Source organism: Carex rostrata, chromosome 22 (assembly GCF_964058835.1).
Source record: "Carex rostrata chromosome 22, lpCarRost1.2, whole genome shotgun sequence".
Classification (NCBI taxonomy): domain Eukaryota; kingdom Viridiplantae; phylum Streptophyta; class Magnoliopsida; order Poales; family Cyperaceae; genus Carex; species Carex rostrata.
This window is the reverse complement of record NC_135939.1, coordinates 4,371,004-4,442,313: the sequence shown is the minus strand read 5'-3', so window position 1 is coordinate 4,442,313 and position 71,310 is coordinate 4,371,004. Positions and strand designations below refer to the sequence as shown.

The 71,310-nt window shown below is 33.4% G+C and overlaps 7 protein-coding genes across 16 annotated transcripts in view; 3 read left to right on the top strand and 4 right to left on the bottom strand.

Annotated features, from left to right (window-relative positions):
- The window catches only part of LOC144574211 (germin-like protein 8-14), a 1,066-nt gene extending 688 nt beyond the window's left edge, over positions 1-378 (top strand). The window contains exon 2 of the mRNA XM_078324114.1: positions 37-378. Within this exon, the coding sequence (XP_078180240.1) occupies positions 37-219 (183 nt within the window). The 3' untranslated portion in view covers positions 220-378. The remainder of the gene's footprint in view (positions 1-36) is intronic.
- A 4,115-nt stretch (positions 379-4,493) lies between these two features.
- LOC144573972 (O-fucosyltransferase 35-like) lies at positions 4,494-13,243 on the bottom strand. Its single transcript, XM_078323769.1, has 9 exons — positions 12,644-13,243; positions 11,401-11,529; positions 11,230-11,302; positions 10,776-10,846; positions 9,735-9,823; positions 9,283-9,415; positions 8,411-8,643; positions 6,898-7,374; positions 4,494-5,058 (listed from the first exon to the last, which is right to left on the bottom strand). Exons 1-9 carry the CDS (start codon positions 13,079-13,081, stop codon positions 4,869-4,871), a joined length of 1,833 nt encoding a protein of 610 aa, XP_078179895.1. The 5' UTR covers positions 13,082-13,243; the 3' UTR covers positions 4,494-4,868.
- An 8,447-nt stretch (positions 13,244-21,690) lies between these two features.
- Positions 21,691-24,148, top strand: LOC144574423 (uncharacterized). Its single transcript, XM_078324391.1, has 3 exons — positions 21,691-22,017; positions 22,591-22,931; positions 23,721-24,148. The coding sequence occupies exons 1-3, from the start codon at positions 21,945-21,947 to the stop codon at positions 23,961-23,963; spliced, it is 657 nt and encodes a 218-aa protein (XP_078180517.1). The 5' UTR covers positions 21,691-21,944; the 3' UTR covers positions 23,964-24,148.
- A 3,838-nt stretch (positions 24,149-27,986) lies between these two features.
- Positions 27,987-30,499, bottom strand: LOC144573834 (Gag-Pol polyprotein/retrotransposon). The gene is made up of 9 exons (XM_078323592.1): positions 30,354-30,499; positions 30,137-30,250; positions 29,799-29,850; positions 29,658-29,706; positions 28,886-28,981; positions 28,737-28,790; positions 28,587-28,652; positions 28,362-28,440; positions 27,987-28,271 (listed from the first exon to the last, which is right to left on the bottom strand). Exons 1-9 carry the CDS (start codon positions 30,408-30,410, stop codon positions 28,194-28,196), a joined length of 645 nt encoding a protein of 214 aa, XP_078179718.1. The 5' UTR covers positions 30,411-30,499; the 3' UTR covers positions 27,987-28,193.
- A 2,799-nt stretch (positions 30,500-33,298) lies between these two features.
- LOC144574354 (Pentatricopeptide repeat (PPR) superfamily protein) lies at positions 33,299-37,881 on the top strand. 3 transcript variants are annotated; one of them, XM_078324302.1, is made up of 6 exons: positions 33,299-35,465; positions 35,804-35,858; positions 36,515-36,590; positions 36,686-36,778; positions 37,034-37,126; positions 37,260-37,881. In XM_078324302.1, the coding sequence occupies exon 1, from the start codon at positions 33,490-33,492 to the stop codon at positions 35,410-35,412; it is 1,923 nt and encodes a 640-aa protein (XP_078180428.1). In that variant the 5' UTR covers positions 33,299-33,489; the 3' UTR covers positions 35,413-35,465; positions 35,804-35,858; positions 36,515-36,590; positions 36,686-36,778; positions 37,034-37,126; positions 37,260-37,881. The 3 variants fall into 3 exon arrangements, with proteins under 3 accessions (XP_078180428.1, XP_078180427.1, XP_078180426.1); XM_078324301.1 differs by having other exon boundaries at positions 36,686-36,850; XM_078324300.1 differs by having other exon boundaries at positions 36,686-37,126.
- Positions 37,882-44,708: 6,827 nt separating this feature from the next.
- On the bottom strand, positions 44,709-55,343 carry LOC144574165 (uncharacterized). 8 transcript variants are annotated; one of them, XM_078324041.1, is made up of 16 exons: positions 53,371-55,339; positions 51,617-51,688; positions 51,445-51,518; positions 51,000-51,098; positions 49,941-50,578; positions 49,719-49,799; positions 49,133-49,222; positions 48,328-48,978; positions 48,153-48,209; positions 48,004-48,060; positions 47,859-47,912; positions 47,259-47,325; positions 46,183-46,221; positions 45,656-45,720; positions 45,143-45,230; positions 44,709-45,052 (listed from the first exon to the last, which is right to left on the bottom strand). In XM_078324041.1, the coding sequence occupies exons 5-16, from the start codon at positions 50,033-50,035 to the stop codon at positions 44,951-44,953; spliced, it is 1,446 nt and encodes a 481-aa protein (XP_078180167.1). In that variant the 5' UTR covers positions 50,036-50,578; positions 51,000-51,098; positions 51,445-51,518; positions 51,617-51,688; positions 53,371-55,339; the 3' UTR covers positions 44,709-44,950. The 8 variants fall into 8 exon arrangements, with proteins under 8 accessions (XP_078180167.1, XP_078180171.1, XP_078180166.1 ...); XM_078324045.1 differs by lacking the exon at positions 49,941-50,578 and having other exon boundaries at positions 51,445-51,520; positions 53,371-55,338; XM_078324040.1 differs by lacking the exons at positions 49,941-50,578; positions 51,000-51,098; positions 51,445-51,518; positions 51,617-51,688 and having other exon boundaries at positions 48,328-48,972; positions 53,371-53,485; positions 54,900-55,342.
- Positions 55,344-61,065: 5,722 nt separating this feature from the next.
- LOC144574438 (uncharacterized) lies at positions 61,066-63,118 on the bottom strand. The gene is made up of 2 exons (XM_078324409.1): positions 62,759-63,118; positions 61,066-61,497 (listed from the first exon to the last, which is right to left on the bottom strand). Exons 1-2 carry the CDS (start codon positions 63,013-63,015, stop codon positions 61,164-61,166), a joined length of 591 nt encoding a protein of 196 aa, XP_078180535.1. The 5' UTR covers positions 63,016-63,118; the 3' UTR covers positions 61,066-61,163.
- Positions 63,119-71,310: the final 8,192 nt, after the last annotated feature.

Genomic DNA, 71,310 nt, shown 5'->3' with positions numbered 1-71,310 from the left:
CTTCAACATGAATTAAACATTGTAAGTTATGTGCAGATAAATGCAGGAGGTTCAAATGCGGTTGCTTTCGTTAGCTTCAGCAGCCCGAACCCTGGTCTCCAGATTACTGCTTTTGCACTGTTTGCAAACAGTCTTCCATCAGCCCTTGTTGAGAAGGTTACCTTCCTTGACGATTATGAGGTGAAGAAGCTCAAGGGTGTGCTTGGAGGAACAAATTAATTAATCATTTCTTGAGTTTTATTTAATGAATTAAATCTCTTCAGGCCATTTTTGTGGTTCGTAATTTGTGCATGTCATTTATTTATTGTCAAGCTTTGTTGAAGTTTCTTGTTATGATAAGATCCTGTGAATTACAAGAACTAATCAGTCCTTTATTTAGTTAAAACTTATTTAATCAGTTGGGTTCCATTAATGAATAAAACCAATGTTGCAAAACAATTCAAAACTGATTTCGTATACCTTTCGTCTTCGGCGTATTATTGCAAAAGGCTGCCAACATCTATAAGTAATTTTATTTAATCACTAAATTCGAATTTGTAAAATACATTTGAATTTATGAGTTAATTTTATTGCATTGATAATTAAGCAAGTTAGAAGGTAATTATCAGAACTAATAAAAACAAATCTAAAAAAAGAATTAATAAATTTTAAAGGATAATAAAAATTATAAGTTTAAAAGACGGAGACACGTAATTTAAGTATACGTAATTACGTATCATGGATGAAGAAGAAGAAGATCGTTACAAAACATGCATCATAGAAGGCCACACCGGAGCAGACCAACACAACAATGCAACACCAAAGGTTGCATTTGCGTATCCTCTAAGATATTTCAACTTTTGCGTGACCGACGTGTCCAGTGCCTATTCGGGGTTAGAATCGGGCCCAGTTTTATTTGAGCTACGAGATTCGTGCAGAACGTATTTGAACGGTTCAGATTTTCCCAAAAGTCACGCAAAATATGAGATATCTCAGAGGATACGAATTCGAGGAGGAGTGCGTATGAGATATCTCAACTTTTGCGTGACGACATGTCCGCTGCCTATTCGGGGTAGCACAGGGACCCAGTATTATTTGAGCTTCGAGATTCGTGCATAACGTATTTGAACGGTGAGATTTTCCAAAAAGTCACGCAAAATATGAGATATCTCAGAGGATGCGAATTCTTTGAGAAGAATAGTTGCCAGGTGGACAACAACTTTTCTTATCAATGCAATCTGGAGTGAGATCTCACATAAAAATAAAAATATGAAGAAGCACAAGTTTTGTTTCGATCATCTCCACTAGCTCCTCTTATGTCCGTTTGATCTTCAATGAATGGCTAAGATTTATCAGAAGAAGCACAATTTTTGAATGGATCCGTGGCTTAGAAATCTGATTTATGATATGATGCCACCTCTCACGAAGACATTCGCTCTATTTTCGGTGATGCGACTACTCGTGGATGCAGAAACCGGTGTATTTAATTTCTAGTCAGAGGTCAAGACCGGATAATACACTTTATCTCTAGTCACATAATTAATGAATTAATGAATGCTTCATTTCCTCCGAATTACCGAGGCACTGGAGGAATCAAGCACCTCAGCTTTGAAAGGGAAACTGGACTTGTCCGTTGTTTATGAAACAGAGAAAATATTGATCTTGTTGTCCCTTCAGTTCAGAGTTCAGACTTCGGAGTGAACTCCACTCACCCAACACGGACAAGTATCCTCTCCAATACTGTAAAAGATCTTTTACTTTACGGTTTGAGATTAACTTCTAGTCACTTTGAGATTCGAGCTACACAGGGGCAGTATTATTGAGCTCTGAGATTCGTGCCAATTTAAAAATAACGGTCCAGATCCAGTAATTGCAAAAGATTCTCTATTACGGTAGCGAGGAGGATCTGAATTCAACCCAACGTATCATCCGATTCAATAATTGTACAGAGATCAGACTTCAGAGTTAATGCATAGGATACGAATTCTTGACCCCTTCTATGCTTCTCTCTATATATCTCTCTGTTTTTCCCTCTCTTGCTGTCACTCTCTTCTTTTCCGAAATCTCTCATTCACTCTTCAAAGTTCAAACCCGAAGAAGATTTGGTGCAGTTGTTGTTCGGATCACCTCTTTGAGTGATATAAAAGAGATAATTTTAGTGAAACTTTCACTCAAAGAGGTGTCAGAACAACAGCTGCTCTTATCTTGTTTCAAAATGCACCAAACTTAGAACTTAGAAGTACTCCGTATAGAGATCTACTACTATCAATAGGCAGTATGAAAGATAGAAAGATTTAACTAACTCCAGGCGTTTAAATAAGCTATTTCGAATTGTTTTGAATTCCGAGACAGCTTGTTTAAACGCCTGGAGTTTATGTTCATTCTATGATCATGATTCATGACCCTGAGTGGTCACAAACGGACAAGTCAATGCTAGAATTGCAAAACTTGTGTTAAGCACTGCACCTCGGTTAGAACAATTCATTTTTTGACTAGGGGAATCCCACGGTAGGTTTTGAGGAGCTAAGTTCTTCCCCAGGTTATCAGAGAAGTGTAAAATTTTTGTTTTTCCAGATGATGACGAAATCAATGAGGATGGAGAGAGTGATGGTGATGCATGAATATCTAGTAGTCGGAAACTTTTGTGGTGACATTTCAACAAATTTGTATGTTTGAGGGGCTATCAGTTTGCACTTCTCTGTTAGGTTTTTATGTCTTAGTATGTGATAGATTTTTGTACTTAATGATCAGTGATTATAGTGAATCAATGACAAATATAAGCTCATGTTTTATATATGTTTCCAAATGTGAATCTTTGTACAAAATGAAGCTCCAAAGATATTCACTCAAATTTCTATATTATTTTATGATAGTATTTACTATTTAGACGGGACATCCTGCACAGGTCCTTTCAATGATACAATTTTTTTTAATGGTACTGCACAATAGCTAATACAACTCTACCAGAGGCTTTCTAGTTATACACGTACTGGTACAACTCTATGAGAGGAATTTTTGGACTGGAATCTTTTTAACACCTCATCTACCAGTATAGGCCAAGAGGGGTTAGGGTTTTCAACCCTAAAACAACTATACCATTCTTTTGTCACTCCTACAAAATTCATAGTTGCCATCATGGTTCTATACATCTCAACTGTCTGATAGATTTCAAAGTAGAGATTACAGTCCTCAAGACAATCAGTTGGGCCTGTCCCATCAAAAATGGCAAACTCAAATCTAGGTGGATGAACCCTTTGAATCTGAGTGTGAAAATCTACCTGTCTATTGCCCCTTTTTGTTTCATAAAAATAATCAACATTCTCTGGATTTGCATTAGGGTCTCTTCTTGGCCTTGAGAGTCCATTACCCGGACGAGTAGAGTCTTCTGTGCCGAGTGACTGGTTTCACCAATTTCAGGTGACTTGTTACTCATGAAATTCCTGAGCATTCCCATCGTTTCAACAATAGTCTTGCTCATTTCATCAATCTTGCTCTCCATCTTGTTCATCCGATCGACCCGGATTTGCGAAGATGACTCTGAATCTCTCACGATCTTGGCCAGCTTGTCACTAGTCTCTGCCAGATTTGGAGGAGTCTCATCCTCTTGCTCGCTGCTTCTTAGCTTCGGCATCTTGTGGTTTCTTGCGATCTTGTTCCTCTTCTTCTTCCCCAGCTGAGACTGAGTGTTCTGATACCAAATCTGCAACGAGCTTAGGTAACTGAGATGAATCAAAAAAAGATCGACACAATTTCAATTTCCCAGAAGAGGTATACTAGTTTAAAAAAAGACAAATACACACTTTTAGTTTTTGAAGTTAATTTTGCTTGATCAAAATTTATATTTTAATTTTGAAACATGCTGACATTAATTTTTTATCTTCAGTTATAATATTTGGTTTGTCAATTACAAGTTCGAGCCTTGAAGGATTTCTTTACTGTGCTCCGGAATGGTAGAACTGTTTTCTTTTAACCGTGACAAAGTCTCTTCTCCTGTCAATTATTGGTACCAAAATATTCTCATGCTTTTTTTCACAATTATAGGATTCTTCTATTGCATAATTATAGGATTCTTCACATGCCTGTTATGGGCCTAGGCATGTTGAATTTGCCAACGATAGGATGGCAGTCGATACTCTTATAACAAACGAGAATCTTTTCCGGTACATTCTTTTCTATATTTGATTACAGAATTTTGTACTTTTTTTTTTTTTTAGCGATGTGAAGGATTCAATTTTGCGGTCAACTGGGTGGGTGAAACCCAAATTTACTCAAAAAAAAAAAAAAATTATGCGGTCAACCTGTCGTGCCACAGCTGGTATAATATAGAATGTAGAGATCTTCATCATAAGCTATTAGCGTACAAAAATAATTTGAACTTAATTCAACGAATAAGCTAACTTTTCCCTCTCTTTTTTTAGAAAGGTAGCCAAGGATGTTGCATTAAGTTCAGATGGAAGTCAAACAGCACAATAGAGATGTCAATTGGCATAGTGACTTTCATTTTGCAAAAACAACAAAAACAAGTTCATTTCTATAAAGCTCAAAAATGAAATGTAATACCAGCTGTCCAGCTCCGCCTATAATTATATAATTAATTTATACAAATAATATGAATGATGATACAACAACAAGAAACCCCACCTTTACAACTTGCCTACAAGGAACCTAGTTCTACAACTCAGTAATCTTTCTAATTTTGTGTGTTTTGCAATACTCAGTCAGACCAATTAAGCTTAATGGCCCTTCTCAGTTAATAAAGTTGACAAAAATAATTGCCACCGTCAGAGGCCACAATTCGTGCCTCTAGAACCCGTGTGAGTCTGTCACATGATCATAAGTGTGATTTTGATTTTTATCTGCAGTTATTGTACCATAGAACCACATATAATTTATTTCTCGCATATGCAGCCAGGCAAAGGATTTGCATAAAAAGACTCCTCCAATTTCGGAAACTCGCCAGGTTCCCTAAGATAAGGAGCTCCAGATCGGTCCTTGTGTAATTTTTTCACTTTGGAGCTGAACTTTTTCCATGTTATTTCTCCCGTGTCATACTGATCTACTAGTTTCACAAAATTCATCCTGTATGACACTAGTGTTAGCACCTTATCCAATTTTTCCATCCGCAAGATGTGAAAAAAATATAATAGCATTCATTATTCACAAAAAAAAGAGGAAAACCTGAATCTGGGATTTTTACATCAACTAACATAATGGACATGGAATATGTATCAGGGCCAGCATGAATAATAAATTACTGCCCAAATTCCACAAGATACTGGTCATCTTTAAGAGAGAGGAATATGGTATCAGTACACCAGTAGAGGTGCTACATTTACCTGATTATCTTGTCCGGATCTGGTCTTGTCCAGCATGAGCCAACTGGGACCCAATTAAAATAGCTAAGGTATGGTTTCAAGAATATACTTGATTAAGTTATGGGTAAGGTTTAGAATTAATCCATGTCCAATCAGAGTACCATCCAGACCCATTATAATGGGTAGGGTATGGTATTAACCTACATACCCGATCCATATATAAACCTGACTAAATAACCATACAAATACCCAATCTAATACAGATTCAATTTTACATATGGCACTGTGTTATATTATTATGACCAACATTTTAATTTTGTTTTAAGAGTGGAGCTTTTATATTAGATAGATCATAGATAAAAGGTTTGGTAAGTGATTTTAAAGGATTATAATGTTACTTTAACACATAGTACCAGAACAGTGCAGTACTGGTTCATCAATACTTACATCTTTCTACCCGGATCTAAATTACTAGACTTGGAGGATCCATTATTAAACTTAATATTGAATCAAACCCGATCCAGTTTCAAAATAAAATGTATACGGATCAAAATTTGAAGCCAAACACTTTTACTGCCTGTTCGGTTGTCGAGCAGGGTAAGATTTTTTGGACATGGGAATGATCATGAGAATGTGCTAAAATAAATGTTTGATAATACCATGGGATAATTGTGAAAAAAATCTTAATTTGAGAAAGATATTCATGAGAAACTGTTTTTTTTTTTTTTTTTGCTTTTTGAAATACTTGTTATGAATACTACTTTTCTGATTAATAGTTTTCTTTATCAATTCTAGTAATCTAAAGTCTAATAATTAGCATAATAAAATTTAGGAAAACAAAAAATAAAATTGTACAAGCATAATAAATGAAAAAGTTTCTTTTTAGTTAGCCATGTAAATTACATTAATGATATTAAAATAAAGGCAAAAATAATTATGATATTCGATAACTGAAAACATTCTTTTATAATTAGAAAATTAAATTGAGTAATTTGATATCATGTTAATTTCTGTGAGATTCAGGTGCAAGGACAAGTATAAGCAACTATAATTTATCCAATACGGAGCACTAATGCATTGACATTTTTTTATTTGAAAAGATTGTGGAGAGAGATGAAGCAAGAGAAGATCATTGGAATATTAGTTTGGTTTGATCTTATTTTTCTTCCCACGGATTTTCCAAACGGAAGTGAATAAAGATGGAAAAAAATCCAAATGACATCTTAGAAAAAAAGAAAAAGCATCCAAACAGCCCATGAGAAAATTTTCTCATTGAGTCTAAATCCCACTAAACTGCAGGTTCATCACCATCCGAACATAGTAGTACCCAACCTTACCAATCATATAAGCTGCATATCAGCAATGTAATTTTCATTCCTTCCTGTTATGCCTTACTAGCATAATTGTCATCACATCTAATGAACTTTATCATACCAGAGATTTTATCATACCAAAAAAAACCCAATTGTACAGCAGGTACAAGTCAACAATTGGTTGAAGATGACCACTGGTATGAATTGATAATCATATGTGCTCATCTTATGCATGAAATAACATACACTCGCACAAATAGAAGTAATCAAATAAATAAATAATCCATTACCTGTCTGGGCTGATGGTTTTTCTGAAATTCTCGAACCGTCGATGACCCAGCACTGCCTTCCCCATGTTCCCATCATATGTATAGATGAAAACATCACTTTCCAAAGCCACCACATAGTCCAGCCCAGCAAGCATGTTTTGATGATTCTGGAACGGCCTGAGCTCCTCCTCCATGGCCAAGCTCAAGTGAGAATAAATATTTGGAAAATCATCTGTCAGATATTTCATGCTGTCATTTCCAAAAGCTTCACCTGCCACCAAGTATATTCGTGTTTCAGAGGAGAACCCTAGCGCTTTTAGTAGAAGGGACGTTTCTCTAGGGGTCAAGGGACAACCCCCTAGGAGCCTTCTCTCTGTTGAGTTGATCTCCTTTTCTTTCCAGTGGGCTACTTCATAGCGCATCTTGCGAAGAGACTCATCTTCCTCTGCTGTAAGGTTGTGGCTACACCCGGTGAATGCTAGCATGTCCTTTTCATATCTGAACATATAGTTAGATATTGGTTAACTGTATGGAAAGGACTAATAACTGGGAATGTGCCCATTAGGTTTCAAAGATTGAAAAAGTACCATGGTTAATAATTATTGAATTGTTAAGTTTGCTGAATTCATAATTTTTACTTAGCAAGAAATATATGCGACTGCAAAAAAATAGGTCTTACCAGATTGAATTCAATTATTTTACAAAAAATCATATCTTCAAAATTCTAGAAACCAAAGTCCAAACAAGCATATCATATAAATCACAAATCAAAGATCTCAAACTGTGAGATACTGTTTTGCATAGGGGTTGAAATGGGACAATTTGTAACCCTTTTATGGACAGATATAATTTATTCTGACTATATTGATCAATGACTTCCAAAACTAAAAAATCACATTCAGCTTGGGTCGGATCCAATCCACTGGTAAGTTGAGACATTGACTGGTAACCAACCCACTCAACATATCAGAATTTTGTTGGTCTTAGTTATTCATTACGCTTATATATTCTTCTACATGTTGTTAATGGTTAATTTGCAGTCTAATCTCATTACTTCTTTAAGAAGAAAAAATGAATGAGATACAAGATAAACTGACTGGATCAGACCCTCTGGCAGGTTGGGTCAAATCAGAACCATCAAGCTGACTGGCCATTCCTTTCCAGATCAGGGTCAGGTCAGGTCAATAATTGTCACTACACTCATGTGCATCAGCACATGATAAATATCCACTTTCGCTTTAAAGAAAAGTCCAATTAGTGTAGCCCACATTCGCAACATGATTTTAAGGCCCACAACCCCCTGTCCCCTCCCAAGGAAAGAAAGATCTGTTTCTCGATTCCTCAACTTCAACACAAATTGCAATTCTACTTCAAATTTTGTAATTTTTGTGGCTGATACTTTATTTTGGATATACTACTTATTTCATAACAGACCAAGACTATTCTATTCTGAGAACTGTGTGCATGGACACACATTTAAATATCATTGCTTTATTAAATAAAAAATGAAATAAATAATAGGAAGATGACTTGCCTTAGATGAAGAGCAAGAAAAGGGCTTCCGTTATGCCTCATCCTAGAAATAAGGGTAGCGCCTAGTTCTTCAATGGTCGAAGAGTATTTCAATGCCCTGTAGTTGACTAGACATCTTAACTTTTGTAAAGAACTTGGGATCCCATTGTTCGCCAGTCTAGAATCCGTATGGGTGAAGTATATCACCTTGTGTTTTTTCAATAGAGGCAGCACTTCTGTCTTGTAGTAGCTAACCTGAAAAAGGAAAATCAAAACAGTTCTATAACCCATAATTTCAGAGTTGGCAAGTACAGAACTCTGCAAGGATTATGGGAAGAGCTGTAAAATGATTCATGATTTATTCATGAAAATTCAGCGTCTAATGGAGAGCTCAGCCCCAAACAAATAAACTGCTGATCTTATGCTACAATAGGGTCTTACTTCAGAATCTGTAATTACTGGACTACACTTGCATAGATAAATTTTAACCATACAAAAAGCAAAGTGCAGTAAGATGCATTCCGCATTCATGAGCACCATCGGGTATTCAGTTAAAGTTAATACACTAACATGTGTTATGTGATTGGTTTTACTTCAATACCACAATGCATATAAGCAATTTAAATACCATGGCATCAACTGAGATCTGAGCAACAGGATGCTAACGGGCTATGTTGTCGCTACTTGGTTTCATAATTTTAATGACCAACTTTGTTCTTTATTTTTTCCCCAAAGTTTACAAACATTTCCCTTCTATCAAAGTTTTCAACATTCTTGAGTTACTCTTGAACTGCCAATTGCTATTATTCAGGCAAAAATCATTATACAAAATTGAAAATACAAAGGAATACAAAGGAGTACAAAGAATTATGCGCACGGGGAAATTGAATTGACCTTAGACCAAGAAATGGGAGTTTTTGAAAAAGGTTCAATGCCTGCATAAGCAGCTGGCAAGCTTTCCACAATATGAACCTCATTCTTCAGTGTGTCTATGAAGTGCTTCCAGTTGAAAAGATCCTTAAATTCGCTGGTGAAAAGAAAACCAATAATTGAGAAATATAGAGAAAGTAACGGTTATGAGATGTCATAAAGCAGGCACTGTTACAAATGTTATTTGTTGGCCGAGTAAGCAATCAGTATGGTTTGCTTTCTAAACTCAAATTTCTGGTGTTATTTTCAGTCTGCTAAAATTTAGAAAAAATCAAGGCTTATTTAGGAGCCAATGGCACTTGCAGCCAACTAACAGGGTCAAGCCTTAATCGGACATAGTTTGAGTTCAGTTGAAAACTTCTGGAGTACTACTACCAAGAGAAAATAATAATTACTATTAAGGACAAATGGAATACCTGTCATCTGCCCAGTATGAGGTATGATCAAGCGAAGGAAGAACCAATGTAGCCTTCATTATTTTAGCCACAGCAACCATATCACATATCTGCATACTAAAATTGAGTTTTATCAAAATTGGCATCATCACAACTACCTTTTTATCATTTTCTTTTAGTTTTATTTTGTTAAATTGTTGACTGTTTCCACACACAAAAAAAAGGAAACAGATGATTCATAGCACTACTTTAAAAAAATATATATATATGAATTTGAAACTAGAACAACATAAGCTTCTGTTGTTCACCATAAGCTACTCCTAGGCATCCACTTTCTTAAATCATCTCAATCTTTGCCAAAAACCCATCACTAACAGCCTTGAGGAATTATTAATATAGTAAGAAGAACTTGCCAAAACGCATACTTAGTGACTTGTTTCCCTCTGCATTTTGCACAATACATATCCAGATTCATGTTTTTTAACTGCTAAGAGCTGCAAACACGTGGTTAGATTAGGTTCAACTTTTAGGCCTGGTAATTTCTGGTTTTAAGTTCAATCATTAAATTTGTCTCCAGTTTCAGCTTACGTTTAACTGGCTCAGTCAAGTTTCAGCCTGCTCCAGGTCACAGATCATGCAGTAAAGATGAATAGAGCCAGATGATTTAAGTTAAGGAGTCATCCATCCTGTATCGTAGTCTATTTGAATAATAATCTAAACAAATTTTGATACAGGATGAGGGTTAATTTGTTTCGCTTAACTCAATTCGGTCAATATTAAGTTCTTATTCAGATTTCAAGTTACCCAGGTTTTGGTTGGGTCACGTCAAAGGAGTTTTTCAAGTCAGTCAAGTCATTAACAATTCAGAACTCTCATGTTTGGTCAGGTTCTTCAGATTGTTAACACTTCCAAACTTTGAATGCAAGGTGATAGCTCTGGTAGTGATGGATTTTGGCATAGTTCTTTATTGTAAAATAGAAGTCAAACAAACAAAACTTGGGTGGTTCCAGTCTTATTGCCTAATTTTAAGCAAATGAATATATTGGTGCAACTATTTCAGACCCCGAATCTCATCTGATTCAAACCTCCATTAGCATTCATGAGAATGTAGCCATTCGTCTTTGGATCCATCTCTACAGAACCATGAAGAAATATATATTAAATTTTCAATAGCTAACATTAATCAAGGATCCAGTGGATACAAATGTATACCATCATCTGGCCCAATTGTTTAATGGAAAAACAGGTTCAACAATACAGTTGTAAAAAACATTTTCAGAATCTCTCAAGTTTTCAAAAGAATTTTATCTTAACAACTAGTGCATGAACTAGCTCTAAAGTAATTCACCACCAAATAACCATGACAAAAGCCATAATTAGCTGGTATAGGCTCAGCAAATACACAATTAAAAAAACTTTCTGGTACCAGTACTGGATCATATGAACAAACAGGTATGTAAAATGTGTATATAAAACTCATAATGTAACTAGGCATTTTGCTCAGGACCAAACGTACTTTTGTGAGAGCTTGTATCTATGCACTGGACAAAATCTTGGGCAAGAGGTTGAGCCCATATGCCTGAAGAAAACTGCGCAACAAAATAACATTATTACTAACGAAACCTTAGCTAAAAAAAAAAAGGTCAATGAGAAGATAAGTAGGAGGGTAGGAAGAAGCGGTTCCTGCCTCATTATTGTGGACCTGCATCCCTGACTCAAGGGTCGTTAGCATCCTTTCACTCCCTCCTGTACCACTTCCTCCATTGTTTTGAGGTACCTTGAATTCTAGATTATTAGAGTCTGTTGTACCTATATCCTGCAAACCAAAGAAATCTCCCTCTTAGTTCGCACAATTTTCATTAAAAAAAAGCTTTTAACTGTAAGGTGACCCTAAGTATCATGCAATTCCCATTTTGGTCAGCAAAGGTACAAAATTTCCATTTAATTCCCTAAAGATTCCAACTTGTACTCTTTTTATTCTTACTAACACTTTGTGTTGAACAAATTGATGAAAATTGTGAAGGCTAATTTCAAAATAACAATACATTACAATATACCTCAAATTTAATAAGAAAAAACATAGATGTTTCATGCAATATTCCAGCCTTCTTTTAATGAAATGTTAAGGTAAGAAATGGTACAGATTGATATATTTAGGAACAAGAATGAGAAGTTGAAACTTCATGAACCAATTTAAGAATTCGGTATCTTAAAGATAATTTATTTATAATTAAAATATTATATTAGAGGACAGTCATTTAGTGGAGAGAACACATGGGATGCCTAAGTCAAGAATTAAGTTCTCCCAAGTGTTGAAGAATTTGCTAACATGCTTACACCTCACACTATCTCCTTAGAATTAATTACGGATAACAGCAAAAGGTCCCAAACAATCTCACAAAACTTTCAAAGTGCAGTACCTTTAGGCAACATTAAAAAGTACAGCATCTCCAACTAGATATGACTAGAATAATTCAGATTTTGAAGCGATCAACAGTTTTCAAATTGAAGCTAATTTATACTGTATTAGCATTGCTTTATTAGTAGGTTATTGAAATAATCCTTTAAATCTGCAAATTGTGATTGAAGCATGTTTCAAAAAGTTTGAACAGAACAGCTAAAAGCCTAAAAAAAATAACCAAGTTGTAATGTTCAAACAGAATTCATTTCCAAAATAAATGAATAATAATTTGTAATTCTAACTAGCTGCCACTCATTTATTCCATTGATACAATTTTCACAGTATAGTCAATTATATCCCATAATTACTACATTTTTCCTCGACATGTTAGAAGCAGAAACAAGATATCAGCTAGAACTTCGTCTAACATGGCAAAAGGAGAATTTAGAAAACACACACGCACACACACAACACAATTATCACGGAGATTTATAAGAAAAAAAGAAGACTAGAAAGAAATTTAACTCACCTTAAACTCAAAGGTCGAACTTTTTGAAATTAGAGGCACTAATCCAAATCCAAAATACCTCCCAGCGAAGAACTTCACCAGACCGAGAACGAAACAAAACCCGCAAAAAACCAGGAGAGCAAAGTTCCCAATCCTTTTCTTGTCAGCGCCGCCGTGCTTTCTGAAAACACCAAATCTCGACTTTCCACCAGTCTGGTGTTGGTGGTGCGCCGATGGCGCATCCACACTTGATTCATTATTCAGATTCACTGTAGCGTCGGCTAACGGAGACCTTGGTGAGCCGATCTGAAGCTCAACATCGGCCTTAGGGCTGCGCTTGAACGAGTTAGCACGACGCGTCATTTGGTGACCGGAGAAGCGGGGGCTTGAGGCGGCGCCGGTACCAGTGTTACCGGTGTTGCCGGTGCCGGATCCTTGTGGGAGTGGTTGGTAGCCCATTGTGGGTTTGCAACCGGGAAGAATTTACTAGGCTATTTGGGGGAGAGATTGGTAACCCATTGTGGGTTTATTGGGAGTGGTTTGGCGGGGAGGTGGGGAGATGGGAAGGAAGTGTCATTGTTAATGGAGGATTGTATTGTTTAGCGTCGCAAGGGTGATGGATGTGAGTAGTGTACAGTGAGGATATGGAATTATATGGAAACAGGCAAATAGGCAGGAAGGACGAGAGCATTATGCATTATGGTCTGTCTGACTGTCTGTCTGTTGCCGTATTTATGTCGACTCGTCGGTCGGTGCAAATTATTAGTTAAGCTAGTAAACATGCATGCATAATCCAGCGTATATCTGAGATATTTGCTCATACGAAAATCCTTCACGTGCGGTTCTACAGTGACGAAGGCAGTGAGTTACTTGCGAGGAGGTTTCAATACCTCGTGGCTCGTGCATTTCCAATACCTATGAAAAAAAAAACATTATTATTATTGTCAGAGTTGTTTTTTCTAATTTATTTAAGAGTGAGTCTATGATACTATGCATATCACGGATTGTTACCGTATTACTGCTCTATATTTGAGTTTTTAAATTCTAACGGTCGATCCGAATCGTTCATCTTGTTCTCCATATTAATATGTGTTTGGAGACCAAATTTTACATTTTTTGAAATTTTTTTACTATTTTTTTAGATATTTAGAAAATCACTTGATCTGAAAATTCTGGACCATCCAAAAACAGTGATTTTCAATAAATCTAAAAAAATAGTAAAAAAATTTCAAAAAATGTAAAATTTTGGTCTCCAAACACATATTAATATGGAGAACAAGATGAACGGTTCGGATCGACCGTTAGGATTTAAAAACTCAAATATAGAGTCATAGCACGGTGCCAAATCGTAATATGCATAGTACCATAGACTCACTCTTTATTTAATTTCAGAGGAGGAGGTTTCCAATACACCATGCATTTCATATCATATCATATCTCATATTTCGTATCTTTATTTTCAAAATTCAAATTGTCGATTCGAATCTCTCAACATAATATACATACTAAAATATTCTTGATGATGAAATTTTATAAGATAGGTAAAAAAATCATTGTTTTGTGAACGGTCTAGAAACAATGATTTTGTATCTATTTTAAAAAATAAAATAAAATAAATTCAAAAATCATAAAATTTCATCTCCAAATATATTTTAGTATGGATATTATGTTGAGCAATTTAGATCAACAGTTTGAACTTTGAAAACGAATATATAAAATATAAAGTATGAAAAACATGAGGTATTGAAACTCTCCTCCTAATTTTATTGCGACAAACTTTATTCTTATAGAATTTAAATGTATAATAGCAAGAGTTATGCTTAGAATTCAAAGTTAACACCACGCCGAAGTTTATTTACTATTTATAAAATAATAAAGTTAATCTGTACTTAAAATTAATAAGATGATTGCCGAGTTTAAATTGTTGAAATCAATTTATGATATATCTACGTTTGAAAATTTAATAATTTCAAGTGGACAAAAAAAGTTATAAGTTGTTTTAATATATTTATTTGTCATCATTATTTTCTTTAGCTTGATTTTACATTATATAAAATGAGTGAGTCTATTGTACTATGCATATTACGATTTGGCCCGTAATACGACTTAATATTCGACTTTTCAAAATCCTAACGGTCGATCCGAACCATTCATCTTGTTCTCCATATTAATATGTGTTTGGAAACCAAATTTTACATTTTTTGAAATTTTTTTACTATTTTTTTGGATTTATTGAAAATCACTGTTTTTGGATGGTCCAGAATTTTCAGATCGAGTGATTTTTTAAATATCTAAAAAAATAGTAAAAAAATTTCAAAAAATGTAAAATTTGGTCTCCAAACACATATTAATATGGAGAACAAGATGAACGGTTCGGATCGACCATTAGGATTTTGAAAAGTCGAATATTGAACCGTATTACGGACCAATTCGTGATATGCATAGTAGCATAGACTCACTCATATAAAATTGTAAAATCAACAAATTTAGGATTTAAATACATCTCATGAAATATATTGGATTGAAGAGTTCAAAATTTGTCATTGAAGTTGAAGTTCATCCAATAAATTTTGATAGTTAAATTAAGAGAGAATTGTGAAAATGCCACTCCAAAACCTTAAAATTGAGATAATGCCACTCTAAACTTTGAAATTGAGAAAATGCCACTCTAAACTTGATTAATTTGTAAATTTGCCATTTATACTGTATTCTTATACTATTTTGATATACATATTTATGTATTTCCAATTATACTCTTTATACAATTAATTTATTTTGTCACTGCATGCCTCCAGTTCGAAATCACCTCTTCTTCTAATCTCCTTTGTGCGATATTGCCAAACCCGGCGATTCCTTCGCGTAAGAGAGAGCGGTGCTCAGCGTTAGGCTTTTGTCACTGCATGCAACCTTTGTACTGTTAGGCTTTTGTATAAAATTGACCGGTCATTTGTGCAAAACAAGTAGAACCCAAAATTGACCAATTCAATTTTCAACTTAGAAAATAAAGGAAGTTTTTGCTAACCTGTGGTGAGAGCGGCGTAGGAGACCAATGAGGATGCAGCAGGGGACCAATCAGGATGTAGCAGGGGATACTTCTTTTCCTTCGCGCAAGAGAGAGCGGTGCTCAGCGTTTCTTTTTTCTTCTTTTCCTTCGCGCAGGAGAGATGCAAGCAATTTGGCGAAGGAGGCTAGGATGGTGTTTTTTTATTAAGGGTATTTTAGGTATTAAAAAGATTAATGGCAAATTTACAAATTAATCAAGTTTAGAATGACATTTTCTCAATTTCAAAGTTTAGAGTGGCATTTTTCCAATTTCAAGATTTTGGAATGGCATTTTCACAATTTTCCCTTAAATTAATTGTTGTTTAAAAAAATGAATGAGACTATTTTATTTTTACAAAGGAAGCGCGCGACAATCTAAAATCTTTATTTAATCAGGAAAAATCCACAAGGAGAAAATTACACAGTGAATACAGGAAAATAAAAAGTAAAATAAAATAAAAAACAAATATCAATTGTCCAAATTTATAACTACTAAATTGATATCAATGCTCCACTCGTCTCTTTTTTTCGGTTAACAAATTGATATCATAGCACCCAATTTTGCAATCATTTCTGAACGTCTTTGTGCTAGAAGAGGAGAACGCTAATCCTAACAATCTAATTAATACTTTTCTCAATTTACAGACCAAAACTAGAAACCGACTCCAGGCCTATAGACTATAGTGTCATTGGCCCAGCCCAACAAATAAGTCACTTCTCTTCTCTCTTGTGCGATTTATGCACGAATTCATTTCAAATTTGACTACAATTTCTTTTAGAGAGTTTTTTTTTTCCTCATCATGTCTTCCAAATCCCCCGATTTTTTTTATTAATATCCATAAATAAATAACAAAACATAAAACTATCCAAACTTCTTACATATTTTTTAAAATATCCAGGTTTTTATTTAAGATGTGTTTATTTTTTTAAAATAAATTTGACAATATAGTCAATAAAAATGGTAATATCACAGTGTGGGCGTATTAAAAAGAAATGGTTGAGCTGAGTGAAGGTTTGATGCTACACATAAATCATTTGATTGCAAATTCCATAGGAATAGAGGGACCCACACAAACAACTATGATAAAGAAAGTTTAATGTTGGTTCTATTGATGCAAAGAAGCGTAATCACCTCTTTGGTAATTAGTCAACTATAGTTTGCACTGTGAAATCATCCTTTGGTGATTACTACATTTCCCTTCGTTATACAAAGACATTTTAGATCAATTTCTCCATTGCATTGCAATGTGAAATCATCATTCGCATATGAATAGTAGTTTTCTTTCTTTTATCCCATTTTCTCTCTCTTGTCTGTTCAACACTAAATTTCTAGTCTCATGCTCTCTTTTTTTTTCAATATTTTAGAAATGACCAACATATTTTTGTCTGTGTCAATTTTAGTCCCCTTTACAATCGAACTATTTCTATATGGCATCAATTCTTTACTGGCTCAACTATTTTTTTTATAAGTCTAATATGATATTACCACTTTTTTTGACCATATTGTCAAATTCATTTTAAAATAATAAACACATTTTAAAAAAATAATAATTCTTCAAGACATCAGAATTTCTGACGACTCTAAAAAAAAATTGAAAAAAAGGGCCACCAAAAATTTCTGACAGCCCGATCATTTTTAAAAATCACAAAAATGTTTAGATAATTTTTTTTTATTTAACGTTGAATATTAATAAAAAAATTAGTAAATATCTCAATCCATCCGGTCCATCAGAAATAATGGGTCCAACAGTCTCCACAAAAAAAGAAAAGAAAAGAAAAAAAAAACGACGGTTCTAAACCTCTCAATCGGCAATATATAGCGTCATCTATCGTCGCTACTCCATCTCATGCTCTCTCTCCACCCGCCAAGTACAGCGATGCTCCGCCATCTGTACTCATCTCATGTTCAAATGAAAGATGAAGCCATGGTCACGACGCTTCCCTCTTATCTCGCCTCCATCCTTCCTTCTTTCTCCAACTAAGCTTTAGGTTGTGGTTTATATTATTGTACATCTTTCCTCTTCCACTAACGCCAATAGCAATAAAGCTCAAACCACTCGATTCCACCAATCAATCGATGACGCCCAAAGACGACCACTCCCTCCTCAAGTGCATAGAGGCTAGAGCGAAACATAATTAATTTCTTTAGGCGCAGCCAAGGGTGAACCCACATGGTTCCAGACTCTCCTGAATTTTGAGTTTTAATGGAGATCAAGACATTTTGATCGACTCTGTCCTTCCTGAAATTTTTTTTGCCTCTTTCTGAATGTTTGATTTGTAATTCGGGTTACTTTAGAATTAAAATTAAAATAAATTTCTTGAATTATAATTGGTAATCAGAATTATATATTAGAAAATAAAAAATTACAAGTCAGAATATTAAAAAGTATAAGTTAAAACATTATTTTTTATTGAGTACCTAATTAGTTAATGGGTTCAAATCCGAATAACTATTTAAACCCGATTCGATATTTTTTTGCCCACCTGACGAAAGTTCTGAAACCGCTTCTGGGCACTGGCGCAGCCACAAAAATTTAGGAATAGTGTTATAAGATTTTTCTTTGGCAGAACATAATGTAGATTTTATTTTTCCACTGTATAATCTGAGCTATATATAATAAAATTTGTCTTGTTAGTTAGTTAATTAGCTTGGTACTTGAGGCAACATCACATTACGGTACCAACTGATCTTCGATATATAGCCCTGTAGGATTATTATTGTTATAAATGTCCACATGTCTTATTATTATTACAGGAATGGTTGTTCGATAGTCATTACTAATTAGTTACTATATTATATGGGGGGTTCAGTGGTCACGCATCACCACATGGAACGTGTCAATTAATTGTTGGAATTTCCCGTTCGAAAATAATAATACATTTATATGGTCTAGACTTATAAGGAGGCAAAAGCTTAAAATCGCGAGTCCAAATCGGCTGAAATCTGGGACTGGGATTTCAGCGGATTCTAATTCTAAAATCGCATTAGATATATTTCAGGATCTAAAATAACCGAAATTTTTATTCATATATATCCTATATTAATTAACAAATTATCCAAAAACTCTCAAGTTTTTTTTTTAAAAAAAAATCCCAACCGTCCTAGGAGGTTGTTTTTTTTTTTTTTGTGAAAATTCTCAAAAAGAAAACACTAAACTAAATTTTAGCAGTTGTCTTTTTTTTTATAGCATATCTTAGATCTGAATATCAAAAATACTAAACTAAATTTCAAAATGAAAACATTTACATAAATAATAGTTTAACTAAAAAATTAAATTATAACAAAAAAATTATATATTTGAGATTTTATACATTAACATGAACAATGTCTAAGAAAATGTATGATAAATGACAAGAAAAAAAAATTAGAAGGAAAAAACTTAATCGGAAACTTTCAACTCAAGTTTTGAGCCTTTTTCTTTTGTTTTTCTAAGATAAAAAATGTAGTTCATCCATAGGGATAAAATTTGTAGATCTCTTCGCAAGCTTTTCAAAAAGTGGTTAAACGCAGAAATCGAACACTCGAGCACCGAGATGCGTCCGTTAGAAGTTTCTTCGCCGGAGATCACCTTCTCAGTGAAGATATCGCACCTCCTGCCTTATCTCTTGCTTTAACCTCATCTGTTTATAAGAGATGTTTCAGAGAAATACATGTACTGAGAAGAAATATTTTAGAAATGAAATAAATAATTTATAAAAAATAGATAGAGCTGCATTAATTATACAAAAAAATACGGATTGATAACGTGAAAGAGTTTGTATTTCTTTCATCGCACACAGATTATACAGTAAAACCGTATATAATTATTGGTCATTCGTATATATATTCGTATGAATAAATGCTCTAAATTTTTTTATTTGAATTATTGAGATTTTAGAGATACAGTGGAACATTAATTCTAGCGGTCATGTTCGGCAACAAGGCTTTAGCCTCCTTAGAGTGGCTTTAGCTTCCTTAGTTGCTTAAACTAGCTGAACAACAATTTCTTAGACAAACTTAGAGCACCTTTCTTAAGTTTTCTTAGAACAAATTCTTAAGCTAATAAAAACTTAGCATCTTTATACACTTTAAACTTCATTACTCTAAGCCTTTGTTAGCCGAACATCTCCTCCTTAGCACAGCTTAAACTCTTAAGCTGCAACACTCTAAGTTTCGTCGCCGAACATGACCAGCGGGATCTGCTTCACTGCTGGATTGATTATCAAGATATCCACACACACACACACACACACACACACACACACACACACACACACACACACACACACATATATATATATATATATATATTGTGAATAGGGGTTCTTTTCATTTTTCCTTTTTAATCGCGGGTTCTAAGTTTATTGTATCTTTTTTCAAGTCGTTGTTTTCTTTTTGGGAAAATGATCACGTTTTATTTCAATGGAAGAAAAGGGTCCAGATGGGTTGAGATAAAATAAAAGAATATTTTTTTTATAGCAAAGCAGGGATATGTAAGGATCGAAAGTCATTATGGGACTGAATAAGAGTCGAGGCTTGTGTTATTGTTTTGTCACGATGCACGCATATAGTCATGTACTGTTAGGGGTGTAAATGGATCATAATTATCCGACCGTATCCTGATACGAATACGTATTTAAAAATTTAAATACGGATATATCCAAATATCCATACAGATACAAATTTGTATGACTTTAAATTTAATTATTCGTATTCAACTAGTAGATATTTATTATAAAATTTTTAAAAAAATTATGCTATTCACTATTATAAAAAAAAGAAAGATATCCGTATATGTATTTATTTAATATTTGATTCGTATCCGTATTTCAAAAATAAAAACATATGCATATATGATTTTACCACTATCTGCATTCCTATGTAGCGTGACTAGCATATCGTGTACTGTGTTCATTACGTGCTATAATTATTTTTCAAAAAAAAATTGATACGATGCAACATTGTACGTAGTCGGTAGTACTGTACAGTAACCGATTTGATTATAATACAACACAATATGAAACACAATACAATTTTTGACCAAATATGATACAAACAATATAAAATTTACGTCATATTTATTACCTATAACAATTTAATATTTGAAGAATAAATTTATTTTTATACACATAAATATCTTTGTACAATATTATTTATTTATTTTACTATTTTTAACCATTATCTCAAATTTCCAAAAAATTCTATTTTTTTTTCTTTCTTAAACAAATTTAAAAGTAAAAAAAATATGATCAAATATGATTGCACGTGATCTAATGTGACTAATATGATTATACGTCACCAGTCACAACATAATTATCGTACCTTATCATTTTCTATAATTTTAATTACAAAATAACACTTAAAAATTTAACTTAATTATAATATGATACAATGGGAGATTCAAATCTGTTGCTATCATTTATCCTTTTTTTTTTCTCTCTCTCTCTATTTCTCTTCTCTTTTCTCTCCCTCTTTCTCCAAAAACATGATATTTCTTTAAAATAGAAGCATATTTGGATCCAACAATAAGTAATCTAAATCACTAACGTAATTAGTCATAACATGTACAAATAACATAACACAAATTTATAAATTTAGAACCCTAAAGCCGGAATTCGGATTCCTAAAATAACTCATTTTTTTATTTTTGATCCGGACTGTCAGATTTACTCTGACACTAATATTAAATGATCCAATGCTTTCTACTGCAGACCGAATTGTCAAAAAAAAAAAAAGAATCAGTCTGAAATTCAGATCGGACGGTCCGGATCAAAACTAACAAATTGGGTGGATACGGACTCGTAAAGCCGTTGGCTTTGCAGGCGCTCGTGTTCTCACGAGCCACAACCAGAAGGATCCGTATTACCTGACTCAACACAATTGAAACAGAGCGCCCAGATTTAATCTCAGCCGGTGCCTGTTTGGAATGGCGCACGAGGGCAGTATTTTAAACTTTGAGATTCGTGCCAAGTTAAAAATTATAATTTTGAACCGTCCGATTCAATTGTACTGTAACCGATGTGAATTCCGACCAGAACAGTGAATCAGTGATGGCTGACGAGAAACAGTCGGCGGGGTCATTTATGTCAAAACACAATCACACCGAATTCTTCAAAATAGCAATTAGAAAATCCTTTAAGAAAGTGAGCTTTCATCTCCCTTCTTTCACAGCACACACCATCCAACAGCATTCTGCCATTCTCGTCTCTTTTCCCCGTCGCATCACCTACATTGCATCTCTCCCACGCACCAACAAGCTTGCTTGGATCCAAACCATATAAAACCCGACTCCCACCTCCAATGGAGATCTCCGCCTCGTTTCTCTTCACTGCTCTCTTCCTTTTCTCGTCTGCTTCAGCTACCGACAGTAAAAGTATACTCTTGTTCTCTATTTGTGCAATAACCTATTTGTACCAAATGTGGATTGATAAGTATTCAGTTCTCAACTTCGGATTATGTCAGATTGAAAATTGTAATCTTGTTTTAAGTGCTGTTAACAAGTATTGTTTGTTACTAGTTGATCAAATTGGCACATTGTGATAGATCATGGTGATTTGATGTAGTGGGTTATCTGTGGTGTGTTAGAGATTTCTATAGGGTAGCTTCATTTGCTGCTACTTATTTCTATTAACACATTTCCTAAATTGTCCAGATCTGGAACTATGTAATATGGCTATTGTTTTTTTCATGGCTATCTCTTTTCTGAGTTCATTTCATCTCGTTCCAGTTGTTTTTATCTTACCCTTTTCAATACTTGACATTAATTTTACACACTAGTTAAAATATACTAGGAACAGAAAAGCTCAAATTGTTCAATTAATAACAAGTCCTTCCAATTGAACAAGACCTGTATTTTCCAAGTAAAAAAGAAGAAGCTACAATAACCAACCTGATAAGCTCCAATTATCTTGTTTCAAATTTCAAATCCTGTTATTGTCTTCTGTAGGCAATCCGGCAGATCAACTAGTGTCGCTGGTTAACAGTAACAGGACAGCCCACAAGTCATCATCTCTGTATGACAACCAGGGTCTGGGATGCCTAGCGCTACAGTACATTAAGGCATATGAGGGCCAGTGCGGAGCAGTTGGAGCAATGAAAAAGCCCCCGGAATCCAGCTTTGCTGATACATTTGCCCCCAGTTGTGGCGTTGTGGCAACTAGCCTTGCACCTATCACTGGTCGCCTGATCGGGTGCCAGACTAAGTATGCAACTCCCGATCAGGCATTTGATATGCTTATTGTGAATGACAAGAGCCTTGACATTCTCTACAGCAAAAACCATACTGAGGTATTCTTCTACTTGTGATGGCTCCTTTGATTTGTACCAGTATAGTTTGTTAACTTCATCTGATTTGAATTGTGCCTAATAGGCATGCATTTTTCATAAGTTGGTGGTTGGTAATGTCATAAACTGATGGTATTACATGGACACAGTCGGACCGATAATATTATCATCAGTGTTCATAAGTATTGGTACACATTACTGAGAAACTAACTTGATCGACACATGCTGTCCAATACATTTTATTGGCTTATCACAGATTGATATCTTTCATGTTATAGTGGATTCAATTTCCTTTATCATGTTTAGGGCCTTTTAATGTGTATTTTAACCTATCAATTGTCAATACTGTTCATGGTACTCTGATAATTTTATAACTGTTCACCAATAGTTTGTTTTGGTATCATTTACTGTTGCTAGCTATCTGGTAAGTGCTTTAAACCCAAGTTAATATTTGTCTCAATTGAAAAAGGTAGGCCTTTTGCATATCTTTTTGGAATAAAAGCAATCTGATAAGTGTTTTGCATTGCATACTTGCTTCTCTTTTACCTATCTGTGACTTGTTGATTTTATTTCGTCCATTTTTTAGATGCATAATAGACAAATATGGCTCAATTTGGCAATCAAGTTTCATACTTATTTTGCCTTAGAATTCTAACTTACGCAAACTGAAGCTGATTATAATCACCCAATTCAACACAAACTTCTGTAGAAAGAGAAAAAAAAATGAAAAATGTGTTTATAATTAAACACCAAACAAGGCCAATGCATTATAAAGCGTTTACATCGTGACAGGTGGGAGCTGCAGTTAGCGGAACGGATGGTGGATCACCGTACTTTTATTGTGTTCTCTTCAGCAATGGCAAGACAAATAGTAGCTTCTTGTTGGATGGGGGAGTGGCTAAGTCTGTTCGACCGGGATGTTACAGCGGAAGTAATGATGATTGCAGTGGTGCTGCCGATGTTACGTTCCACGGCATTACCCGATTGATGATTGTGGCCTTCGCAGTCGCGGCTCTTTTCGGTTTGGTTTTGTAGGCTGGGTGTTTTAATGTAAAATTGTAGATGTAATGGTAGGGCTTCTATTGTCTTTCCTGGTTATTCTTAGGTTCTTTCATATTCTTCATTTATTTTTCTCGAGTAATGTAACGCTCGTGGCTTTCAAGTTTGGCTGTCAAGACTCGTGTTTATTGATAATAATAATTATAATTTATTTATACCAACCAAAATTGCGGAGCCTTCAGCCTTGTAATGATAAGTGGCCCAGCCACGTGAGCTCTAGTGGGGTTGACCCAACTAAATATTTAAAAAAGTCCTTAAATTGTACGAATATTCAATTTTTTTTATATGAAGCTCTTTAAATTGGCATCGCCAGCCAATTTTTTTTATTTTGCCAGTGTTAATTGACGTCGAAGTTCACGTGAGCAAAGCTGGCTACACGCTGCACACGCTTGGATTTAAAAAATAAAAATCAAGAATAATACACCACCTCCAATTGGGATTCTCAATACGTGAGGCGTGATTTGGGTCACATGCCGTGTCATGATCAAAGAATAGTCACGGTATATTAGTCACGTTGTGACCACACGTAACGGGTAAAAATGTAACTGATCACTTTGATTATGATTAATTATAATTTTCATAATCTAAATTAGTTTACTCAAGATTAATCATTCAATTAAGATCTAACGGTTTTAATTATACATAATTCGTATCATCACGTGCTGTGACTGGTGTGCCGTGACTTTTTTAAATCCCTACCTCCAATCATCGTTATACATAACAGATGTAAAACCAACACTTCAATTACAAATATACAATACAGTTCCTATTTTACTAGGCTTTCCCATCTAATTTTAAACTACTTGCAATCTTTTGCTTATTCTTCCTTTACTTCAATCATTCTTCAATTCATGTTGATACTTTGGTGAACTTCATTAGAAGGTTCATTTCAATCTAAATAAGGTCCAATTTAATGGTTATTTACTCGCGGTACTGAAAATAACAGTATTCTTATTTATAGCACAATCTGATATGTTTGTTTTGCTCGAGTACATAAATATATAATTATGATAACAAAATGGCGTATGGTAGAGAAATGACTATTGAATTGGAAGTAATTACGAAGAGATAGTCAAGAGTATGGAATTGATTTCAAACATTTTTTTTGGGTACTATTTCAGGATATTTCTGTTAACAACGCTTTGATCAACTTATCGGTTTAAGCAAAGAATATTCTTCCTCTAGCAACTATAACTATAAGAAAAATTAAACAATTCCATGTTCTCAGTTCTCACAGTTATTATAATAGAAGGAACTAATATCCAGTTTCCCGTTTATTTGCTTAAACATATTCTTGCTAAGAATGTAGTCACTAGATCGTCTACCCTCCGTGTTGACCGTCAAAATGTAGTTACAAGTTACAACTCACCTCTTGGTCTTAATCTTCCAAATTTAGTTAACTTTATAGAGAAAAAAGCTTCATAAAAGCTCACATCCTGATAAGCAGCGACTTAACCGCTATGCCATCCACAGAAAAGCTAGATATCACAGGACAGTGCCAACCCTGTCATTCCCTCTCTCTCTCTCATAGCAGAGGAGAAAGGAAAGGAAGGATAGGGGAGAAATTCCAACCTTTCTTTCCAAACTTCTCTCAAGCTTTCCGAACAGCTAACCCAAAATGCCGAGCGTGTTTAAGAGAGCAGTTAATGCAGTGAAGGATCAGACGAGCATCAGCCTAGTAAGATTTTCCAAGAACTATGTGCCGGGATCTTCTTGCAACCTAGATGTGGCTATCCTCAAAGCTACCTCGCATGAAGAACAAATGGCCAACGAAAAACAAATTACCGAAATTATCTTCCTGGTTGTCTCATCAACTATTTATGCCGCTGCTTGTGTTCAGGCTCTAGCACGCCGCATTGCCAGGACCCACGACTGGATTGTTGCCCTCAAATCCCTCCAACTTGTACACCATCTCCTTCGTGATGGTGGAACGTACTTTTCCCATGAAGCGGCATCTCTACGGCCCATTTATTCAGGTGGTCGCCGCCTATTGGACCTATCAAACTTCTCAGCATCTCAATCTAGCTACTTGAACCCATGGGACTACACAGCCTTTGTTCGGACCTATGCACGCTACCTTGATGCTCGACTTGAATCAGCGCTCTTTGGAAAGCTCCGGAAACTTAATCACCAAGGTCATAGATCTACTGATTTGATCAGTATGAAGCCTGCAGTAATACTTGATCATATCGAGCATTGGCGACGCTTGCTCGGCCGCGTGATATCTATGAAACCCACTGGACCAACCCGTAACAACCACCTCATACATATCACGCTTTTCATGGTTACTCGTGAAAGCTTTGACTTCTATCACGACATCACTGCTGGGCTCACTTTATTGCTTGACAAATTCTTCCAGCTAGATAAGAAGTGCCGCATCAAGACAATTGAGGCGTGTGACTTGGCAGCGAAACAATTTAAGGAGCTGGATTCCCTCTATGACCTTTGTATTAAGATCGGTGCAGGAAAGATGATGGAGTACCCACATGTACAGATGATATCCCAGAACTTGGTGACTACATTGAAATCCTACTTACATAACAATCTTGCATCAGCATCAGTTGAATCATCACCTGCGTCAGATACAAGGAGCCACCCAAGGTTCTCCCTCCAAGCTATGCCTAGAGAAAGACCTGACGAGGTTGTGTCTGATACTTACTCCGTTGCCTCTGAACCAACAAGTACTCAGAAAAAGAAAGCATATGAACGGATCCGCTCATCTATAACGCCTTTTGATACACTTAGAGAGAAAACAAAACAATCAAATTCAGAAGTTTGGGAACTTCTTTTGGTAGAGACTGCGAGTAAACTGTCTGATTCTGAGAACAACGGTAACGAGCAACAGTTGTTGCCAGAAAGTTCTAATAGACCATTTCCAGAGAACTACAAGAACCCTTTTTTACAAGATTATTTTAACCAGAATTCCAACATAGAGAGAAACATTGCTGTAAAGGCAAATGACCTTTCTTTGCAAGATACTTTTGACAGGACAAACTCAAGCACAGAAAGAAACATTCAAGACAAACCAAAAGGTCTTTTCTTCCATTACTCTTTTGACAAGGGGAGCTTGAGCACAGAAATAAACATTTCTGAGAAGCCAACACAATATTCTTTTAACAAGAACTTGAGCACAGAGATAAGTCGTGGTGAGAGGACACATGTTTATGCTGAAACTGAGAAGAAATCTACAGCTCCAGCTCAAACATTGACCGCCCCTTCAACCCAGCAACCCTCATTTCAACTGCATCAGAGGTGGATAGAAGAACAACAGAAGGTGTACAGAAGCATCGGATGCTGAATAAGCAGGTGCATAGGTTTAGAGAACATTGATTTCTCAGTTTTTACTGTAATTGGGATGGTGGTAGTAGGGAAGCCACCAGCAGGGAGGGGGATGGGCACTCTACTGTTTTGAACAGTTGACAGGGTCTCTATATATATATCAGTTATAGCTATTATATACTATCTGTACCTGTTATCAATCATATAGAACTTTTATGTAAATAGATCCAATACTGAAACTGTTGGTACTGAAACATGACAACTTTTAATCAGAATTTTAAATCATGAAAATAAGACCTATAATGACCTCACAATACTGAAAGCTGTTGGTATTAAAACATGCCATCGTTTAATTAGAACATCAAACCATGAAATAAATGAGACCTATAATCATGTCAAAATACTGAAAACTGTTGGTACTAAAAAACATGCCAACTTCTAATTAGAACATCAAACCGTGTATATCACTAGTTCCATATTTATACTTTATTTCAATGGGCATCAAGAGTTTGTAAAACTTAACGTGCTAGTCAATTTTTAGGCCTCTTTACACATGTCACCAAAAATAAAAATACATATGACACTATTTTTTGTGTAACAAAACAAATAAATAAATAAATAACCATTTATTGGTTCAGAACAAATAATTGACCTACCTGGCCAAAATGCTGAATTTACAAAATAAATAAACAGTAAATAAACTTAAAAGTTCAAGGCTATACAAATAATCTCTGCCACATTTCATTAGATTTAAAATTTATCTTGTCAACCTAATTAGCATTCAATACTTCTCATAGAAATTTGGAATTCCAGTCAATTAGGCTGAACTGTACACGCAAAAAATGAGAAAAAGTAATAAAAGAAGAAAAAATTGAGGAAAGCATGCCTAAAAATATATTTCAAGAAAATTCCTCAAAATAATTGTTCCTAGGCCCAAAGTAATGTTAGTCCAAAGAACAAGAGAAGAGCCAGTGCAAAACAAAATCCTGCTATCACTACAGATGCCTGAAAGAAATCGAAAGTGACATTCACTCTTTCAGAATCTGTGGATTATATTTCATTTCATCAAATTTGATGCTCAAAATTAGAGTTTACCTTTCCTTCAGACTCGAACTTGAATCTGACAGTGAACCATGATAATCCTTTGTCCACAAAAGGAGCCAATGCCAGCGCCCTATATTGCATAAAAGAACAGATTTTTTTTTTTTCCATTGGAGTTGAATTTAATAATTTCTGATACATATCTACAACTATGCAAATGCAGGAAATTGAGTTCCACTTAAAGAATTTAATTTCAAGCCAAGTTTTAAGTATACCAACCCTCCTGCTCGAATGATCTTAGTGACCTGGCTTCCAGCCCACACCATTGCCATTACTTTAACAAATCTGCAATGGAAAACATTAATTAATAGTGCAAAAAACATAAATTAGCCCTCGTTGTATATTTATCTCTAGTTAAAAAGTCTTCACCGCTTCACGGCTGCAGCATAGCCCAATTTGCTGGGAGCAGGAGCAAAATAAAACCTGGAAAGAAGGTTTAGCTGAAGTTGTTAAACAGAAAATTTAACAAGGAGAAGATGAGTGTAATTGTATTTTATTTCATTCAATAATTAACTCACCAAACTAGAAGAAAGGTAGTTAAATAATAGACAGTATTAAGTAGCCCATATGACAAGATGCCAGCAACACCATATCTCTTCAGCTTGTGAAGCAGCCTGACAAAGTGATAGTTCATGATATATTAGTAGTGCCATCTAATCATATATCCAGGATATAAACTAAAATTCACTGTAAGAGAACTCATGGTAACTGGTAAATGATACAATTTCATTCTATTTAGCAGCTATTGGCAAAATTAACCTTTGAGAATTTGAAGGACATCTACAAAAAAAGTGGTGAAAAATAAATAGAAGTTTATATCTTATGAAATTTTAAAATGGATCTTCGTGTTACAGCCATTACTTACTGTAATAACCAAAAAATAAAATAATAAAAAGAATGATCCAACCTGGGTCTGCTCCCAAGCTCGGGAGAAAAGGAAAGTGAATGGAAGGGGAAGAAAATAAGGAGAGAGTTAAGTTTGTTACCATCCAAATTAAGAGGGAACAAATCTTAAAAAAATGGATAGTATTTATCTCCATTTTACTTCATTACCTCCTGAAATTAAAACTTGGTAGAAAGGCTAATGCTCCTTTCTCTCCTCTTCCTTCCCTTCCTCCCCATTCACCTTATTTTTAAATCAGGAGCATAATTAAAAGAAATGTATCTTTGAGTCCAAACTGGAGTATCAAGCAGTTGGAACCAAGTTACTAACCAGTACCAGGCTTGATTGCATCAAGACTAAGTTGATAACAGAGATGTACTATTTATCTACAAAAGAGCAGTTCGTACTCGTTAGAGGAGAATTTTCCCCTTTCATTGACCCCACTGTTTTCTGGACCTAACAGAAAAAAAGAAAAGAAAAGAAGGTGAAGCTATTAGTACAGGATATGAAGCAATGATAGATGAAAAGTGTATCCCTTTAATTATTACCTACAGAGGTTAATGGTACATCTTTAACATCACCAACAGGAATACTATCAACCTGAAAAAGGAAATCGAGTGAACATTCATCACAATTGAGATGTCATATTGTTTTTTACATTTAATCATAACATGTCTAATGCCTTCAATTTTGGAAATAGAGGCTTAAATAAGTTCAATTCCTACAACCATTCTCGCAATTGCTCCAATCTCCTAACGTAGCTTACTTTCTATAACTTGATAAATTCCTCTAAACAAAACATGATCCCTGAAACAGTAGTTAAGCAAAAAAAATATACTGCAAAAAAAAAAATCAAAAAGAAAGGGCAAAAGCTTTTTCAATTCACCTCAGGTTGATATTCATGAGAGCAACGACGAATGAATAGCACTAAGTTGTTCCGTTGGATTCTGTAAAAATACGGAGATAGAGAGAGAGTTCCTCTGGAGACGCCATTACGGGGCTAAGAGCAAATACATATCTTTCCAAGGGTTAGAGCAACAAGAATTTTAATTTAAGTAACAGAGGAGAGAAGGGAAGAATTGGGACGAGGAGGGATATCTTACTCGCAACGCCGATAATGGGACCCGGTGGTCGGCCAAACGGAGCGGTGCCGATGACATAATGGACTGCACGGGAGGGGGAGGGAGCAAGCGAGGGTCGAAGTAGCAGCCGTATGATATCTGAAGACGGGGATCCTCTCCATTGCACAGATTATGCAATTCAAAAGAAATTTTATCGGGAATTCGGGATTATTTTTGATCCGGCCCACCAAAAAATTTACATTAATAGTCTCATTGGATTGTATTTATTTTTACAAATAGCTTAATAAGCCTTTTCATTTTATTAAACTTGTAAAAGAGAGTCCCATAGGAATAATGTTCTCGTATTTTAGATCTGTAAAAAAACTAAGCATTTTTGTAAACTCTCTCAGATAATATATTTATTTATGCCATGTTAGTGGAGTAAAAGAGAGAAAACTTTATACTTCACACTTAAATTGTCAGACAAAAAGTAAAATAAAAGTAATGTGATAATGATGAAATTAGTTAATCCATCCGAAGAGATACTTATTTTTTTATAATTTTATATAATTTTTGTTATTAGAAAATAGAAAAATAGAGACATATCAGAGACAAAAAAAAAGACATTTGAACTCTCATCTACCAAAAAAAAAAAAATTCTTACACTTATACAAAAATAAAGATATTTTTTCTACCAAATAAATAATTTCAATAATTATTTTTCAATCACTTTATTCTAATTTTAATTTAAGACATATTAAGTATTTTAATATATTCTTTCTTATTTTCATATTTAATTTTTATTCTATAAAAAATCTTTAAAAATAATGGTAAATAACGATGGACTCCTTCTAAATAATTTAATAACTTAATAATATTACAAAACTTCCTTTTATCCTAATTCAAAGTTCAAACAGTCAATCCAAACCGTTCAACATAATGGATATATTAAGATGTACTTGCAGATCGTATTTTACATTTTTTTGGATTTTTTTTGGATTTTTTTTTTACTATTTATTAAGTATTTAACAAAATAACTATATTCAGACCATTTAATTTTTATACCCATCTTAATAAATAGCAAAAAAATTCAAAAAAAATGTAAAATTTGATTTGCAAGCACATTTTAACATATCCATCATGTTGAACAGTTTGGATTAATTGTCTAGACTTTGAAAATATAGAGTGTAATTCGGTGTCACTAAAAAAGGTTGTAATTGGATCCCTCCTCTTGTATAAAATTAACAATTACTTTATATTTATGTAACTGTAATTCAAATTTAAATTACCATCACTATTTTGCAAGATTTTAAATAGCAATTATCGCGTCATCGCAAAAAAGCTAAAAAAATGCTATAGCACTGCTATTGTGCTAAACACATATGACAGTGCTATATCTTTAAGGTTCGAAAATGCTATAACACCACCATTTAGAATACTGATATTTTCTGCAATGCTTTGAAAATGTTATTGTGCCGCTATAGTGTGCTATTTATAACACTGATATTTTTGTTGAAGTACAAAAATATGCTTTCAATTTTAGTAGAAGCAAATCTTTTAGAGTGAGTCTATGGTACTATGCATATCACGGGTTGTTACTGTGCTACGGCTCTATATTCGAGTTTTCAAATCTTAACGGTCGATTCGAACCGCTCATCTTGTTCTCCATATTAATATGTGTTTGGAGACCAAATTTTACTATTTGTTTAGATATTTAGAAAATCACTTGATCTGAAAATTTTGGACCATCCAAAAACAGTGATTTTCAATAAATCTAAAAAAATAGTAAAAAAATTTCAAAAAATGTAAAATTTGGTCTCCAAACACATATTAATATGGAGAACAAGATGAACGGTTCGGATCGACCATTAGGATTTGAAAACTCAAATATAGAGCCGTAGCACAGTAACAAATCGTAATATGCATAGTACCATAGACTCACTCAATCTTTTATATGACAAAAAGGAAAATTTTGTTGTTGTTTTTTTTTTTATTATTGAAAACCGTAGGTTAACTAATGTTTTGTTTATGTATGTAGAAGGTCATTACGTACTGCATATACAATATACAACAGTATATACAAAAATATATATGAGATTTGATTAAAATAAATTATAGTTATGTGTTATAAATCTGTAAAGGAAGTATATGTTATTAAAGTCAATTAGTATCACAATTACATTGTAATTTAATAATTGCGTTATTGGATACTCTTCTATAGGTTGGCAATTCGATTCTCCATAAGCACATATACAGCCACATTTAAAACATCGAGGCTAATTATCATTACTCAGTAAAGAGTTACATAATATGTCTCAACTCTCAACTCTCAACTCTCAACTCTCAACTCTCAACTCTCAACTCTCAACAAAGAGAAAAGTTTGAGATTTAATGTCCATCAAAGAAAAAATTGGATATGATAAACTTTGGAACCGTCCAATACATATAAAATCTTGTACGCATAAACTTTAGAAAAGATCGAATGGATTTGATGCCCATTGATCCAAATTTAGTTTCAAGAGATATCAGACGAATTCTTTTCCTCTGAGATATCTCAAACTTTGCGTGACATTATGAAAAATCCCAAACGTTTAAATACGTTCTGCACGAATCTCAAAGCACACATAATACTGACCCCCCTACATCACCCCGAATAGGCACCGTATGCGTTGGTCACGCAAAAGTTGAGATATCTCAGAGGATACGCACTATATCAGACGGAGCCAAACTGCTCTTGAGTCCGCGTCATCTGCATTAACTCAAAAGAGTATTTCTTGAGTTAACTCATATCAACCGTCTTTTTAAACGGATTTAATCCGACCACAGACTATAATTCAGGGACCCTTTAATATTAGTGTGGATCTAGTCCGCACGGATTTGAAAGCTGATCGGACGGTCCAGATGGATTAACTCAAAATATTCTTTTGAGTTAATGCTGAGGATACTAATTCACTGCGCTCAAGCTGATTAAACTAAAGACCTAAATTAAAAAGGATGTCTCTTACAAGGGCAGCCGCCCTGAGTTCAAACCCACCGCGCGCCACCACGCGAGATACTTTTGAAATTTCTTCGCTAAATTCTCAACAAAATTTGGGAGTGTTTTATTTATTGGCTGAGATCCCCTCTCTTCTTGCAATGCCCCGCGACGTAGAATAGTAATCTGAGTCTGAGGGAATCCATGATCCCTAGAAAACACTTCTTTCTCCCGTGTCGGCGTGCTCTCAATACCTTTATAAACCCAATTTCTAAACCGATAAATCTAAAAGAAAACTTCTTTTCTCTCTCTCCACAAATCGTCCAGACGACCATATTTAATTGCCCGTCTGATTCGGTTTCCCTAAGCTTCTTCTTGTGGTGTGCCCGACAACCTGATTACTTCCATGCTCCCGGTTCATTCGATCATATGGTACCTGTCGTGAACCGGCTTACTGACAGATATGGGTCTGTCAGAAACATTATAGAAGAACTCAGGAGTCTAGATTGTCCCATAAAGGCGTCAACTTTTTTGGTTTTGCTGAGGATTTCCTGGCGCGGCTGTTTGTACAAGTTTGCACTTGAGGTGTTTGAGGAAATGGCTAGGTATCATTTTGTGCCCAATACATTTGCCCGGAATATAATTATAGATGTACTGTTTAAAATTGGTCAAGTTGATACTGCAATGAGGTTTATGAGAGAGACTCAATTCCCAAATTTTCTCACTTACAGCACTTCCTTGACCAATCTTTGCAAGATTGGTGATTGGTTGGCAGTACGAGATGTGTTAAAGATTATGGTTAATAAATCTTTCTACCCCACCCCTGGATCTTTTTGGGCCATTTTTGCTTGTTGTAGAAAACGGGGAACAATTTCCGAGTTATTTCAGTTGTTTGCTTTTATGGTTGTATCTGGTATACAACCAACTGTGCCAATTTGGTCAATTTTGATTGAAGCCTTATGCCATGGAGGAGAAATTGACATGGCTTGTAGATATGTACGAAAGATGATACAGTTGGGACTCTCTCCTTCAGTTGTAACATATACTTCTCTTATAAAGGGGCTGTTTAAAGCTGAGAGATATGATTCAGTTATTGACTTATTGAATTATATGAAATGTTTAAATTGCAAACCTGACTTGGTGCTCTACAATGTGCTTATGGACTGCTATGCGAAAGCTGGGAGGCATAGTGATGCTATTAGTATTTTTTTCGAATTACTCGAAAATAATTTTAAGCCAGATAAATACACATTATCCACACTACTGTCTGTTTTGTGTTTATCTGGTAAGGAAAAACTATTTGACTCCTTAATTTCCCAATTTGATGTCACTTTTGACCTCAAAGCTTGTAATTCCATGATGAATGCGCTTTGCAAGGCTGGTTATCCTGACCGAGCCATCGAGTTCTTTAACCATATGGTTGAAAATGGTTTCAATCCTGATAGTTATACCTATTCCGCTTTGTTCAATAGCTTGTTGGAGCTAGGAAGAATTGATTGTGTTGTTGACATGTACCGTATAGAAACCACCAAAAATTGTAATTTAGACTCTTATGTACATGCTGCTATCTTGGGCGGTCTGTTCAAAAGAGGCAAGCACTATACGGCCACAAAGCTTTTAAGAAGAGCGATTTTGGAAAGGCACAAGCTAGATGTAGCATGCTATACCATTTGTATAAATGGGCTCTTTCGGGCTGGTAGGAAAACAGAAGCCTGTGACTTGTTCAACTGGATGAAGTGGCATGGTGTTTCACCGAACTTGCGTACCTATAATGTCATGCTTCAAGGATTTTGTAAGGCGAACGATTCGGATTCATTGCAGAAAATGCTGCAGGAAATGGAATATAGGGGAATTGAGATGGATTCTGTCTCATTTAATACTCTAATTGCTTATCTGTTCAAATCAAACCGTACCGGGTCAGCTTTGGTTCTGTTAAGAAGAATGCTTGAAACTGGTGTAAATCCCAATAAGGTTACTTGTTTGTTGGTATCCCGCTACTTGGGTCATGAATTTGGTAAAGAAATGGTCAATTTTGGAATAAGCATGTGTGATCAGGAGGATATGAATTGCTCTGATGTAAGTGGCTCTGATTCTTCCGATGATATTCTCACGTGCTCAAGTACTTAGGCCTTGAATGGATTTTGGTGTTAAATTCCCAGGCTGTAAAGTTTGAAGATAAGGTAACACTTCTTTATATACTTATGTTTTGTATTTTTTTTTTCACCACTATTTTCTTCAATATCTCTCTCATACAATCTTTTATGATTTCTGAAGTGTCTGGTTACTCTGGTACCAGTACATACTACCAGTAGTTTTGGCCATCTGGTTTCAGCTAAGGCTGACTAGTGTGACACCATTGCCAGTATCGTAGGCTTTGCTTGTTGCGTGATGGTAGTTGACTTGACTTTTGTGGTATCAATATCTTGTATGACAATTCCTTGATTTTTTTATCTTTAGGAATCATCATCGTCATGTGATAGCCTTTTTAATTATTTGATTGGTCGATTGTTCATTTCAGATGGACATCTTGGGCTCATGCTGGAAGACTTTTGATGGAACAATTGATTAGTGTGGTAAGATTCGTTGTTGATAAGATTTGACTTGATTTTAATCTTAATTTGAGTAGAAAGATAAAAATAAATTATTCCATAAACATACAAAAAACATATTCTATCTATTTTGGTAGTTAGTCTCAAAGGATTATAACTAACAATGTATATATGGTTTTAATAAACCATTGTACTGTTTTACATATCTTTCAATGTCTAGAACACCTGAGTTCAAAAGTTGGTGAAAAAAGAATAAGGAAACTTCTTCTCAATAGGTCAGCATATTAATTAAAAATTTCTTCAACAAGCATCAAAACCTATCCATGGGACAAAGAAACAAATTAAACTAACAAATAGAATTTAAGCACACTCCGTATTTCATCTTTTCTCCTTCCACTTTCCCTCCTTTTCTTACCTTGGGGTACAATAAACCAACGAATCTAGTCAAGGGAAGGTGAAATACCTTCCAAATGAGGGAAAACAACTTTTGCTAGGCTTGCACTTAAGTTCGCCATAGATGTTATATCCCATTACATATTGGTTAACTTATCACCTGTCCATGCTGGGAAGTTAATCCTATATGAACATTTTTATTTGTACAAATAAGTTATGCTTGACAATTTATCTAGTTATGACTGTTTTCTTTAAAGATGTTTTACAACATGATATCATTGTCACAGCTGGACTTGGCATTTACTTATCTAGCGCTGCTTGGGGACAACACTTACAACTTTGCGAGTTGTTAGCTCACCCATTGTAAGCACAAGAACAAGCAGCCCTCCTTTTCTCTACTTAGGATGTCTATATTTTTTTTCCTTCTCCACTTTTGTAATTATGTGTGTATAATGCAGATACACAATCTAATAGCAGCCTGGTACGGTACCAGGAAATGTGCCACGTGCACAGTGCGGCTTTGAGTTCTCAACCTACACTGGTGCAGGAGGGTAAGTTGCTTGGAAATATCAACATACTCGGCCTTATGGAAATCATCTATAGGATTAACTTCAATTTTTTCGGTACCTGTCAGATTCCGTTTTGTTATCTTTTTCTCTGTTATATTTTTTTTTCTACTGTCCCGCTTAAAAACATAATCACCTAATTAAATTTGGTATCTTGTTCCTTGGGTCTTCTATCAATATGTACCAACTAGAACATTTTGATGAATATGTTTCTTTTTTGTTATATTTCTATTTTTATAGCCGGCGTCAGAAGAGAGCAATTCCATTGAGTATGATTCTTGAGTGAACCAAGCTTTCCATCAGTGATGTCAAGTACCTTCTCACGGTCTTTCGGTAAATAGATTTTAATAACAGATTTTCAAATCCTTCTCCATGAATATGATATTTAATTTTTCAAGAAAAAATAATAAAGAAAAAAAAGAAACCATGATATGTGCTAAAGGGACATTAATAAATTCATGCCCAGGTGCATCTACTAAAGGCTTGGTTGTTGTTGTTGTGCATCTAATAGAAGGAATAATTGATCAAGTGGAGGTTACAGTGCATGTGTCATGGGTACAACCTAGGGTATTCAGAATCCGTCAGATCAAATCTCTGGTGCGACTCGATGCTTGAATCAAGAAGGTTCATACTGCATTGCGATCTGTTGAACTCGGGACACCTGATCTGTAGACGGCATAAAAACAAAAATAGATGTGTGTATTTGGGAAATAAATCTGCTGTTATTCCAGAGGGATAACAGGACCCTGTTATTCTGATCCCAGCCGTTGACCTTTGTCGAGATTCGGGCACGAAAAACTTTTTTTCTTGAGATTCACGCATGAAAAACTTTGAAAGGTTGGGATAGGAATAGATGTGTGTATTTGACTTCTTCGGCCCTTCCAAAAGTTCATTAAACGGTTCTTTTAGAAAGAACAGGAGGGATTTTTTTTGTAGATCCTCAAATGAGCCATTTTTCTTAGATTTGTTGGAAAGTTTCTTGTGAGGCTCAGCTGCTTTGTTCTAGAGGCTGATTCTGTGTTAATTTATTTGTCTCAAGTATTTATCTGTTATTGCTATACTCGAGTTTAAGACTATATCATGGGCCTCAAAAGGGGAAATAAATCTGCTGTGATTCTTCAGGAATCATAGGACCTTGCTATTCCAAATCCAACCCTTCATTTATTTTGAGATTGTGCACAGAAAACTACTGATTTTGAAATTTGTATATTTTATAGAGTAAAGGGTTGGATTTGGAATAGCAGGTCCTGTCATTCCTGAAGAATCACAGCAGATTTATTTCCCTCAAAAGTACCGATTTTTTTATTAATAGGAAAAAAAATTAAAAAATTATATCGACAATAGGATACAATTTTGTAAAATTTTGAGATATAGGAAGACTGGTATGATGCAACACGTTCACTGGACAGTATAGATCATAATGTCCAGCTAATCGATATCTTAACAAAATCCAAAACTAAACAGAAGACAGCAAAAAAAAAAACAGGATGTTATGCACTGTAGCCTCCGGAGAGTAGGGCTTTTTTCTAGAGCAGTAAAATGTGTATCCAAGTATGCATTGAGGATATTCAAATTGAGCCAAGTATTTTCGTAATTCATGAAACCATGTTGTTTTTAATCTAGATATTCAGGTTATAGAAATTATAATCTTCAGTTTATTTTTTTTTGGTTTATATTAAGATATGTTGATTAAGCAACCAAATTTAAGATTTAAATCATTTTGTTTTAAATCTAGATATTCAGGTTATATAAAATAACAAATGTTTCTTAATTCATGTTGTTTTTAATTTAGGTATTCAGGTTATAGAAATTCTAATCAGTTGTTTATGTTTTTGGTTTAAACAAAAAGAAAAAAAATTCTTACGCACTTTTCTCTCGTCGTTTTCAGCAGCGCGATTAAAAAATAATATTGTGATGCGGGTCAATATTATAATGAGAGGGATCTAATTACATTTTTTTTTATGACACCGGATTACACCATATGTTTACAAAGTCCAAACAGTCGATCCAAACCGTTCAACTTGATGGATATGTTAAAATGTGCTTGTAGATCAAATTTTATATTTTTCTGAATTTTTTTACTATTTACTAAGATGGATACAAAAATTCAATGGTCTGAATATAGCGATTTTGTTAAATATTTAATAAATACTAAAAAAATTCCAAAAAATATAAAATTTGATTTGCAAACACATTTTAGAAAAATGAACGTTAGGACTTGGGAGTATCCTGAACAATCATTTCAAAAGTAAAAATCAATTCAAAAATTTTACATTTTTATTGCTATTTCTATTTCTATATGCACGCCGAACAGGCCCTAAAAACAATTTCTGTTGCCCCACCCATGAAGCTGATTATGCAGCACTCTAGAACTGTGGTAATGTTTGCAGCAAAGCCATTTTAAGAAAATCTACAACTATGGTAATGTTCGCTTAAAGAAGGCCACAAAAGATCGCATGTAGCAACTTTACCTCATACCAATAGCGAATTCGTATCCTCTGAGATATCTCAAACTTTGCGTGACTTTACTGGCAATTTGAACCGTTTAAATAAGTTCTGCACGAATCTCAAAGCAAAAGTAATACAGGCCCCCGCGCTATCACCGAATAGGCACTGGACACGTCGGTCACGCAAAAGTTGAGATATCTCAGAGGATACGCACTCTACCAATAGCTATGTCATATGTAGTCATGTAACATGATTAAACATAATGCAACATGCTACGTTTAATTATTTTTTCAAATTTTAAGTTAATTTTATAAAATAATATAAAAAAAGATGGTAAAAACTAAAAATAAAAACTATTGCAAATTTAACTAAAAAAATAAGTAATATTTATAAACTTAATTATGTAATGTGTTAAATGACGTGATGTAATGTAATTGTATCAGTTTATGTGATGTGTTGTGATGTATTATTTTTAATTAAAAAAAAGACACATCACGCAACACGCAAGATACGTCACATATGACCTAACGTGTCTTAACGTATTAGTAACGTGCTATGACGAAACTAGTAATAAACAATATGACTAATTTTGTCCGAAGGACATGGTTTAATGAGATTAATGACTGGATTTCGTACATCTTATAACTTTGTTACCATATACGTTGACAACGAGAAGCTTTTTTTTTTTTTTTTTTTGTTTAATTTGTTATATGACTGACTGTATGGTCAACGGAAATTTAGTTTTAAAATAATATTTTGTTACCACCAATGCTAGTTTTATTTATATTTTTTTCTTTATTCGATAAATTTATTCTGGCAATAACACAATAAAAACACTACTGTGCAATTTATTTTTATAATTTATTCAGATCCCTCAAAATAAATATTCATTGTTTATTTTACATTTCTAAATAATATGTCGATTGGATTCTGATATCGATCGCATGATCCATCCAAAATCATTTGCTGGACGTGTTTCTGTGGTTATAGAATCTCTATTTTATATTATTAAAGTGGTAATTGAAAAATGACAAATGTAATTTGACCGTTTCCACTCTTGAAAATGTCTTAAAGGTACCATTCGACTATAGTTTTCTGGTTCCTGAGATTTATTTTTTATGATCTAGCTACATTATTGCTTAGAAAAACTATTAAGAAATATTAAATTTACTTATAATTAAGAGAGAAAGAATAAAAGGGAGAGGAAAAACCCCAGGTACCTGAGGTGCAAGTTACATTCCGGACCGTTTTCTTACCATGACACAAATCTTAAAGCATCCCCTATAGTTTTAGTGGGTACCAGATTGTATTTGATCCGGTTGGAATTAATCTGAGCCGTCCATTTATTTTCATTGTACCTCAGGTACCAGGGGGACACGGACTCGATGGGCGAGGCCCTAGTACTGCCTCTCTCTTCCCCGTTTTTTTTCCCATGAAATTACAGGAAACGGTGGTAATCTGCCAATCTGGCGAAAAAACGATACATTTGTCCGCAAGAACCCGTTTAAGAATGTAAGATGCACGTGCATTCAGGAGTGCAAACAAAATTCAAGATACTGTACGTAATATCCATATAGTATAATATAAAGAATAATCATTTCTGTACCCGCGCTACAGTAATTATATTTAGAGAAATAATATATTATGGTCCCCACTAATTATTATTCTAAAAAGATATTATAAAATCTCAACTAATTATTATTCTAAAATCCTAGCAGCACCCTTTCAAAGCCTCGGCACTAATTTCGCGTCAACATTTTTCTAACAAAAATAGTTGACCTCATAAAAATAAATACTTCAGTGCATAGATATAAATACTTTCAATACTTAGATATTGATACTTTGTCGTATGTAAAAAGAGGAGGGATCCAATTACAAGATTATGGCAGTTTAGATTCTCACAAGCAGTTATGTAAAAATTACAACATTGTTTACTATATAAATATAAATATTTGTATTCTTTAAACTATATACTTCAAGATTTGACTATTAATATTAAAAAAAAAGTTATAGATCTGGAACGATTGCGGTCCCCACAAGCAATTATGACAGTTTAGATGCGGGTACGATGTCAGAAATTTCAAAAAAAGTGCGGGTACGATTATTTAAAAATAATTAATTTATCATTTACATGGTTTACTTTATAGATATAAATACTTGTGTTCTTTGAACTATATACTTCAAGATTTGACAATTAATATTTTAAAATAAAGTTACAGATCTAGAACAGTTGCGGTCCCCACAAGCAATTATGGCAGTTTAGGTGCTGGTACGACATCAGAAATTTTTAAAAAAAATGCGGGTATGATTATTTAAAAATAATTAATTTATCATTTACATTGTTTACTATATAGATATAAATACTTGTGTTCTTTGGACTACATACTTCAAGATTTGACTATTAATATTAAAAAAAAAATTACAGATCTGAATTGCAGTTATGACAGTTTAGTCCCCACAAACAATTATATATAATAGTTTAGGTGCGAGTAGTGTGCGGATACTGTAGCGCGGGTACTCATATCAGCTTTCTAATATAAAACAGCAAAGTTTATGTTATTTAGTTGTATACAGAAGATGTGTGCGCGCGTGCCACACGACTGCAGAAAAAAAAATTAAGAGACTTACTACTATATAGAGACTACTAGACGCAAGTATGAGACCCCGATTTTTTTTATTTATATCCAAAAAAATATATAAATTTAAAAAACTAATCAAACCACTTGTTTTTTTCGAAAACTATCCAAACCAGAAATTTTTTTTCCGATTTCAATACCAATTTCCGCAAATTGGATCCTAAATCCGGAATAATTTTTTCCGGATTTAGAATTTCTTTTTTTTTTTTTAGGAAATTTTTTTTCTGAAGATTTTTTTTTAGAATTTTTCAGTTTTTATTTATAATTTATTTATTTTTTGTATTGAAGTATTAGAAATATTGAATATATTTTTTAAAAAATAGATGAAATACTATATAATTTGATTTATTCGAAAGACTGCTACAAATAACCCGGATCAACATTTTTCATGCCGGATTTTTTATGGCCGTAAGAAAAATTAATATAATATAATATATGTATATGTATATATAATATAATATATATGTTAAAATGTGCTTGCATATCAAATTGGATTTGGCTAATATGCTATGGGTAGCTAAGAGGCCTCCCGTGCTACGGCTTAATATTTGACTTTTCAAAATCCTAACGGTCGATCCGAACCGTTCATCTTGTTCTCCATATTAATATGTGTTTGGAGACCAAATTTTATATTTTTTGGAAATTGTTTACTATTTTTTTAGATTTATTGAATATCGCTGTTTTTTATGGTCCAGATTTGTCTGAAAAACAGCGATTTTCAATAAATCTAAAAAAATAGTAAACAATTTCCAAAAAATGTAAAATTTGGTCTCCAAGCACATATTAATATGGAGAACAAGATGAACGGTTCGGATCGACCGTTAGAATTTTGAAAAGTCGAATATTGAGCCGTAGCACGGGAGACCTCTTAGCTACCCATAGCACCGTAGCCAAGTCCTATCAAATTTTATATATTTTTTAATTTTTTTACTATTTATTAAGTATTTAACAAAATCGCTATATTCAGACCATTGAATTTTTGTACCCATCTTAATAAATAATAAAAAAATTTAGAAAAATGTAAAATTTGATCTGCAAGCACATTTTAAAATATTCATCATGTTGAACGGTTTGGATCGACTGTTTGGACTTTGAAATCTTTGAAAATAACGATCGTTGAATGCCTACCGTTGAACGAAAGTTAAACTGAATTTTTGAAGCACTAAAGGAGGGTTCCAATGCCTCATTTTTTTTATACCTCATCATACCTCATATTTTATATCTTCATTTTCTTCATATTCAAAGTCTAAATTGTCGATCCGAACCGTTCAACATGATATCCATATTAAAATATGGTTAGGGATGAAATTTTATAATTTTTGAAAAAAATTTACTATTTTTTAAGATGGGTAGAAAATCACTGTTTTTTTAACGGTTCGGATCGAATAAAAATTTTTGTTGAACGGTTCGGGTCGAATAAAATTTTTAACATATATATTATATTATATATACATATACATATATTATATTATATTATTTTTTTTACGGCCGTAAAAAATCCGGCATGAAAAATGTTGATCCGGATTATTTGTAGCAGTCTTTCGAATAAATCAAATTATATAGTATTCCATCTATTTTTTTTAAAATATATTAAATATTTGTAATACTTCAATACAAAAAATAAATAAATTATAAATAAAAACTGAAAAATGAAAAAAAATCCTAAAAAAAAAAAAATCCTAAATCCGGAAAAAATTATTCCTGATTTAGGATCCAATTTCCGAAAATTGATATTGAAACAGGAAATTTTTTCGGTATGAGACCTCTGTACAATACTTTTTAAAATTTATTGATGTAAAAGACCAATTCAAATGATAAATTTATGCTCAAAAGGATCTCAGGCGTAAAAAAAAACATGTAGAAGATGCGTTCTGCCAAAGTTGCAAGCTATAAGAGCCTGATCGGTGGGTTGCATGATTATTATTTTGAAAATTACTTCTGTAGGAATATTTCCTAATACATGTTCGTTATACAAGTTTTATTTCCTATTTCACTATTTTATATAGGCATTTTGTCTTTGTTCTCTTCAATTTTTATGGAAAAAATACATTCACTTGGAGCTCCGTTTTTTTCCCCTGATGGTGCACCCCTTGTGAAGTATTAAAATAATTGAAATATATAATAACTTTTGTTCCAAGGCCGCCGTTCAAAGTTGTTTAAAATTTAGATAGTAACTTTCATTCATTAATTAAAATATATATTTAATTGTTTAATTAATTAAAAGAGAAATTATACTAATAAATACTTGTTTAATTAACTAAACTAAAATTAACTAGTACAATCAAGCACTCAATTAAACAAATACGATTTAATAATACAAAGGCTAAAATTAATTAAACAAGCACAATTTAATAATACAATAAATTATTAAACAAGCAACACTTAACTTTAAGTTAATTTCTTATTTTAACATCTAACATAATCACCTCAAATAAGTCTAGCAATTTCATCTCACATTTTCCGAACACTTAGGGCCTGTTCGACGAAGGCTTGGGAATAGGAATAGGAATAGGAACGGGAAATTTTGACTGAAAAATTACTGTTCCCGTGGAAAAAAAAAAATTCAGCCTGAGTGAATTTGTTTTTTCCCACGTGAACAGTAAATGCCGAACAGGCCCTTATATTCTAAAATTTCCCATGGGTTAAGTGACTTTAGTTTTGACAAATTAAAATTCCCATTCCCATATTAAAAATTCTCATTTTCATAAAATTCATATAGGCCCTACTTAAATAAAAAATATAAAAACACTGTGACCTTAGCCGTTAATCTAGCAACGATTTGAAGTTTTGAACGAGTCCAAATTAAAAGACCAACTTGTATTTCCAAAGTATACTAGAACTAAAATTTCAAAAGCATCTGCAGAGAGAGTACTCCCAAAAGCAACGGCATATAGAGTGAAATGAGAGATCAAAAATTGTTACAATGACCAAATACAATTCAATGCAGCAACCAATTTAAACTCTGCCAATTTAAGACAGCAACCATTTAAACTCTGCCAGTTCAATGTTGGTTTCTAACATTCAGCATCTGATTTATTTAAAATACCCGAAAATTGCCAAAAGTTTACACAGACTACTCTTTGGGATCTTCGCCATAAACCTTGTCCCACCAATTGTTCATTTCATCAACCCCAGAGTTATCATTGGTGGTGTTACGGTTGACAGTGTTCCAAACCTGATTAATGTTAACAATGTTTGATAAAGATTATGAAAAACAACTACGAAGAAATTTCTCGCTTTTATTTTTTTAAGAAAGAGAGTATACCTCTGTTATGGGGTCAATCGGTGTGTAAGAGTTCACTAAAAGCAAATCCTCACTCAGATCATCTGCCATGCTATTTGGAACAGAGGTCCTACATTATATGGAAGAAATGCAGATGGTTTCAATTATATCAAGTTATATAAACCACGCCAAGAGTAGTAAACAACCCATATGTTAACCGCAGTTGTACATAAAGGATCAATCCCAAAGTTTTCTAATGTTCAGCCCTTGTTCGGAAATTTGATTTGCCAATTTCAGTTTATACTTTGAATTCAGTAGTTGATTTCAGTTTTCACCCTGTCTAAAAGGAATATGTAGTATGTTTTCCTTTACCAATACCAGCAGAACAAAATTATACTGAGGCAAAACTTCTTTTGTTACTTCTCTTCTGATACATGGTGAGCATATAGAACTCTCTTTAGAAATTATCTTTATTCATATGTATTGTTTCTATTTCTTCTTATTTCTTAAAAAAAAAATTGGTATAAAAGAAGTAAACATTATCTTGGTACATACTCATTGAGAAGCTGAGAGAACTCGGTAACAGTCTTCAGTTGTTCAGCAATGGGAGAAATTGATGCCTGTAATGATGTAATTTTCAAGAGATCAACAGAGTCCCACCAAAAAATTAGTATGCAACTTAGATGCTTCCCAATTTTGACAGTCCTAATGAAGAATTTTCAAAATTAAGAAAACCTCTATCCTCAAATAGACTAGCCTATAATATAAAAGGACAAGTTGATTATAGAGTTTATTTGATCATTTAGTACAAGAAATCATTGCCATTCAGTCAATAATTGTTTGATAAGATTTGCAAGTACTGTAAACGTCAACATTTTCCAGAAGAAGCATATTTTAAAATTTTGGTTTACTCATTCATAAGCACAGCTTATGCTTGCTTAAAATATAATTTATACTCTTGCATGGAGTTGAGTTTGATCCAGTTGAACCCTATGCCTGAATCTAATCTAGAAGGTTCCTACCCTGATAATCCAAACAAATAATTTCTACAATTAAGAAAATATTGGAAAAAGATAACTTGCCCCTGTGTTGCTCGATGATCCAATCTCAAAAAACCTTACCTGTCATATAAAAAATATGAGTTAAATATACACTCAATTTCACCTTTAAGTAGCTACTATTTACTTCACCATTACCGTTCTCTACAAAATGAGTTAACTAATTTATTCGAACAGTTCTAAAAGAGAATTACTTTTACCATTAACATTTTCCAGGTGGAGATTTTAATCTTTCTGGTGTTAATTACAGTTATTGGTTATTTTTTTAAAATCAAGAACAAATATCATATAGAGAAAATGTTTTCTCAAAATCATAACAAGAGCAAGCTTGTGCTTGAGAAGTTACAATATTTACTGTTGCATAGAATTGAATTGGATCTAGTTTAAGCCTATGTCTGAATGTAATTTTCAAGGGAATACTACATAGTTCAATAAGCAATTGACATGATTCCTAATCAGACACTCTTAATAAAAACTTCTACAATTAGAAAATTGATGGAAAAGGTAAGTTGGCTCTCAGATAATGGAATCCCCAGCATCAAAAAGCCTCATCTCATATATTATAGTAGTACCAATTGATTATATATTTTAATTTGCTAATTCAGTGTTACAAGAAGATATTGCCACTAGGCAACAATTGATTTAAACTGTTTTGAAAGGGAACTTACTTTAAACATTCACTTATTCCAGATGGAGATATATTTTTTATTAACTGGTTGTACTTTTTCACTAATTAGTTTATTGGGAAACTCATATGGAACATAAAAGGCATTTCTGAAATAATAACATGAAAACATCTTATGTTTGTTTGATCTCGTGATATATAATTCCTGCATGGAGTTGAGTTGGATTGACTTAACCTGATAAAGTGACTACGTTTCGACGTAAATAGGTTATGTTAGGATGAATGCATAACAAAATCCTGAATGGTATATTCGCATCACTAATAAGCTGGATATTACCTTGTGGTCAAGTGATCCCTCCCTATTTCTAATTGTTGTTTTACTCGACTAACTTGGTATCCACAAAGTTGTTACAAAACATAACACAATAAAAGACAGAGTAACCATGCAAAATGTAGAGAGAACATTTTATCTCACCTTCTTCTGAGGGTTCTCAATGTTTATCCCAGCAGGGGTGAAGCTAGATCCAGGAATGTTCTGAACCCTGCATAATTGACTTATCAGTTGCCTCAAGCATCACTAAAGGAGTCAATTTTAACTGTAAGGAGGCTATAAAATATCTGTAAAGGATATTGGCATTTGGAAAGCTGTACTACAAGGACAATAACCTGATTTGGAAAGTTGTTGTGCTCTCTTCTTTCTTACATGGATAGGCCGGAATAGAGATGCATCAACCAAATGACAATTGACAATTATAATTAAGGTTTGAAAAAGACTTCTCCCCCAAAAATTGCTTATTCCTTGGGAGTGTTTCATACAAAATAGCAATGCCAAACACAACTTCTCAAGAAAAAAAAAAAAAAAATTTCAGGGTTGATATATTCCATTGAATTTCCTTATCATCCCTTTAAAGAAAAGTAGGGCCACAGTGAGTAGGACCTAAATTTATTAAAGAAGTATTCAGTTATCGTTACTATTATCTATGTTTTACATAAAAAATAAAAAAATTCAAGGAATATATCGAATCCTCAGGACAAATGTTTACGCTTCCTAAATATCAAACTTCAACTTATATACCTTCCATGCTGGGGTGCTAAAGACATACTTGGTGCAGGGTAAGGCACTTCTGGGCTACAATTTAGACAAAAAGGAAACATTTTTGAGGAATATATCAATCAATAATAAAATGTCTAGGCCTCCTAAATTTTATACTTCAATTTACCTTCCAAGCTGGGGCAGTAAAGACACCATTCTTGATAAAGGATGAGGCACTTCTGGGCTACAATTTAGACAAAAAGAAATTCAAGAAATATATATCAAATCCTTAGAAAACTTCGAATCTTCCTAAAATTCAAGCTTCAATTCATCTACCTTTCATGCTGGGGTAGTAAAGACATCATCCTTGGTGCAGCATAAGGGTTTTCTGGGCTACAATTTATTTTGTTAGAAAAAATTCAATGAGATTTCAATTTTCTAGAACATTTGAACAAAATACACAAACATTTAATACATTAACAAGTAAATAAATTTAAGACTATTTCCTTACCTTACATGGAGCAGACTGCTCTGTCGACTTGACTGATAAGGTGGAAGATTCCTTATTCCCGAGGAAGGGAAAACTCGAGAACTGTGGGGAACCCTTATTCCTGATGAAGAGAACATTGGAGCACTGTAAGGTACACTTACTCCTGATGAAGGGAACATCGGAGTGTTTAACTCTGATGAAGAGAACATCGGACTATTGTAAGGAACACTTCTTCCTGACGAAGGGAACATTGGAGCACTTATCTCTGATGAAGAGAACATTGGACTACTGTAAGGAAAACTCATTCCTGGTGAAAGGAACACTGGATCATTGCTGGGAAACCTTGTTCCTGATGAAGGTAGCAGTGAAGCACTATAAGGAACACTTGTTTCTGATGGAGGGTACATTGGAGCACTACAAGGTACCCTTAATCCTGATGAAGAGAACATTGGACTACTGGAAGGAACACTTATTCCTGACAAAGGGAACATTGGATCACTGTAAGGAACCCTTGTTTCTGACGAAGAGGCCATTGCATCACCGCGAGGAACCCTCATTCCTGACAAAGGGAGCATTGGAGCACTAAAAGGATCATTTATTCCTGACGAGGGGAACACTGGATCACTGTGGGCAACCCTTGTTCCTGAGGAATGGAACATTGGAGCACTGCAACTGATAATCAAAGACTTTTAGAGTGGTTTAAAACACTTGGCAAGCAAAACCTATAACTGGATACTTGAATACAAGTATTGAAGAATTGAAAACACTAGCAGTAATTTGTCAACAATTCTATTATCTACCAATCCAAAACAAAACCTTTTTGTACCTTTCTGGTGAATTGAGTCCCAACAGTGAGAAGAGAGAAACACGGTGCTCGCGCGTCATTGTTAACGGGGAGAAGGATGAAAACTGAGATCTGCATGTTGAATTAATAACAAGATTAGCATTATCCCAAATTTCCCTTTCATAATTCAAAAGGAACTAGTAAAGACAAATTATTTGGAGAATAAAAAAATTAGAGCAGATCCACATATAATATATAAAACAACATTGCATTTTCTTGTATTATTATTTTTCCCAGCTTATTTTTTTCACCTCAAAATATACATTTGGAGGGAAAAGTTAAAGAAGATCTACAAAATATTCATTCGCATACCAAATAAACTTGCATTAATTTATTTTTCTATTGTTTGTTGATTTTTCCACCTAAAAACATTAATTTATAGAAAACAGAACATAGCGGATCTCTAAAACATTTAAAAGCCTCCCAAACAAAATTACATTCATGCGTCCAAAATCACATTGGAAGAAAAAGCTAGGGTAGATCTACGAGGTACTTATTCCTGACAAAAAAATGGATGCATATAGAATTTTTATTTTTTATTAAGTATTCATATATATATTATTTTTACCTTTCTCCAGAGAAGTTCCCCCTTTCTTGATGAGAAATCGGAGGAGCCGTCTCCAAGTGACGGGCTGTGGAAACATCAGTGCTACAACACAAATAGATTTTTTATAGGTAAATCTGTCAATTTCTGCAGAAATACTGTGCAGAGAAAATAATCGGAACAATTCACAGAATTTGAAATAGATCTAAAAAAAAAAAACTTCATCAGAGAAACAACACCACTTACAAGTTCCCCCTTTCAATTGCATTTCTATAATCATCCAACATGGTATATTTTCTTTTGTTTTGAGTTGAACTTTGAGTCTGATACGGTGATGCCATAATTTCTCTCGCTCACGAAAGGAAAAAGAAGGAAATCCACTTGCTCTCTCCTCTCTCAAACCAAACGAAAAAGACAAAGACCAAAAAAATTAGCATCAAATAAGCAATTTATGCATTCTTTGTTTCCAATTTTGGTGGCCTGTAAAATTAATTGTAGACATATCTAAGGAAAGGTAGCGCAAGGTAGGTGCAGAGGGAATGTATTATTTCCGTAAATGCATAAGGTCATTAGGCAAGGCGAACATAGGAAGTCCGAGGGGTTCTACAAGGCCCCTTCATCCAAATAACACGCCCACCGTTGGATTTTGTAAGAAGCATTATTGTTCTAAATCCAACGGTGCAATGCTTTCTATGGATGGAGGAGTAATCCAATAACCTTTTGGGCCTACTCCACCACCTTGAGACGATCCCTCTTCTTTGAATCTGCCACCAGTGGTAATAAGAATACAAGAGCCGTTTCAATTTGCAGAGGAAATGTTTCCTTACTCCAACCAGTACCTATCGCTTGGTTCTCCAAACTCGGACGTCGGCATAGAGTAACTCCTAATACATAAAGTTTATTCATTACCAAGTGTATCTTCCTCAAGTCTTTTGCTAACTATGTTCACAGTGTTTATTTTCATGGAATATATCCAGTGTTAATTATCAATGTTGTTCTTTTAACTGACTATGCATTTTGAATTAGCCCGTAATAAGTAAAGTTGGTCCATTTTACTAATGAGATGGGATATATTGACAACAAATTTATTAGGAAACCTTATTAACTGAAATCGAAACTCGCCATAATTGAAAAATTAAAACTATAAATATCTTTATCACTTAGATAAGCTGTGTATCAAATTTGCTGAAATGCAAATAAAATCTTTGGTCGCCAACCAAAACCCAACAAAACCAAAACTGTTATTTTTTTAATCATTTGATTGATTAGTTTTGAAAGTGCACAAAATTTTGATACACAACATACCTGATGGAGAACATATCTGAATTTTGCTTGATTCTGATGAGTTTTGTTGTCGGTTGTCAACTTGTCACAGTGGTCTAATAAATCCATCGTCAGTGTATCCTATCCATTAATTTTTATGTTAATGATAGCTTAACTGATATTTTATCTTGCAATGTGAATGCTTGGGTATGTACATGCAGACACAAATGGTGATAAAACATAGCCATATTTTATAGTAAAGAAACAAAATGAAGAATGATGATCAAAGAGAAATTATGTGTGGACATGAGACAATGCTAAAACTATGGACTAAGGATAAGTTTGCTAAATGGAAAGGAAAAATAAATTATTATCTATTTGGACATACTATGTTAAAATGGAAAATCATAGTACCTCTAGAATAAAAAATGGAAAACAAAAGCATCCAGATACACAAAAAAAGTATGTTCAATAAAAGAATCAAAACCTTCCAAATGGTGATGCATATAACTTGTTGTATGTGTGCTCAGTGGCTTCTCCCTTCTCTAAGCAGCCATAGGACTCTGTAATACAGAAGGAAAGATTGAATAGAAACAGTTATTCATAAAGGAAATTTCATGGAAGATAAAACAACCCAAAAAAAAGTGACTGTTACTCACTTCTCTTTTATCGAACTCACTGGCTTCTGTATTTGTATCAGGTCAAGCAACTCCATAAGGTGCTTTATGTTCCTGAAGAAAACAATACAGGATCGTTTTGATTAATATTAAATACTCCAAGCAAAAAACTTGCTAACAGACATCCTATTTAGAAACAAGTGGTATTCTGTTCTGTCTTTAATGATACGGAAACCCTATACAATATAAAAAGCAGCTTGAATTATAAACTTCTACAAAAAAAAAGTATAAATTTACAAATACAAGAACGACATCTTGAATAAAAGCACCTCCTCTGTAGGAGAAGCATGATTCAAAGTTTCAGTAAGTTCACTGAAAATACAAATGTGCAAGTCAGTCTAATTGACTAATACAGATCCTTTTTGCACAAGAGTATTCCTTGATACTGCAGGAGAGAGTTTCTTTTCATAAGTGTTGTTCCCTATATCTAGTAACTTTCAGGGAGTATCCAGCAACTATTGTCCCATGTATATATCCAATCACTATGAGATGCCCCACAGGAGCAGGAGCCAATCCGCATTGTATGAATTAAAAATAGTTCATTATTATGTCTGCTTAGACAAGGGCTCTTTTCTCAGATACTAGACACTTTTTAAAATCATCAAAAAATAAAATTTTCAATAGATCTTCTGAAACTCAGTATGTTATGCTATGCATGACAAGTTGATGACAATACTGCAATTGGAGAACCCCAAATGAGTACAACTACATCTCAATTGGATAAGCTCCTTTCTTTAAGGCGGTTACTTTAATGATCATAAGATAAAAGATATTACTGAGAAATAGCCAAGTCTAATTAAGAAAAAAGGATCCAAGATTGATTTCTGAGGCAACACCAAAAAAATAATAATTTAATTGATGCTTAAAAACCAGAACCAACAAAGATAATTAATGTTTCAAATGTATATATTCTCAATTTCTCTGTGAAATTAAAGACATGGAATGGCAAGAGCAATGCCTGCTTTTGTTTTATGGCCCCTTCTTTCACAGTTGATTTAGGATAAATTTAGAAAAATATTATTTTTGTAGTAGACAGATCAAGTAGCAGCCATGTGAAGAATAGGCGGTCAAGGATAAGGGAACTTGGATACATAATACATATTTCTGAATTTGTAAGCTTAGGCTGAGGCTTAGACTGCAAGTGGCTTGTTACTAACAGGTGAGGCACTAGGCCTGACCACTTCTTATTCTTAGGTGAGCCATCTACATAATTATGCCAGTATTGCCATATTTTAGGATAGAAAGGATGGATCTTGTGAGGTTAGTGCTACATGAATGCAACAGGCCCTGTTTATCTCGTTTAAAAGAGGAGAAGGGTTTAAAACAGACAAGTCATGCTACCTAAATTGCTTCTCTTTAGAATTCATAATTTCTTATCGCAACGGATCGACTTCGCAGCTTGTGTGAATCTTTTCAAAAAAGATCATCGCAAAGGATTTTTGCGTCAATAAGAACCTATATACTACAAATTATTAATGGAAATGATGGGCCCAACAAAATAAAATAAAATACAGTTTGGCATTAACCATAACTAACAAATAGTTAGGACAACAGGCTAAAGATAATAGGACACCTGATAGGTAGGTAAAATGACAAAATGCTGGTAAAGGGAAATTAAAAAAAGAAAAGAAAACTATTGCCAACCAACTCCCCATAAAAGTTAACAGAAGCCTCCAAGCAAATGAAAATAATTATCATAAATCTGGTAAATTCAAAGAAGAATTAAATCACTTAACCATATATAGAAGAACCAAATGGGCTCCCTCCTCCTCCTCTTCCTTTCAAAATCACCAGATGACAGCTGTACATTTCTGGAGTAATTCCCTTCATAGTGTCGGAGATGCATTGTCCCTAATAGAGCAAAAGAGTTTTTTGTTGTGATAAGAAATCTATTAGAAGTAGTGAAATTGAAGTTGTACTTACATTGCTTAAAGCTTACTCCAGCTAAGCTAATTGTAAAATATGTATGATAAACCAGACATGAAAATAGGATAAATGATAGACAGTGTTGAGGGGTAGCAGCTTGAGTTCCAAGTGTTAGAATTTCTACATTAGATTCTTTACAGTGAATTAGAAGGTCATATTGCAACTAAATGTATTCATTTCTTGGAAGCAAAAGGCGGTAGCTGCCCACTAATGCTATTCCTGTCTCAGGTTCAATTACACAATTCTGCAATCTTGGAGTACCAAACCGCAGGTATTACCAATTCTATTCATATGTTTGTGGCCATAAACTTATGTTAAGCTTTCTCCAAGAGTTAAAGAGTTTTTTTTTTTGTTATAACTAGTGATATAGCAATGATGATAAGTTTTGACCTGAAGTAAATATCTCATCAACATACAAATAATGAGTAGCACTAGGGTGTTCTTAAGCTCACCAAGCTCTTTGGTGAGCTTAACTCCAAAACATATTGAAATAACCTGAAACAACGAATCCAAACAGTTGAAACCAATGTACTCGTTTACATATCAAATTTATAAACTTTTGAATTAATTTATTATAAAGTCAAGCGGTAAAAAACAACGAGAAACGAACGTAGTAAAATTAACTTGTACACTTTTTTTTTACCACTTGACTTTATACTAAATTAATTCGAAAAATTATAAATTTGACATGTAAACACATCACTCGTGAAATAGATTGGTTGCAATGGTTGGATTCGTCATTTGAATTCATTCTGATAGGTTTTGGAGTTAAGCGAACTTGGTGAGCTTAAGAGCCCCCTAGTTCTACTCTAAAATAATATCACTTTACTTCTTTGCTTCAACAAAATCAGTGTCTAAATAGCAGTCACTACTGTCCAAACCATTAACAAAACGTAAATCGCCATCATCTGGTCAGCTTCAATAAAAAGAGTACACAATTTTGTGTTATAATAAAATGTAGAAAGTGGGTTATAGTGTCCAAATGACCACAACCTCGAGGATCACTCGACTGTGACTTCTCTTATAATATCAGCAAAGCCAAGTAATAATGTGGGAATACATATTCTCAACATGACAATCTGACTGGGACTTCTAATAGTAGTCTAACCAAAAGTGAAACAGCAAATGTCAATATTATAAACAAAAGCAGAGAAATTGATTACCCCCCCCCAAAACCACAATTCACCAAATAATAATTGTATAGAGCATCCCAAAGCACGCGAACTACTCAGTTTAACATGATTCAGATTTTACAATGACGAGATATTAAGGAAATAAAGAAAAGAAACTAATATAACCAAAGAGAACCAGAATAATTAATAAATAATCGACGATTTACAGCGTTCAGCAGGAGGGAGGCCAGCTAGTAGCCTTCCCCCGCCTAAGTTGTTCCGTAATCTCCACCAAATCACCACTCACTGTGTGTTGGCTTTAGTAGGCAGTGGGAAGGGTGCAGGAAGCGATAAGCGGGCTAGGAGGTAGACAAGGCAGGAGGGGGGGGGGGGGTGAAGCGATGGTGCTGTGAGGAAAGAGGCGGAGAGACGGGTCGAAGGCGAGGAGGCGGGATGTAAGAGACTAAGAGGTGTAGCCGGAGGTGGACACTCCAACTGAGAGAGGTGGGTCTCCTCTCTCGCGTGAAATCCACCCCCGCTATTTGTTGGCTGGCCGCTGGAGATCGACCTCCGCCACCTATTTTGTTGAAATCCGCAGAGCCCTTGGTCCGAGTTCGGATCACCCCGCACAGTCGCACTTGACACTTCCAATTAAGACCCTTTTTAAATTGTGGCCTGACTGCCTGAGTCTCGAAAACAGATCCCTGTGATTAAAACTTAAGCTAGGGCATCAACTCCCCGAATTTTTTATTAATAGAAATAAAATAAATAAAATATTTAAAAAGAGCATTACTTTAATTTTTTTGCGAAAAGTAGATAGATCGGGTCCTGTTAACCCGTTCCACCGGACGGGACTACACAACCCGTTCCGGTTAATCATCCAACTTCCTAATTAAATTCGCTAAAAAAAAAAAAAAAAAAAAAGGACGGGACTACACAACCCGTCCCGAACTTAGCATTAATTGAATCCAACAGATCCATTTTCTTGTAGATATGAGGATAACCTTAGTGGGGACAACATACTTGACTTAGCTCAACAATTAATTAATGAAGGTTGGAATGGTTTGAATTGTAGCCAATGGATGGTTGTATGAGAAAATAGTCACATGTTTAGCCTTTCCGCTTTCTATACAAGATTGGACCAAACCGAATTAGTTCGGTTATTTCAGTTTATTGGATCGGTTCGGTTTGCTTTTCAAAACCGAATTATAACTTCGGTTCGGTTCGGTTTAAAAATTTTCAAAACCGAAATAACCGAACCGACCGAACTATCATATAATATGAATTTGATCGGAACCACCCCGGTTTATTTCTTAATCAATTGCTTTAAATACTTGGTTTATTTTTAAATAACTTAGTTTATTTCTTAATATACTTCAGTTTATTATAAATCAATTGTTTTAAATAAAAAATAATAATATATTTCGGTTTGAACCGAACAAACCGAAATAAAACTTCGGTTCGGTTCGGTTCTATTTTTAAAACCGAATTATAACTTTGGTTTGCCAAGTTCGGTTCGGTTTTAACCGAACCGAACCGATGAACACCCCTATAAACCGAGGACCCGTCCAAGCCTGTGCCCTTATAGGGGTGTTCATCGGTTCGGTTCTATTTTTAAAACTGAGAACCGATGAACACCCCTATAAGGGCACAGGCTTGGACGGGTCCTCGGTTTATAGGGGTGTTCATCGGTTCGGTTCGGTTAAAACCGAACCGAACTTGGCAAACCAAAGTTATAATTCGGTTTTAAAAATAGAACCGAACCGAACCGAAGTTTTATTTCGGTTTGTTCGGTTCAAACCGAAATATATTATTATTTTTTATTTAAAACAATTGATTTATAATAAACTGAAGTATATTAAGAAATAAACTAAGTTATTTAAAAATAAACCAAGTATTTAAAGCAATTGATTAAGAAATAAACCGGGGTGGTTCCGATCAAATTCATATTATATGATAGTTCGGTCGGTTCGGTTATTTCGGTTTTGAAAATTTTCAAACTGAACCGATCCAATAAACTGAAATAACCGAACTAATTCGGTTTGGTCCAATCTTGTGTAGAAAGCGGAAAGGCTAAACATGTGACTATTTTCTCATACAACCATCCATTGGCTACAATTCAAACCATTCCAACCTTCATTAATTAATTGTTGACCTAAGTCAAGTATGTTGTCCCCACTAAGGTTATCCTCATATCTACAAGAAAATGGATCTGTTGGATTCAATTAATGCTAAGTTCGGGACGGGTTGTGTAGTCCCGTCCTTTTTTTTTTTTTTTTTTAGCGAATTTAATTAGGAAGTTGGATGATTAACCGGGACGGGTTGTGTAGTCCCGTCCGGTGGGATGGGTTAACAGGACCCGATCTACCTACTTTTCGCAAAAAATTAAAGTAATGCTCTTTTTAAATATTTTATTTATTTTATTTCTATTAATAAAAAATTCGGCATCAACTCCTATCCCTCTTTCTTATTTTTTTTTCTTTTCTAGTTTGATGATTGAAGACGAGGATATCAATAGCTAGGAGCCTAGGAGTGTTCATTGGTTCGGGGGATCGAAGGGGGGCAAGAATTTCCTGCCCCCAGAGTCATTGTTAGTGGGCCCCATCCACCCCAAACCCTAAACCTGGTCCCACCCACTCTAAATCCCACCCCACCCCACAGTAACTGAGGGGGCAGGAAAATCCTGCACCCCGGGGGGCAGGTGATCTGCTCCCATTGGTTCGATTCGGTTTCATTAGTCAGGAGTGTTCATCGGTTTGGTTAAAATACAAACCCAATCAAACTAGCAATCCAAAGTCATAATAAGTGTTTTAAAATACGGTCGCATGGATGGCTATGTAGTCAGCAGCTGTGCTTAGAATGATCATACAGTTGTCCCATGCGATTTTGAGTATGCGGTCGTATATGCGGTCCGAATATGCGGACATGTGGACTGAAAATGCGCATATGCGATCTGAATTTGATAATTTGATTGTATTTTAATTATAATTTATGTGAAAAAATTATTGTTGGTTATGTGGAAATAAATTCAAATATATGAATATGAATATATATATATATATATAGAGAGAGAGAGAGAGAATGACTAGTGTGCATTCGAATGCATATGGGTCGAAATACATACGGTTCAAATTTGATTTTTCAAAATCCAAACGGTCGATCCGAACGTTCATCTTGTTCTCCATATTAATATGTGCTTGGAGACCAAATTTTACATTTTTCTGAATTTTTTTGCTATTTATTAAGTCGCTTTGAAAATTGTTGATTCAACAGTGACTGCTGATTTTACTGTTTTGTTAAGCCACCGTTGGATCAGCAATTTTCAAAGTGGCTTAATAAATAGTAAAAAAATTCAGAAAAATGTAAAATTTGGTCTCCAAGCACATATTAATATAGAGAACAAGATGAACGGTTCGGATCAACCGTTTGGATTTTGAAAAATCAAATTTGGACCGTATATATTTCGGCCTATATGCATTAGAATTTAAAATTGATGATTGACGGAGGGGTTGTTCAAGTGAATTAAGCTTCTAGGGAGTCTAAACTCTAAGGAGGTTCAAGGAGGAGTTGCCGAACAGTGATCACAGAGAGATAAATTAGATCAGCGAACTTGAGGCCTAGAGAAATTGGGAGTATCTACGGATCCAAATTATATCCGGATATAAAATCGAATCATTTTATCCAAACTAATACGGTTCAGTTCAAAAACTAACTAAATCGGACCCAATAAACACCCCTAGCCCCATGGGGCGAATTTTTTTTATAAACCATAAATAATTAAATTATTTTTAGGGAACCAATATGATTACTTTTTTTTTAAAAAAAAAACCATAAGGACCGGACGGTCCGTCCGGTCTCAAAATCAGTTTTTCCCCATACCGGACGGACCGTCCGGTCTCACTTTTTAAAAAAAAAAAAAAACAGAAAAATTTTTATTTTTTTTTATTTTTTGTATTAAAATATTAGAAATGTTGAATATATTTCTTTAAAAATAGATGAAATACAATATAATTTGATTTATTAGAAAGACTGCAACAAATAACTCGGATCAATATTTTTCAGATCGAATTTTTCGCGGCTGTAAGAAAAATTAATATATTTCTTTGTGTTATTAGAAAAAAATAAAAATGCTTAGATTCTGAGTTATTGATCCCGGTTCAAAAGTCACTTCTAGGTAATCCATAAAATATTGTGATTTTTCTAGGACATTTAATTTATAAAAAGTTGTATCTATTTTGAGAATTCCTTTTGAATAATAATCATTAAATAACTTAAAGTTTTTGTTTTTTTTCAAAAATAGATACAACTTTTTATAAATTAAATGTCCTAGAAGGATCACAATATTTTCTGGATTACCTAGAAATGACTTTTGAACCGGGATCAATAACTCATAATCTAAGCATTTTTATTTTTTTCTAATAACACATAAAAAAATATATTAATTTTTCTTACAGCCGCGAAAAATCTGATCTGAAAAATATTGATCCGGGTTATTTGTTGCAGTCTTTCTAACAAATCAAATTATATTGTATTTCATCTATTTTCAAAGAAATATATTCAACATTTCTAATATTTTAATACAAAAAATAAAAAAAAATTAAAATTTTTCTGTTTTAAAAAAAAAAAAAGTGAGACCGGACGGTCCGTCGGAGAAAAACTGATTTTGAGATCGGATGGATCGTCCGGTCCTTATGGTTTTAAAAAAAAAAAAGTAATCATATTGGTTCTCTAAAAATAATTTAATTATTTATGGTTTATAAAAAAAATTCCCATGGGGCTGGTCAAAGAAGGTGCTTGAGAAAAAACTTGCCGAACACTGGTCAAATTGTGAGCTTGGAGACTAGAGATATTGTCGCCTCAAATTCATCTGTGATACCTATTTTTTCTCGTACAGTTGAGACCAAGCCCACAATTTGTGGTGCTTGAGAAAAAACTTTGAGAACTGAAAATAATCAAAAAATGCACAACCAACATAGTTCACTTATAATCTGAAGGAAACTCTTTTGCTTTGTGAAAAATTTAAAATTGGAATCTGAGATTTATTCCGTTCCTTCACAGCTATCATAGGTGATAGGACGCTAGTAAAAGTGTAAAACCATTAATTGGAATTTAAAATTGATGATTGACGGTTACCATACTAAATTGGCACATATCGCTATACCAGTTCGTCATTTTTTATGGTCAAAACTTTTCTTGATATTTAATATGAATTTTTCATTTTTCTGATATTTTCTGATCTCTACTATAAACATTTTTTTTATAAATTAAATTAAATTTATTTATTTTTTATTCAAATAAATTCAATGTTAATTTTAACTTTTTCATTCAACCTTTAGAATAATATATTAATCTTTTATGCAATTCAACAAACATCATTTTGATATTGAGGAGTTGCCGAACAGTGATCACACAGAACTTGAGGCCTAGAGAAATTGGGAGTATCTGCAGATCCAAATTATATCCGTATATAAAACCGAATCATTTTATCCAAACTAATTCGGTTCGGTTCAAAACTAACTAAACTGGACCCAATAAACACCCCTAGCCCCATGGGGCTGGTCAAAGAAGGTAGAAAGCTTGGAGACTAGAGAGATAAATTTTGATAATTTTTTTTTTTTAAATCCGAGTACTTTCCCCATTACAATTTCCACTTTTATAGCTCTTCCAGATTTCCCCGCCATTTTCGTGACAGTGAAATTTCACAAATTTGATTTTAGAATTTCATATCCATAAAATTTTATCCTTGTAATACTGCAATTTTCGAACACGCCCCTGAAATCTCCGATTTATTATTATAATATAATACAATTCTGTTTTAATTTTCTATAGGCTTGTCTTTGCCCATGACAAGACACCCAAAATTTCTATTCAGCCCTAATCCTTTACATCTGTTACATCTGAAGCCTAAAAAATGGAAAAGAAAAAAAAGTTATGTTCTTTGTTTCTTCCTGACTAAATTAACCAAGTTTGTTGGTCCTCTAACCTGGCAAAAAACCATCACTAGCTCTATTCAAAGCTAGAAAACCCTAGCCACCACAGTTATATATAAAGAAGTGCAGACCTCCTAATAATAGCTCCTATCCAGTTGCCTACAAGAATTCAAGGGAAGAATGCGTCTTCTCCTCTGAATTGAGTATTAAATTTATGCACAAGGATCAAATGTGCTAGCCACCTTAACCTGTAACATACTGCCCCAGTTGCTGCCTGATGAAGGAAGATGCTGTTCCTACACAATTGAAGGTCAGCACTTCCTTATAAATTTTTACCTTCCTCCGCTTTCAGCTGTCTGCTCAGATCAAGGAGTATATTTCTCTGAGCCAGACGTGCAAAACAGATCCAGAAATCTACTGCGCACAAGACCATTTAAAAAAATCCTGGTCCAATCACTTCTCTGACCACCATCTCCTGATTGAAATAATACAAAAAGGGCAAAGTAATTATTGTTTTATCCCCTTTTGATCAAGAAAACCAATCATTTGTTGACAAATTTATCAACCATCTGTTGACCGAACCAAGCAATCTTCCCATTTCTCACCAGTTTGTTTATTCATTGTAGGCTCATCTGACTGCTTCTGCCGCTTTGATTCCAAAACATCACCATTGCTTTCTGAATCAAAATTACTCAGCAGGCTCTGTGCAAAGCTTGTTGGGTTTTGGTAGGATGTCTGTTGGTACATTAAACTGAAGGCGAGTGCATTCTTTCGTTTTTTGGCATAGGGGTTGTCTGCTTTTGCAAGGTCCTTACAAGAGTCAGATGGAGACAAAGAACCTCGAAGGTTGGAGAAAGATTTTGATTTGCCTTTGTAAAATCTCGAGATGCCATGTCTGAAAGAAAAAAATAAATAAAAAGGAGGATGTTAGATGCAAGGAAAGATCCTGTGTGGGATAAAAAGCTAAAATGTTAAAGTTATGACCTCACAAAGGATAGATATCACAATTACTTGATATAAATCAGGAATGGACAAGAACATTGTTCCTTGTTCCTAAAATTGACCCTCTTCTACTGCAGTTGAGAGGAAGTTGCAGTTTCAGCACCTTTTCAACAAAGAGGACCAGTTAATTGTATTTTTTTTTTCTTCTTTGAAACATTTTAATCCTAGAAACTGTATTTGAATTGCCTGTCCTCTCTGTATGATAGGAAACAGCAAGTCTTTATCATCATTTTTGTTTGTGACACTATTTATTTATTTTTAACTCGATTGCATAAAAGGATATTACAAAAACTACGAGGTTTGAAGTTTGTAATTATTTTGAATATTAGTTATTTTTTTCCTTTACAAATCAGAATAATAGACTAAAAGTTATAATTAAGTATAAAAATTTGGTATTAATTTAACAATGTCTGTAATATTATCAGTTCGCAAATGTACACCAATTATAATTAGGTTTAACAAACAATTTTAATTTGGATTTTATCTACCATAAATTATCTCCAAGGAAATACTCTATAGTTTTGTAGAATTAGTTATTTATCAGTGCAATATTTATGCTGGTGCCCCGCAATGATAAAAATTCTAGTTTCATCCCTAATGCTATATCTAATTGAATAAGGAATGCTGGGATAGCATTTTTTATAAATATACTGATGGCTCAAGGTACATTTTGTTGGAAACTAACAGACTTCTCTATTTATTGAATCCTAATAACCATACACACACATTTATGGATGGCTATGCTGGGTTGGTTGAAAATTTGAGAAAAGTTTCCTATAATTGTATTAACTTAAACATAACTAATCCAATGCTTTGACCGTTGGATGGCCATATTGGGGCCCCTATTTTAATAAGGAATATAGAACCTCTGTAATTTTTTTAGCATAAACTGTACAATGATTCTCCATATTTTATTTTTTAATTAATCCTTTTCTCTATATGACCTTTTAGCAAATTCAATCAAATTGATTCGTCAAAGCATTAATCTTTGGGTTCTCTTTTTCCATTTTATGTCAAAATTATATACTGTAAAACAAAACTTTTTTAATAAGCTGAGAAAAGTTGCCAAAAGTAAAATTAAGAAAATCAAGTTGCATTTCTCCAGTTTATGCCCTGATAGTAAATTGAAACAACTAGCAACAGAAAAATAATACCTGATAGGGAGAGACTCCTCCAACGCATTTAAAGAACAAAGCGGTTCCTTATACGAGCTCTGAACCTCGTCGGACTCCTCTTGACACTGAGATCCCGATCCCACAGCCGAGGTGCTCTCGCTCTCGCTCTCGTTCCCAATAGACGAGGAGGTACTCTTGTCATCGTCGCCAGCTACCACACCACGAGCCACAACAGCCGCGCTGCATCCGATCCTGTTCTCTCCTCCGACACCTCTCTGCAGCGCAACGATCGACATCCGTACGGCCTGGAGAGAACAATGGAGCGGAACGAAATGAGAGCTGGATTTATATAATAGAGAGAAGATAACTAGATAAGCAGATAACAATGTAAAAAGGAAAAAAAAAAAAAAAGGAAAAAGAAAAAGACGAATAGGAGAGTAGTTGAGGCTGGAGGTATGGCTGGCAGGTTAATTGCAGTTGTTAATTAGTTTGAGTGTGGGAAATGAAAAGGATAGAAATAATTGGATTATAATATTAACAGAGAAAGACACGAGGGAGGATTAGGAGCGCCAATATCTACCTGCTCTCGGTCCGTTATGTTTACCGTAGACCTTATTTATTGGTAGTGGAAAGAAATGTGATGTGACTAGTATGGATTTTGGTTTCATGTCGTGACTAAGTTAATTTTTCACGTGTTGTGCTTAATTTTTCACGTGTTGTGCTGTATCGTGATTTTGATACACTAGTGGTCACGTTGTGTATAAATGTATCGTGATCAAACGTGATTCGCATGATCATTTAATTATAATTTATATTAGTTTATTTAAGATTCACCATTTAGTTAAGATATAACGGTCCTAATTACACGTGACTCGCATGACCACGTGTCATGACTAGATCTTTCGCGTGTCGTGCCGTGCCAAATTTTTAAAAGATAATCATGGTATGTAAATAGTCACAGTACAGGACACACAAATTACGAATATAACCAACACGCATATTGTGCCGTAACTGTGTTGTTCCGTAATAGAGCCGGCTCCCCTGTACCATTTTTCCTGCTCTATTTTATTGGTAGATTATATTTTGCTATTTATATCAGGTAACTTTGACAGATGAAATTCATATATAGGAATGAATTTTGGACCTTTCGTTCGTTTTGTGTAATATGAAGAAAATTAAATATAATAAATGCATATAGTGAGGGTTTTTTGTAAATAAGAAATTTTGTAAATTTCGGCATCTATTTTATTAAAATATTTTTTGTGTAAATTAAAATATAATGAGACATTAATATTATGAAATTGAATTCACAATGTTATAATCATGCGCAGTTTATTCAAATGGGGTACGGTAAATTAAGATTAAGAAGAGATTGCTTGTGTGAAATTTAATCTGAATTATACCGATAATAAATTATTTTTTTGTAAATTAATAATTTTATTTTGTTAACATTAACTAAATTCCTTCGTATTTTTGCACCTAATAATCATTATATTTCTCCTCATTTTATAACTCAGAAAACGCAATATTTAGATTGTTATTGATAATGATCAAAATGAAATATATATAGAGTAAGGCTACCATGCTTTGCAAATTAAAGTTTGTGTTTTAATTTGTGCTCATATCTCTAGTTTTAAAGTTCAAAACGTTGATCTAAACTGTTCAAGTTGATATCCATATTAAATTGTGCTTGGAAACCAAATTATATATTTTTTTGGAAATTTTACTATTTTTTTTAGAATTTTTCAAAATCAGTGTTTTTCAGAAAATTCTGGACCATCTAAAACAGTGATTTTCAAAAATTCTAAAAAAATAGTAAAATTTTTTTCAAAAAATATAAAATTTGGTCTCCAAGCACAATTAATTTAATATAATTATCAACTTGAACGGTTATGATCGACGTTTTGAATTTTGAAACTAGAGATATGAGTGCAAATTAAAACACCCACTTTAATTTGCAAAGCATGGCAGCCTTACTCTCTCTCTCTATATATATACAACCTTCAAAACTAGAAATGTTACTAAAAGGAAAAAGAGAAAATATTTTTCTTCAAAAAATAGTCAAACTTCTAGTAAAAAATAGAATACTAGCTATAAATTATGTTTGATACAAAAATAAAATTGTGAGCATAAAAAGATAATTAACATGTTAGGTAGGAGGATAAAAAGTAAGAATAAAATTATCACTTGTTAGTTAATCCTTTATTCTAGAATCATGTATAGAAGGATAGAGGGAAAAGAAGAAGAATTTTATCACTTTATCTCTTCACCTTATTCCTCTAACAGATACGATACCTTTTATTTTCGATTTTATTTTTCTATAAAATATAGTCTAAAATGTTTAATCATATAAACATAATATTTTTTGAGAAAAATATAAACATAATATTTTAATGTGCTAATATATGATTTATTTAAATGCCTGGAAAAAAAATGTGAATTTGATTAGTCCTTCCAATATAATGTTGCTTAGTCATCACTACTTCACTATTTCAAGGCTATTTGGATTTATCTCGATTGACATCTTCTTTTAAAATAGAAATTTAAATGACCGCGTCTGGTCATGCGAGTTTGACACATCTTATTTTTTTTTCATTTATTTTGAGGAAATCAATGGTATAGATGAATATGTTTATTTACAGGGGTGAACTCAAACTTATTGGAGAAATGTGATAAACCACAAAGTTATTCATTATTAAAATTGTAGATTTATTTTTAATAGTGTATAGAGGATATATACTAAATTTACATATAGATTGAATTCATGGTGAGTGACTGATTTAATTCGGTTTTCCTAGCTTATTTTTTCCCCTAAAGGGTTATTATCTTTATTTTCCTTGTATTTTTTAAATTTATTAATGGTTGTTGTCTACAACAAACATTGCCCTCCAATAATTATGACTAAATATTTTATAGCTCCATAATTACTTTTTGTGTACTGTTAATTGATATATTATGACCACATAATTATTTTGGCTACAACAAATATTGCTTCTTATTCATACTTTTTGCAACTTATTTGAATACCTTTAGCATGATTAATCAACATGCACAACTTCCATATGAAAAAAAGCAAAATCAGTGTGACCAAGCTTGTGCCTCAAATAGATAAATAATTATATATAACAAGCTCTTATGTTGATATCATAAACATAAATGAGTAAACGTTCTATAGTTTTATGCCAACAAAATATTAGAGAAAAAAAATATAATATTAAAATTACTTTACAAAATTTATATCACATTTAGTTATATTCAAAATTTAGCACCTTCTTCGTTTTGTTTGAACGGTGAAAAGAGAAACAATAATACAACATAATATATTGCAATAAGTCATATTAAGAGAGAGTTGATTAATTTAATCACTTGTTTCACTTGAATAATGTCTCTGCTTTATTAGTAATCTTTTTAGTTGAGAATTCTTATTTTAAGTGCTCACAACACCGGTTCAATTTCAAATTGTTTTTCAATTCCACACAACCAATTAAAATAATTTTTATTTATTTTTAAATAAAAAACTAAATCAAGTTGTAAGATAAATTAGGAACAATAAACGTTGATAAATTCAAAAGTCATACATGTGGTCATGGGCATAAATCTTTTTAAACTTGACACATTTAATAAACACTGCATTTCACAAAAACATCACATTCGCAATATATTTTAGCCTGCAACATGGTATAAACAATACCCTGTCCATAATAGCATCTCATTTGTATAAATATCAATATAATTTAAATATAAGTTGAATCACAAATTATTATGATTTACCAACTAATTTGTTAAATCTTCTTATAAATTATATTATCCTCGCATGCATTTTATAGCATATATATTTTATTGTGTTAAATTTTCTATAAAAAATCAATTATTCGCCACATAACACTTAATTAGATAAAAGATAAGATTCCGATTTAGATTGAGAATTACATTTATTTACATTTATCAAGCAAACACATATGTCAATGCATTACATTTCTTAATAATTAGTTATTATACTATAAAAATAACGTAAAACGATAAAAAAAAATATTTATTTTTAAAATTTAAGACTCTATAAAATTGGTTGAGAATCCATTCGTCTCAGTACGGGCCCTCTCCCACAATTATTCACCGCGCCATTCAAATTTATAAAAATCTATATTTTATATCAATTGAACAATTCCGATTTATATATCTTTCATATTAGTCGCAAAATATCAGCATAAAAAACAATAAAACATTTCATTCAAACAAACGATAAAATGAGAAATGAGAAAGAAAAATAATTTGTGTTTTTCTATTACTATAAAAAAGTTGCAAAAAATTTACTGAACGATTTCCTCTCATCTACATGGTGGATTCGTCCATTAAGACTGTGATCCAGACGGGGTGATGTGAAGGGAGAGAACGACAAATTTACTGTGCGGAGGTGAGAGCCCGTAAAATCAAGGCTGACTAGACGAGCTCACCTGTTTCAGAAGGGGAGAATCGGAGAGGAAGCAGAGGGGAACAAGTACTGTTCGAAGGAGAGCATCACGTAAATTTTGATGAAATCTGTCACCTTAAAATCGAAGTGTAGATTTTACTGTTCAGAGAATTCGCTTCTCTCATCGTTGTTTCATTTCTTTCCTTTAATATATTGTTTCTCCTTTGATTCTGGAGCACACTCTAAATTTCTAATATAGAGGAGCTGGATTCTCTCCACTTTTTTGCCATACATTTTTTTACAATCCAAATAATTAATTTTCAATCAAACAATTGTAAATGATTATATCGTACAAGGTAGAAAAGATAACCTCACATAATTATAATTTATCCAACACTTTTGTATTATTATCCATGTAAATTTTTTTTTTGTACCAAAAGTCATAATATAGGATGATTCAAATTTTCACAAGTAGTAGTTCAGTTTTAAATTATAGATCAAATTAAACCAATTTCAAAATGCACATCTCGTCATGTTGACGAACAAAACCAGCTTGAACTTGAATAGATTTTAAGATCATATCAATAATTTTCAAATATTTGTTTAAATAGAACTAATTTTTTTTTTTCTATATCTTGAGTGTTACAACATTTTAACTCAACTAAATTGTTTTTTTTAAACTAATTACATTGTCAAGTTAAAATTATTATTAATAGATCTGAGACCTAAAAAAAATTATGCACAAAAACAAAATGCTACTATTTAGTATCAACACAATAAGGTAAGTTATTCCAAGTGAAATTAAACTTTGATCTTTTATCAGACAATAAAATTAACATTTCCCTAAAGATCGTCAAAATCAAAATATAAAATATTCATTTTCATAATTGTACAAGATTTCAGACTTGTAATGTCAGGTAATCAAAACATATATACAAAGAATAAACTAATATGCTGTGAAAAAAAAGACAAAGCTAATGAAGAGACATAGAATGGAAGTCAATTTTATAGTATCAATGATATTTTACTGTAAATTATATAAAAAATTATACATAAATTCAATTTTTTTTTAAAAAAAAATGAGAGTTAATTGACCCCATTTGTACATATCTCTATGAAGGAGAATTCTGTTAAATTAATTCCGGTTACTCCACTTGAAACAAATTTTCATATATGTATTTGTTAGTTAGTTTAAATTAGTAGCTTAGGTATAGCTATCAGTTATTGAGTTAATCATCTAGACAGTATGGTGTCTATTAGTCCAGCAGTTTAAAAAAAAAATGAAAAAAATATTATAATAAATTGTATAAATATGATATGATTATAATACCAAAATAATACTTTGATATATTTAATTTAATGCAATTTTTTATTTCAACACTTTTTCCTCAAAATTTAGAGACAATTATCTACTACTGATTATATATAGCTCCACAGTGGCAATTCAGGAATCGAAGTGAGAAGAAAATAGTTTAGGCATGGAAGAAAATGAGTTGAAATGAAAATGAATTTATTTCAGAAGTAAACAAACTTGTTCATTAGAAATAAACAATAATTCAAAAATACATAGTGAATAGTGGTAATTTCATATATGTATCTGTTTTTATTTTTCGGATACAAATACAAATCAAATATTAAACAGATATGAATACATATTGAATCGGATATTTATTAAAAAATACCAATATTTATTATGTTTATCTAATTATAATGGTGAATAATAATTTTTTCATAATATATATTAAACTATTAGTACATACTACTATTTTCATACATAATTAAAATTTAAAATTATATCCGGATCCATACAAATATTCAAATATCAAATATTCATATTTAATTTTTAAATACGGATTGAATATTATCTGCTCGGTTTTCATCCCTATAATCACCCCTACAGTGTAAGCGACTCCCATGAATAATTTGTTTAATTGACAAGTGTTTGCCAAGCCTTTAAAAAAAGGGGAATTTCATGTATATCCCTCAAAAGATTTAATATTATGTATTTATTCCTTTAAAAATAATAATTACATATTTATCCTTAAAAAATGTAGAAACTCACATATTTGTCCAACTTACACATAATAAATTAAGGCAGGCGAGGGACGAGAGAAATCTATGAGCAGGTAGGTGACAAGGGAAGACGGGGAGAAATCTGTGATTTGACGTGTTTGGAGAGAAGAGGTGGGAGGTTGTGATTTGACGCGTTTAGAGAGAAGAGACGCGAGGTTTGGCACTGTCTGGAGAGAACTCAACAGATTAAAGAGAGAGGAAGGGAGAGTATAGTGATCAACATATTATTAATTAATATTGTATAAAAATTTAAAGTTTAAAAAATATTTAATTATTTTTGGAGATATTTGATATATTATAGAGTTAGATTGGATAAATATCTGAGTTTTTATAATTTTCAAGGATAAATATGTAACTATTAATTTTGGAGGAATAAATATGTAATATTAAAACTTTTGAGGGATATACATGAAATCCCCCCTTAAAAATACAAAAATGAATTATCTCCTTCCGTCACTGCTCTTGATTTGTACAGTCAATCTGTCTAAAATAATTATATTTCTTCAACATAAATGATTGCGTATATTTTAAAGAAACGAGATGTCGATGCTTCCCCAGTTAACTACTTAAACTGATTACAAGTGCCCTCTTTAGCTTCCCCCAAAAGGGTTTTGATCATCTCTCAACTTTTAGTCGAAAGCAACTCAAAATTTGTCTCTATTAAAACAGCTGGAATGTCAATTTGACCACCAAATTTGTGAGTCTTTTCAATATCTTTTCACAAAAACTAGTCATCAATTAAACTTTTTCTTCAACCAATTAATTTTTCATAATTTTACAGGATTAATTAATTGTGCATTCCTGTACTCAACTAGTGTCTAGTAAGGAATACGATAAAATTAAGGTGTACGTATATAAACCGTCAACCCTTCTCGTCGATCGAATCCAATCTTTATATTATATATGTAAGTCCAAAATTTGTTGGGAAATTAATGGGTTTGTTCGTTATATATAGATTTGGTCTTGGTTCAATTTTGCCAGAAAAGATTGTCAATTCAACATGCATGACGCTAATACGCTATACAACAGGAACAAGATGACGCTATTTTACTAATAATTGGTACAGTGAGACTATGGTAGTTGCGCATCGTTCAGCGCATTAGATTCATATCTTTAATTTCAAAGTTTAAATAGTCGATTCAAACCGTTCAACATTATTATCATATAAAAATATAGACCAAATCTTATATTTTTTGAAAACTTTTTACTATTTTTGAGACAATTAGAAAATCACTTGATTTAAAAATTCCCGATCATCCGAAAGTAGTGATTTTCTACCTACAAAAAAAAGTAAAAATTTTCAAAAAATATAAAATTTAGTCTCAAAGTATATTTTTATATGATAATAATATTGAGCAGTTCAGATCAACTAGATTTTGAAGATAAAAATATGAATCGAATGCACAGAACGATCCGCGCATTGTAGTTCATAACCTCACTCTAATTGGTAAAGAAAACAATAACAAAATTTAAGGGAGTTATTCCTAATTAACCACAAAGTTTGTGATATGGAGGAAAATATATATGTGTAAGAACATTTAGGAATTAAAAAAACATTTGAACGTGTCAGGCTAGTATGACATCGGTGTCATATGGTATCAACTCCAAACTAATTGAATAAACTTCAAATGCCGAATTCATATTGCTCAAACCGATTTACTCTATAAATGATGCTTTTACAACTTTACATGTAAAGTTTATATTTTTTTAATTACTGTAGTACCAAGTCAAGAGGACAAAAATATTGAAAAATGAATGCTTTAAAATTAACTTAAAAACTCTCACATTTTACTGCTTGACTTGATACTAAATAAATTAGAAAGATATATATTTTACATGAAAACACACAATTAATGAAGTAGGTCGATTTCATTGGCTTGAATTTGTCGTTTGAAGTCGATTCGATAGGTGTTGGAGTTAATTTTATATAAGCTAAAATGACACTGATGTCATACTAGCCAGACTTGTTTCGTAATTCTTCACTTTTATCTTTTCTTTATTTTTAATTAATTTTGACTCGATCAATTTTGAGTCCATTACAGAACTTGTAATCCAAGCTTTAGTTCAAAATTTGAATTATTTGCCATTTATTTAGTAAAATTAAAAAACA

Excerpts from the sequence above, each read along its gene's own strand:
- LOC144573972 (XM_078323769.1), bottom strand. The coding sequence starts at position 13,081 with ATGGGCTACCAACCACTCCCACAAGGATCCGGCACCGGCAACACCGGT. Across the intron at positions 11,530-12,643 it reads GTTCGACCTTTGAGTTTAAG|GATATAGGTACAACAGACTC; the intron begins GTGAGTTAAATT and ends TTTGGTTTGCAG. Across the intron at positions 9,416-9,734 it reads TCATACTGGGCAGATGACAG|CGAATTTAAGGATCTTTTCA; the intron begins GTATTCCATTTG and ends TCTTTTCACCAG.
- LOC144573834 (XM_078323592.1), bottom strand. The coding sequence starts at position 30,410 with ATGTCATCGGCACCGCTCCGTTTGGCCGACCACCGGGTCCCATTATCG. Across the intron at positions 28,791-28,885 it reads ACTACCTTTCTTCTAGTTTG|GTTTTATTTTGCTCCTGCTC; the intron begins GTGAGTTAATTA and ends CCTTCTTTCCAG. Across the intron at positions 28,272-28,361 it reads AGTTCGAGTCTGAAGGAAAG|GCATCTGTAGTGATAGCAGG; the intron begins GTAAACTCTAAT and ends GATTTCTTTCAG.
- LOC144574165 (XM_078324039.1), bottom strand. The coding sequence starts at position 53,480 with ATGCATCTCCGACACTATGAAGGGAATTACTCCAGAAATGTACAGCTG. Across the intron at positions 49,223-49,718 it reads GGGAACTTCTCTGGAGAAAG|ATCTCAGTTTTCATCCTTCT; the intron begins GTAAAAATAATA and ends TTCAACATGCAG. Across the intron at positions 47,913-48,003 it reads TTACTGCCCCAGCTTGGAAG|CCCAGAAGTGCCTTACCCTG; the intron begins GTAAATTGAAGT and ends TCTAAATTGTAG.
- LOC144574423 (XM_078324391.1), top strand. The coding sequence starts at position 21,945 with ATGGAGATCTCCGCCTCGTTTCTCTTCACTGCTCTCTTCCTTTTCTCG. Across the intron at positions 22,018-22,590 it reads TTCAGCTACCGACAGTAAAA|GCAATCCGGCAGATCAACTA; the intron begins GTATACTCTTGT and ends TGTCTTCTGTAG. Across the intron at positions 22,932-23,720 it reads ACAGCAAAAACCATACTGAG|GTGGGAGCTGCAGTTAGCGG; the intron begins GTATTCTTCTAC and ends ACATCGTGACAG.
- LOC144574354 (XM_078324302.1), top strand. The coding sequence starts at position 33,490 with ATGATCCCTAGAAAACACTTCTTTCTCCCGTGTCGGCGTGCTCTCAAT.
- LOC144574438 (XM_078324409.1), bottom strand. The coding sequence starts at position 63,015 with ATGTCGATCGTTGCGCTGCAGAGAGGTGTCGGAGGAGAGAACAGGATC. Across the intron at positions 61,498-62,758 it reads GAGGAGTCTCTCCCTATCAG|ACATGGCATCTCGAGATTTT; the intron begins GTATTATTTTTC and ends TTTTTCTTTCAG.